Source organism: Triticum urartu, chromosome 1 (assembly GCF_003073215.2).
Source record: "Triticum urartu cultivar G1812 chromosome 1, Tu2.1, whole genome shotgun sequence".
NCBI classification, from domain to species: domain Eukaryota; kingdom Viridiplantae; phylum Streptophyta; class Magnoliopsida; order Poales; family Poaceae; genus Triticum; species Triticum urartu.
Window position 1 is genome coordinate 260,939,750 of NC_053022.1, and position 71,802 is coordinate 261,011,551.

Sequence of the window (71,802 nt, forward strand, 5' to 3'; positions counted from 1 at the left end):
GCTAGTCAAGTAGAGGCATACTAGTGACACTCTGTTTGTCTATGTATTCACACATGTATTATGTTTCCGGTTAATACAATTCTAGCATGAATAATAAATATTTATCATGATATAAGTAAATAAATAATAACTTTATTTTTGCCTATAGGGCATATTTCCTTCAGTGTCATCACCTTCTAAAAAAACAAGCGCCAAAAACTGAGTAGAGCACAACTGTCATGATTTATGCATTGTGTGTAGCTAATGTTGGGTGCATCATGACTGGCTCTTCTCTACCATAAATTGCAATGTTTAGTCGCTGCTTGAACTTTGAAGGTGCTCTGCATTTAAGTTTTGCGGTCTCAGAAAGGGCTAGCGAGATACCATTATTGTCATATTATATCATGGTTGTTTTGACAACGTGTTCCCGTTCGAGATATCTTATTATTGCTCGCTACATGATTATGTCATTGATATGAGTCATTATAATCTTTAAGAGTTATTGTAGACATGGTTAGTTATAATGTTGGCTAAAAACCTGGGTGTTGTTTAAGCTTATTTATGCAAACAAGAGCAAAAAAGTTCGTAAAAGTTTTTCTTTCTCACTTTCAGTTTATCAACTGAATTGCTTGAGGACAAACAAAGGTTTAAGCTTGGGGGAGTTGATACATCTCCAACATATCTAATTTTTCTCATGCTTTCCCTCTTGTTTTGGACTCCAATTTGCATGATTTGAATGAAACTAACCCTGGACTAACACTGTTTTCAGCAGAACTACCATGGTGTTGTTTTTGTGCAGAAATAAAAGTTCTCAGAATGGAACGAAACTTTGTGAGGATTTTTTAAATCAATAATAAGAATTTCTGGAGCCAAGACCCACCAGAGAGGGGCCCCTGGTTGGGCACAACCCACCAGGGTGTGCCCCCCTCTCCTGGCGCGCCCAAGTGGGTTGTACCCACCTGGTGGCCCCGCTGATGACCCCCCTGATACTATAAATTCACGTATTTCCAGAAAAAATAAGGGAGAAAGAATTTTCGCGATCCACGAGACGGAGCCGCCGCCAAGCCCTATTCTTCCTCAGGAGGGCAGATCTAGAGTCCGTTTGGGGCTCCGGAGAGGGAAATCTTCATTCTTCGTCATCACCAACCCTTCTCCATCGCCAATTCCATGATGCTGCTCACTGGGAGTGAGTAATTCCTTTGTAGGCTTGCTGGTCGGTGAGGAGTTGGATGAGATTCATCATGTAATCGAGTTAGTTTTGTTAGGGCTTGATCCCTAGTATCCAATATGTACTTAGATTGATGTTGCTATGACTTTGCTATGCTTAATGCTTGTCACTTTGGGCCTGAGTGCCATGATTTCAAATCTGAACCATTTATGAATTCATCATTATATCCATGTTTTAGATCCGATCTTGCAAGTTATAGTCACCTACTACGGTTATGATCCGACAACCCCGGAGTGACAACAACCGGGCCCACTCTCGGTGATGACCGTAGTTTGAGGAGTTCATGTATTCACTATGTGTTAATACTTTGTTCCGGTTCTCTATTAAAAGGAGGCCTTAATATCCCTTAGTTTCCAATATGGACCCCGCTGCCACGGGAGGGTAGGACAAAAGATGACATGCAAGTTCTTTTAATAAAGCACGTATGACTATTTACGGCATACATGCCTACATTATATCGATGAACTGGAGCTAGTGTCGTATCGCCCTAGGTTATAACTGTCTCATGATGAATATCATCCAACAAGTCACCGATCCAATGCCAATGAATTTATCCTTACTGATCTTGTTGCGTTACTATTGCTATCATCACTGCTACACTTGCTACAAACTACTGCTATCACTGTTATTGTTACCGTTGCTACTGTCACTATTATCAAAACTATCAAACTACTTTGCTACTGATCACTTTGCTACAGATAATTAATCTCCAGGTGTGGTTGAATTGACAACTCGGCTGCTAATACCTTCAAATATTCTTTGGCTCCCCTTGTGTCGAATCTATAAATTTGGGTTGAATACTCTACCCTCGAAAACCGTTGTGATCCCCTATACTTGTGGGTTATCAGAACTCATTTACGGGTCGCCTCGAGTGCTTGCCTACGATGAAGTAGCGCAAGATCAGCACCGGCATGACGATGATGTGCTACTCGAGGAGAACTGTCTTCGGGCTGCTACACATGCTGCATGCTACCAGCAAGCCCTGCGTCGCTATCATAGCCGCGAGGTTCATGCCCGGTGTTTTGAGGAAAGTGACCTTGTCCTTAGGCGCGTTCAATCCGCCAAGGGTACAAACAAGTTGTCACTGAAGTGGGAAGGCCCTTACCAGGTAGTACGAGTCACCAGACCTGACACAGTCTGTCTGGAGACCGAAGATGGCATTCAGTTGCAAAACTCATGGAATATTAAGCATCTTCGCAAGTTCTACCCGTAAGGCGTGGCTGGAGGGCCCTACCCGGCAGCCACCCTTTTGTACAGGCCTTGCCTCAGCTGCATGTAACCCCTTGTACAAAGCCAGGATGATGACCCTGTGCAAGAGAAAATGAAGAAGTGTTGTGGGGGGCGACCAAGATTGCATGCATGCATGAGCACTCCAAGATCACTACATAAGCATTTCATGAGCATCTGCATATGCATATAGATAAGATCACATCTTGCATTCATTCTCATCTGCATGAAGCTGCAGGTTCCTGCCGTGAACTTGGCTTTAACAAGGAGTTGAGAAGATCGCCCAGCACTGTGATCCTCGGCAAGCCAAACAGATAAGTCCTACCTCCTGTTCGTTAGTGTTCTGTAAGCTATAACTTGTGCATAAGAAAACCTCACCACTCTTTGAGGCTTAGGTGCTCCCATCCCTGACTCAAACGTTGCTTCGGTCAGGATGGTCGCAGTAACCTTTGGTAAAAAGAAGTTGGCGGGGGGCTGGTCCCTTTGTCTGTAACCCAGTGGATGTAACTCTCCGGCAGACAAAAAGGGTACCGGCAGGATAGCCTGCCAGGGTAAACTCGTTTATTTACATTAAAGAGGCATCTCACCTCTGCATGGACATACACATGCACGGGTTCCCGGCAAGGTTCATCTTTTTCATTAATATGCTAATACAAGTACAAGCATTACAGAACACAAACACGGACTCGAGAGATTACATTATTTGAATTAAAATTTGGCTAATGCCTACAGATTTAAGATTGAAAAAAGATAAGTGCTCAGTAAACTCCTCTCCCTGTCCCTCTTATCCCAAGTAGTGCGGTGGGAAGAGAAGAAGATGGGCGGCGCGCCGGCACAACGCCACCCCGATCCCCGTCAGGAGCTGACGAGCGCAGCCTGACAAGATCGGGAGTGGCAAGGCTGCGAAGGAGGAAGATGTGCGGAGCACCTCGGCAACCCCCTGGTCACCGCTTCCAGGACTAAACGGGAAACTCCAGCACAGGCACCGATAGAGGAGGATGCCGGGGCCCAGCCAGAAGACCCCTGGGGCAAGCAGAGGCGCCAGGGGGGCAAGCATTTTCCCGACAGCCGGAAGAAACGATGATGACAGCACCGGGAAAAGGGGGAAGAGCCAAACAGACGGGCAGCAGGTCACCAGTACGAGACGAACACGTCGATGCAATCATGCTCCTACTAGACGGTCTGCCTTCCGCCTTGTCCTTCTCCCTGGCTTCGTCTTCATCAACACCGTTCTAGGGGAAGGCCAGAACTCCAGCACAACGCCTTACCCAGGGAGACGGCGAGCGGCAAAGACGGCCCGGGGGCTTGAGGCACACCGCTCCCCACCTTAGCGGGCAGGAAGGCGCGCCTCTCATCGACATCAGTCCCAAGACTTCCGGAAGGGGCAGTGCTGGTATTACCAACGGTCTCCAGCCCTGCCTCCCAGCCGAGCCTCGAAGGAACCAAGAGATTTGCCACAATAAGGAGCAGGCTCACTCCCTTAGCACCAGCACCAGCGTTTGGCAACACTAGCCCAACCAAGAGCCCGGAGCTAGCCCTGGCTCTCCTCTTCAGCATATCCAATGAGAAGCAGACGACAGAAGAGGAGGAATGCGAGGATAAGTGGATCCACCCTCCTTCACCCCTCCCTTTTATAGGCAATCCGGGGAGGGGAGCCGCTCCCTCAAACGGACGACCACCGTCCTCCTCCTCCAATTCAAGATGATCGGGCCCTCGCCTTGATACTCTCCGTTACCTACCCCGCGCAATGCATGCAACATACATGGCTAAGGATAAGGGCATGGTGGGAAGAGTGAATTGGCAGTTTCTACCCCGTGCGTTGAAGTCATTCACGGGCCATTACTAGAGCGGCCCCACCACTATTGGCTTTGCACGACGCGCGAAGAAACCGAAAACTGGCCCAGAATCAAGGCTAATGAAGAAGCAAAGAAGACCTCAAGAGACCAACCTCTTTAGCAACCCTGCATGTGCACTTATTAGGCCCTACCCTGACGACGCTCGGCAACACGTTCGGGGCAGGCCTGGAGGCTTCTGTCGGTGCAACAAATCCTGGGTCTGTGGCCCAGACTGTGCATAGGCATGGGAACAAGATTGAAGCACCAGCCCAAGCCAGAGTTGAAGGAGCTAAGATATTCGAAGGACCAACATACAGATCAGAGGGACCAGGACTGAGCCAGAGAAGCAAGATACCACCAAGAGAAAGGCCTCCTTTGCCGGGCAGGCGAGCCCGGCAAAGGGCAAGGCCATGCCCAGAAGACGACAACCAAGGCGTCCCGGTAGGGCCTGCCGGGACTCGTGGAGACGAGACCACCTCACCAACCACTCCACCACGACCCACGTCATCGATCAGTGTGGTGTCAAGCCGTAGAATGACTAAGTGGCAGCCATTCGCCACATGGCAGCCTCTCTCTACAGGAAAAACCCACAGATGACACCCATCTTGCGACGTGTCAAGCAAGCAGGCATGGAGCTGGCAAGATGGCCCGGCAAGCCTTGCCGGGCAACCAACAATGTGACGTTGAGTAGTGCATTTAATGCGCCCTGTCAGCCCGCGGAGTTAGGTATGATAGCACTGTTTGCTATCTTATCCGTGCATAATGACTACTTTGCCACTGTGGTAACCCCTTGATCTATAAAAGGAGGCCCATGGCAATCGTAGACGATGTTAGAAGGTTGGATAACTCTCACCCTCATACGCGTGTAGCCACTATCGCCCTGAGGCAACCCCTGCCGGGCAAGTGTACTACGCTCCACCACCACCTTTCCACCATCAATCCACCAAAGCAGGGGTAGGGTTTTACGCCTCACGGCGGCCCAAACCTGGGTAAAATTGCCTGTGTGATCTCTATCGTGCTGCCCCACGCTCGTCTGCTCTTTGTGCAATGCGACGTCCCCCTGCCGAACTAGCAAGGGGCCTTCTGGTCCCATAGGTGGTCGTGGTTTCCCGGGAGACATGCGAGGGAAAGTTCCTTATTGCTATTCTAAATGAAATTAATGATTAGTTTTGAAAAGTAGACTATTGTGTGCTACCGTCTTTATTTTTGTCTTTAAGGGCTTGTTGAGTTGTGCCATCAGTAGAACTTTTTCATACTTTGTCTGCTAGCTTGGCGTGTGTATGTGCAGTGTGAACATTTGTTGGACCTTGTGGCTCTGGTGTTAAGCCGAGCGAAAACCTTTTTCAATAAAAGTAGACAACTATCACAAGTTCAACTATGTTACATTGATTGAGATGAAAATGGTTAGAGTACTACCAAATGTTGATATGAAAGTTGATCATCATATCAAGTCAAAAGTGAGATTTTTTTAAGAAGCAACTTTCACATGTTCTTGAAATTATGCAAAATGGCACTAGACTTGGTTGCGACGACTGGATGAAGATAATAACCGGAGATACATAGAAATGTTTCTTGAAATTATGCAAAATGGCACTAGATTTGGTTGTGACGACGGGATGAAGATAATAACCGGAAATACATAGGAATGTGTTGGTTGTGCAAATGTACTTTGTGTTATGTTAATTATGCAAAGAAGCTGCTCTATTTCATTGTTCATGCATTACAAGGTAGTTTCTAATTGATATTCATGCTCCTTTTCTAGTCCCGTGAGGGAGCAGGTCCGGTACACATGAATTATATGGTTAACTAATTATGTGAGGTTTATGCTAGTTATTTAGCTAAAAGAGGTAGTACATAAGGTCCTAAAGAAAAACAAATGACAAAAGGTGAATCAACTATGGATGCAAAACCTACTAGCCAACCAGTCAAGAGGAATCCCCCTAAAGCATACACTCATATGGTAATTAGAAGAGAGCTACGCCCCAAAAGCCCCCCCCATGCCCCCAAAAAACTACTAGCCCTAGCCTCCCATGTCACATCAGGCGACTAAGGAGGCCTCCTCGCCACACAGGAAAGACCTTGCTCTCGACGCCCCACCCACCTGCCGCCGTCAGAGGAGGCCACCGGGCCCGCATCCTCACGTCCCACTATCCTTCATCCCTATCTTGCCAATCCACAAAAGGCGTCCGAACTCAGGTCTTAGCTACAACTGTCCCAGCTGGCATCTCCGTGTTGAGTTGCGACAATGAATATGCTGGACGACCCCTCCACCTCAAGCCTAGGTTGCGGCTGCTCGGCTGCTCCATACCAGGTCATGCGATGGCTTTGGTATCCCTGCTAACATGTAATCGGTTGGATGTGGGAATGGCTGTGTTCGCTCGTTGGCCCATGGAGTGGCTGCAGCGTGGTGCGCAGGTGTGGGGAATGATCGGATCTGGCCTCCTCATGTACAACAGCTACGGTGGCCGGGCGTGCGTCATGGTTGTGGTCGATGGTCTTCAAAGGGTGGTGGTTGGCTGAACGCAGCTCTGATCCGCTCGGGGCCTTCAGCAGCATCGATGAGATTGTGCAGTGACGGCGGTTGTCTAGCCCGACGCATGTAGTTGCTGGGATCATGGAAAGTGGTGGCAACAACACATAACGGACTTCAATGGTGGTGCTTCTCAAGTTCCCAATCTCGAGATCCAAGGTGAAAACCTTAGACTGGCCCAAGATGGTTATACCTAGCAATGGCGATGTTCTTGCATCATAACCTTGTTGAAGGCATTGCTCAGATATGCTCGGACTGGTTCTTCAGGGTGAAAACTTAGAATTTGGCCTTTGGCGGTCGGATCCGGCAATGGCAACGTTTGAGCATTGTTTCCTTCCTAAAGGCATAGTTGTTGAAGAACATCCTTGTGCTTGTGCTATCATGAAATGGTTGGTGCGGATATGGTCATTGTTTTAGTTTGTTAGGTTTTTTTCTTGCTTAGGCATAGCATTGATCTTATATGAGTCTGCTATTTGCCAACGGGTTTTGTGTGTGTTGGTGTTGATTTTGTACATCCTAGTTATGCAAAGGTCGGGTGTGTACTCATTGTGTTTGCATCCATTTGATGCTCATCTCGAGTCCATAAAATCCATCTTTTATCGAAATAGCACACCATCATGATGATGCAATTGAGTCGTATCTTTAAATGTGCCTAACAAAATTGCAAAGTTCTGGGAAACAAAGCACGAGAATGCAAAAATCATGAATAGTTTACAAAAGGTGTTCATGAATGAACCTAACATTTCACGATCAAACATTGACCAACATAATCATGTTACTTGATGCATTGTAGAATCTGAAAGGACTCGTTGTTGAAAAATTAGTCATAATTACTCGATGCTTCCTAATTTTTAAGACCTCACAATCAATCAAGGTCTCCAGTTTAAAATTGGCTCGTCTGATTTTGACCCAATCAACAATTTTACAATGAGCACTCTCACTCATCCTTTTAATTCACTATGCTTCCTAACTTTCAAGATCTCCCATTTGATTGAGGAATAAATTTTGGATTAGGTTCACATTTTGACCGGGTTAACGACTTTCCAAACCAATTGGCGACAATTGGTATATAAAACATATCAATCTCATGCATTGTAACGCCCTCGATGCGGCTATATCTCCCACGTGTTGAAGCACGACTTAGAGGCATAACCGCATTGAAAGCAATGTCGCAAGTGAGGTAATCTTCACACAACCCATGTAATACATAAGGGAAAAAGTTACATAATTGGCTTACAATCGCCACTTCACACAATACATGAATAAAGCATTACATCATCCAAATACAATCAAGGTCCGACTACGGAACCAAAATAAAAGAAGAACCCCAAATGCGACAAGGTCCCCGATCGACCCCAACTGGGCTCCACTACTGATCAACTATAACGAAACAACATAAAGGACAAGATCTTCATCGAGCTCCTCCTTGAGCTTGGTTGCGTCATCTGCACGGTTCAATGGCACCTGCAAGCTGGTTTTGGAAGTATCTGTGAGTCACGGGGACTCAGCAATCTCGCACCCTCGCGATCAAGACTATTTAAGCTTATAGGAAAGACAAGGTAATATGTGGAGCTGCAGCAAGCGACTAGCATATATGGTGGCTAAACATACGCAAATGAGAGTGAGAAGAGAAGGCAAAACACGATCGTGAAACTATGATCAAGAAGTGATCCTAGAACAACCTACGTCAAACATTACTCCAACACCGTGTTCACTTCCCGGACTCCGCCGAGAAGAGACCATCACGGTAACACACGCGGTTGATGCATTTTAATTAAGGTCAACTTCAGGTTTTCTACAACCGGACATTAACAAATTCCCATCTACCCATAACCGCGGGCACGGCTTTCGAAAGTTCAAATCCCTGCAGGGGTGTCCCAACTTAGCCCATCACAAGCTCTCACGGTCAACGAAGGATATTCCTTCTAGCGGGAAGACCCGATCAGACTCGGAATCCCGGTTACAAGACTTTTCGACAAGGTAAAACTAAACCAGCAACACCGCCCGAATGTGCCGACAAATCCCGATAGGAGCTGCATATATCTCTTTCTCAGGGCACACTCAGATTGTCTTAGGTACGGGTAGGCCAGCCCAGAGTTTCCCCTGGTGGCCACCGGCAGCTGACAGGTTGGACCAACACTCAGAGGAGCACTGGCCCAGGGGGGGTTAAAATAATGATGACCCTTGAGTCTGCAGAACCCAAGGGAAAGAAAAGGCTAGGTGGCGAATGGTAAAACCAATGTTGGGCATTGCTGGAGGAGTTTTATTCAAGGCGAACTGTCAAGGGGTTCCCATTATTACCCAACCGTGTAAGGAACGCAAAATCCGGGAACATAACACCGATATGACGGAAACTAGGGCGACAAGAGTGGAACAAAACACCAGGCATAAGGCCGAGCCTTCCACCCTTTACCAAGTATATAGATGCATTAATTAAATAAGAGATATTGTGATATCCCAACAAGTAAACATGTTCCAACAAGGAACAACATCTCCATGTTCCAACAAGGAACAAACTTCAATCTTCACCTGCAACTAACAACGCTATAAGAGAGGCTGAGCAAAGCGGTAACATAGCCAAACAACGGTTTGCTAGGACAAGGTGGGTTAGAGGCTTGGTTCAATAATATGGGAGGCATGATAAGCAAGTGGTAGGTATCGCAACATAGGCATAGCAAAAGAGTGAGCAACTAAGCAAGCAAAGATAGAAGTGATTTCGAGGGTATGATCATCTTGCCTGAAATCCCACAAGGAAGAAGAACGAGTCCATGAAGAAGACAAACTGATGTAGTCGAACGGTTCCTCACAAACGCGACGTTATCGGAACCAACCCGAAGAAGCCACACCGGAAAGAAGCAAACAATCATGGTAAACAACCACCACATAAGCATGGCATGATGCACAAACAATTATGATGCATGTCCGATTTAATGAAGCATGGCATGGCAAAGTGCACAAACAACACTACAAGTTAAGTGGAGGTCAATATGCAACGGGTTGCATATTGACGGAGCACCACATGACTTATTTAGTTCTCTCTCAGTTATGTACCCAACAATATTAAATGTTGTTAAGCATGTCAAGAGGTGAAACATAAAGGAATTATCTATCTAAACAATTTTAAATGGGGCCGAATATAACAAACAACAAATCTGGTAAATCCCCATATGCCTTAGTAATTTATTGCAACAACAATTTAAACATTTTAATTGTTGTTATCATGATGCGGATGACATGAACAAGTTTATGCAATTTTATGAAAAAGTTGGCATGAGCATTATGAAGCATTTGTCACTGTGGTGGAAAGGAAAAGGGGTGCCACGGCAACGGTAACGAAAACGGTGCCACGGCAACGTTCCGGTTCCGGTAACTCGATTGAGATACCGATGCAAAGGAGAAGTGTGCGGATGCGTGCAGAAGATGGTGGGGCGCTCCCGGATTCCAGGTGTCCCACGAGTTGGCGACAAGGAAACGAGTGACAATGGACACGGTGCAGACACGAGCATCTCAAACATCGCAAGCATTCGTTCACGGACGTCGTCTCGAGGTTATACCTTCGAAGCGTGCAAGCGGGACAGATTCAAGTTCGTAGAGGAAGTAGGCGTTCTCGCGACGGTAGAGGTTCTCACAAACTTGGCGACGGTAGTGGTACATGTTTATTGTTGCACGAGTTTCCATAGACGTTCATGTCATCGGTGTCATGATAGTCGTACTCGAGGTGGTCTTGGTGAAACCAAGGCCGACGGTGTACTTGGCGTAATCCGAGTCGACGGTAGTTGTATACGGCAATCTTGGTCGAACTTGGAGAGACCTCGGTAGTCGTTCCCGTTTGTCTTGGTACTTTTGGCGCCATCTTGGTCTTGGCGACGGTAGTGGTACTACCATGTAGACAGCCCCGGAACTTGATGCATCACCCTATGTAGTTGTACTCGGTGTCCTCGGGGTATTGGCGATAGTCATACTCGAACCGGTTCTTGACGAATCCTGGACGGTCTTGGTGGTTCTGGAGCAGGGCTAGCGCAAAGGCGAACGAGGCCGCTGGGACTTGAGGTATGTGTGACGTGCGGCTGCTGGCGAAAGGGACCCACACCGACGTGGTCAACGCGGGCTCGCGTGGCCTCCTGCGGGACTTGGCGAACAAAACAGAAACAGGGCAGCGACGACGCGGCTCCTGCGGTGGAGGTCAGCACCGATGGTGACGGGGCACCGGAGTTGGGTCCGGCCGTGACCTCGCCGGATCTTGGGACAAACAACGGAGGCGGAGGACTTGGAGCTTCGGACGTCTGCGCAACTGGAGCACGGGGAGGTGAAGCAGGCGGGAGCAGAGGAGAGGTAGAGGCGCCGGGCTCCGGCGACAGGATGGACGATGGCGATGGGGTCAGCGCGGGACGCCGGACCGAAGAGCGGGCGTCGCTCGGCGGCAGGGCCGGCGCTGGACGTGGCTGCCGGAGGGAGATCGGGCGCGGGCGTTGGAGACGGGTGCTCGCGGCAGGAGGGGATCGGATCGAGGCGCGATGGAAGGAGGGGCCGGCGCGGGATCCGGGCAGCAGAGGGAGGAGGCCACGGATCGAGAGAAAGGGTTCGAGGGGAGATCGAGGACATGGGAGTCGGACGGCGCGACCATGCGGTGCTCTCCTGGCGGCGCTGGGAGGAACGAAAAAGGAGGAGGGGTTCGAGGGGAGATGTGGGTCGAGGCTAGGTTAACAGGGCGGGATGGGCCTGGGGCGACTGGGCCTTAGAGGCCAGCCCAATTGCTGCTGGTGCTGGGCTGCATTGCTGCCGCTAGAGCTGGGCTCTCCCTTCCCCCCTTATTCCTTCTATTCACAATTTCCTCAAACAGAGAATAAGTGGGAAAAGCTCAAAGATAAAGCGAAGGCGTGAGAGAGATATGAGAATGTATCTGGAGTCCTTGCATTATGCACAATTTGAAAAAAAAGGACTCGGCAAATATTATAGATAGAAAAATAATTCAAGTTTGAATTAAATTCAAACTTGAGCCATTTTTAAACCCTACAAAAACAAGTCCAAAGGATCTGAAAATTGGAGGAAGTGGTCCTGGCACGGTCTAGAATTTATAAGAAAAGAATGGACACTAAAAGAGAAGGGGAAAATGGGACTAGCAAAAGACAGAAAATATAAGGAAAAGAGAAGGAGATGATGCATGGGACGAAGGCATGGGGAAAATATTTTGCAAGTGTGTCAAGGTAATTCCACACGAATGGAATATTTTATATAGCTCCCTACTATCGGGAGGGTATGTTATAAAGAGAAGTCACTCTTCCCTCGATTTAAATGGATCGAAGATTCACACAAATTATTTAGTTGAGATGCAAAAGATTATGACATGATGATATGATAACAAGATGCAATGCAAAAAAAAAATTAAAAGAGCAGGCACAAATGAAAACACACGGAGAAACCCGGAACATAAGAAAGTCTTCTCGAGCATCGGTCTCGGGGCGTCACATGCATTCTCTCACCACCAAGAAAGAAAAGCAACACCATGTGATACTGTAGCACCAATATAGTACATGCAATCACCGACGTAGAAAATTTCACCACATAAATGTGGATTGGTTAGCACTTAACATAGAATACACTGCGAAAGGCTCATCAAACACCACATTATAAATAGAGAGAAAACACACTCCACCATCTCCCTCACTAATCAAACCAAATATTCCCTCAATTTCAAAATATAAGGTGTTTGAAAAGTCAAATTCCTTTTACTTTGATCAAATTTAGAGCCAAAAATATCAACATCCATAATACTAAATATATATAATATGAAATTATTTCATGATGAATCTAATGACGCCGATTTGATAGTATGAATATTGATATATTTCTGTACATATTTGATTAAACTTAAAGAGGTTTGATTTTTCAAAAAAAATACACATGATATGTTGGAATAGAGGGAGCAATTTTTTTATGAAAATCCAACAACACCAACGACACAACAAAGCGCATCCACCCCTTCTTGTTGGTGTTGACGCTTGAAAAGACAGTGTTTTCTCTCAAGATGTGTGATGATTACGAAGTGTTATTTGTTCGAGACGTGTGATGATTACAGGGTGTTATTTGTTTGTTGAGATCAAGTCAGCAAATAAACAAACGAATGTCCAAATTTAAAATTCTAGCTACATTGGTAGCGTGCATTTTTAATTCAAGAATGGTAGTAGTTCAGTAATTGTATTGATTTTGAACACATCGCTTCACACATTTGCATTACATCGAATTATTTTTCTACCAAGTTATGCATTAGATTACGAGATGTAGTTGAAACAAAGCTTTGAACTCGATTTGCACTTCATCCTTTATCGAGAAAAAAAGGCCAAGGATTCAATCCAGCCACATGTTCCCGTACGAATTATTTTTCTACTGTGGCCAATTGTGCTTCCCTAAGATTGCCCAACACACTGCAGGCTTGCTTCTTTGCAATACCACCCACCGTATAGCTTCAAATCATGTCTGACTTTTTTTTTGAGAATGTTATTTCAATTTGCAAAGAGAGCCTTGGCTCAATGGTTGGGCATGCGGTTGTGCAGCCTAACGATCCGAGTTCAATTTCTAAAATTGACAGGTGATGCACAGGGGTTTTCCCCATTATTGAGGATCAGGTTTGATGTGTGGTGGAACCACTCATAAAAAAATATCTTGATATTCATTTAAAAAAAATCTGAGGACCATGTTTATCTTGGTACTCATACTAAAAATGATCGTATGCATCCTTAGTTGGTGCAGAGGCTGGGGAAGTGAAATTCTCCCCTATTTTTAAGAGATCCCATCCCGTCCCGTACGTTTCCCTCCCGAGCCGCCACCCGCGTGGGCGACCGGGAGGCCCCAGATCCCATCGTCGCCGAACCTCCCCCACTCCTCCTCTTCCTCCCTCGCCGCCGTCCAAGGGCGCGGCCAGGTGAAGCCTAGCCGTCGCCGGCGGCGGCGGGGACTCGGGCCCTCTCGCTCGGGTGGGGCTGGCGTGGGCCGGTCGCCACGGCGGGTGGTGGCGGCGCCGGTGACGTCAATTCCCTGTGGCAGGAGGCCTTGCGATCTGGTGCCTCGCGGCCGCCAGGGACGGCGGCGGCGTGACCGGATCGGTTCACGGCGGCGTGGCCGGATTGATCGCTGGTCAACCGTCGGCACGGTGGTGGGTGCGACTCGTCGGCAGCTGGGCAGATCCGCAGGATTCTACCCTTGTCTGGCCCTTGACAGCGCGGACAACTACGGGGGAAACCCTATATCTCCTTGGGATCGAGCGATGGCGGCGCTTTTGCGGCGTGGTCCCTCTTTAGGGCATTGTTTTGGAGTTTGCTACGGTTGAAGGGACCAGCGACGTCGGCGCACGTCTGGTGGAGCAACTGCCGATGAAAATCGCACCGACTACGGTCATGGCGGACGATGGCGGCGTCTTAAATGTCGTGCCCTTGTCAAGGCATCGTCGTTGCAGTCTGCGTCATCAGGCTCGGGATGCTCTGGGGGAAACCCTAGATCTGGGTCTTCCGGATCGGACGATGATGGCGTTTTATTGCTTTCCCTCCTGAGGGCATCGTTTTGGAGTAAGTGCTGGCTGGGGGGTGGTGCAACAGTGCTTCATCTCACACATCGATGGCGGCGGATATCGGCGGCATGGCATTGTGGAGGCTCGGCGTCCGATCCACGGAGATGGACTCGCGCAGGAGGAGGTTGCTGTCTGGCGTCATGGTGACGTCGATGGCAAAGTGGCCAGACAAGGTACAAGCCTCAATATGATCTGAAGACGTACCTATGGAAGATGGCGGCGGCGACACACGAATGCGTCTGACCGGATTGTGCCCCAGACCCGGTATGTGGCTCGGCTGGGGCTTCCAAATATGTTTCGGCTTCCGGCTTTTGATGTTAGGCTTAGGTGAGTGGTTTGGGTAGTGGCGCAGCTAGCACCCATTCATCATTTTGGATAGGAGTAGTGGCATGTGTTGACAAGATGGTGAATTCACGCACATTGTTGTAATACTTTGTAAGGTCCTCGAGAATAATCAATAAAATGGCCGTATGCATCTCCCAGATGTAGAGGCTGGGGGTCATCCTTCTTTTTAAGAAAAAATAAAGTTATTTCAATTTGCCATTAGTGGTGCTATAAACGCGTACACACAGAGTGCAAAAAGAAATGATACTGAAAGGCCATGTCCCAGTTTGAAGTTACTGCTCAACAAATACGGGTAAGGAAATTAACAAGTGAACAATACATGAAGGAGTACATTACTAGACTTGGTCGATAATGATCATCCGAGCTCTGAGCTAGTTCGTACTACTTAGAAGAAGCATGTAGAGACGCTTTTCTCTCATTCGACACCACGGCCTGACCACGGTTTAGCAGCCAGAAGCAGAGGCGTCTTCAGGCGCACGGAGAGCCCGTGCAGCTCGGTCATGTCCACGGGCGGCTTCCTCCCGCCGGCTAGCTCCCAGTCGAAATGGTACACCAGGCTCGCGAGGGCCAGCTCGTTGGACGGCATGGCGAACTTGACCCCGGGGCAACCTCTCCTCCCGGCGCCGAAGGGCAAGAACGCGAAGTCTTGCCCCATCTCGTGGGTGTACTCCAAGAACCTCTCCGGCACGAACTCCTCGGCGCGGTCGCCCCACGTCGCCGGGTCACGGCCGATGGCCCAGGCGTGGATCAGCACCCGCGTGCCTGCCGGGACGTGGTAGCCGAGCAGCTGGGTGTCCTCGACCGTCTCCCGGGGCAGGAGGAGCGGCGTGGGAGGGTGGAGCCGGAGGGTCTCCTTGACGACGGCCTTCAGGTAGCGTAGATCCGGCAGATGATCCTCGGTGACGTGGCCGGCGTCGCCGACGGCCGTGCGGACCTCGTCCTGGAGCTTGCGCATTTCTTGCGGGTGGTTGATGAGCTCCGCCATGGCCCATTCCAGCAACGTGAACGTTGAATCCGTGGCGGCGGCAAGCATGTCCAGGATGATGGCCTTGATGCCGTTCGTGTCGAGCTCGTTGGCCCCTAACAGCACGTCCACGAAGTCACGCTGGTCGTTGTCCCCGGCGCCGCTCTTTTGGCGATGGTCCGTGATGACCCGCTCGAGCAGTCCATCCATCTCCTCGAACGCGCGCCTCGTCTTCCGCTCCAGTCCCGTCAGGACGTCGACCCACCGCAGCCATGGCACCTTCTCCCCCATGGGGGCCGTGCCGAGAAGCTCCTCGATCTCGGCGAACACCTTCCTCAGCCTCGCTCCCCCCTCCTCGCCGTCGATCCCGTAGTCCGTGTCGCCAAAGGTGGCGCGAGAGATGGCGGTGAAAGAGTAGACGATGAGGTTGTCGCTCAGGTTCACGACGGTACCGGCGCGGCGCACCCGGTCGACGAGGGCGGCGACCTCCTGCCCCCGGACGCGCCTGAAGGACAGGAGGCGGTGCGGGTTAAGCATGTGGGTGACGCAGACGCGGCGGGCCTGGCGCCAGTGCTCGCCGTACGGCGCGAAGCCGATGCCGCCGGTGCCGTAGTAGAACCGGTCGACCATGAACAGCTTGGGGCGGCTGGCGAAGGCCAGGTCGCGGGTCTTCATGGCCTCCTCCGCGGCGGCCGCGGAGCACGCCACGACGGTGGGCACACGCCCGAGGCGTAGGTACATGACCGGGCCGTAGGACGCGGCCAGTGACCGGAGGCTCCTGTGCGGCAGGCTCCCGAGTAGACGAAGGTGGCCGAAGACTGGCAGGCTGGGCGGCGACGGAGGCAACGTTCCCCGGGCAGCAACATTGCTGCGCGTCTTGGAGACGAGGAGGGTGAAGAGGAGGAAGGCGAGGGTGGTGAGGACGAAGGGCGAGTTGAACAGCGCGACAACAAGCGGGACGGTCATCATGTCTGCTGCCTAGCCTAGCGCCCTAGCCTAGCTGCACTGGACGGAGTGTAATCGAAACGTACGAACTCCCGAACGAGAACCTTTTTGTAGCGATCGATTTTACTCCTTGCTAGTACGGTACAAGTTGTAGGCGCCACACCTGCAGTACACGGAGGAAGAGAGCCCGACTTAATTAACCCCTGCGTTTCGAGCATTACGGCATGGCTAAAGATCACCCGTCAACCACATCGCATGGTATCGGTGAACTTCCAACGGTACCAAACGCAGTTAAAGCATGTGAGCTGGTTCATCGCGCACGTTTCGTTTTTGAATACTGTGTGCACTGTAACGACCAGCACAACTGGGCTGTTTCCATAATTTAATTCCTACAATTGGAAATTCTTCAGAATTTGTATTCGAAAATAGGCAATCGCATGTTTCATATTCAGCGTGCATATTCAATCTACACAGGTTCAACCACCATTGCATAATTCAAATCACAATAGCATACATTCAAACATTACAGGAGCACCAAATTAAAACAAGGACCATAGCAGCATTAAAGAGACGAAAAACGTTGTGTTTTTTTAAGAAAGGCCATCATGGCTAGCTTTATTGATTAATCACTAGAGATACATCATCTACGAGCTTGCTCACCAGACAATATGAAGACTCGTCGGTCCAACTAGAAGAAACTTTATTACAATAACTAAACCTAGCTAGAACATGTGGCGCTTGATTTGATGATCGAAAACAATGCTTAAACTTGACCTTCTCAATCAAGGTAGGTCCATACATTCTGCAAATATCGCTGCCGCCGCGTCCTACCAAGTACTCTGACCGAAACAGCAGTTGATCACCGTTAGCGAGTCGGATTCCGCTTCAACTCGCTGGAACCCTAGGCTATTTGTCAAGTTTAGTCTGTCTCTCATCGCCATTGTCTCTGATGACATTGCGTCCGCTGCATAGGGGATAAAGTTACATTGAGCTGTGAGAAAAATACCTCGTTTATCTCTAATAATTGCTGCCGTAGCTCCAACTCCTTCGTCCGTAAAAAAGCCTGCGTCCACATTAAGTTTGACAAACTTTGGGTCCGGCTTCAGCCATCTTGCCTCCTCTGTCACAACTATCTTCGCCATGGCTTGCTGATAGTTGCTTGTGATCGCTAAGACCGAGAAAGACCATCTTACCAGTGTGGGTAACTCTCATTATGTGTTGTAAGGCGGCGTGTATACCAGAAAAACGTTGTGTTGTTGGTCTAGACGAAGAAGTTGAATGACCATATTGTGTGCTCCTTCATACCAAAGGCGCACATAACTTTAATGCAACCCCTTGTGATGATCGTCCGCTCATCCTTCACCATCTTGAGGAATACTTCTAATTCATTATAGTCATCAAGTGAAATATTTTAGTTTTGTTTGCGTCAGCACCAATCATGTTGTTCAAGGTAACCTTCAGTAAACTGGTTTGAGAATCAATATAATGAAAATATTCAGATATTGTTGCCTAAATACTCATTGTGGGCAGGAAAAAGAAAGTTCATAGTTTTTATCATCCTAAAGTTCACATGGTCTTGGATAAAACGTAAACAAAGAGTTTAATTGTCATCATCAGTGTCTCATACTTACCATCTTTCTTAGTTTCCTTAACTGATTTATGTTCATTAATATCTCATTGCCTTATGCATAAAAAAGGTCGAGGGGTGGATCTCGAGTGTGGATCTATACCTCTGACATATGTACACACATGCAAACAGTATGTATTACAAAGTAGATTGTAATTGCACAATGATTTAGTATAAGCCATTTGATGAAGCTAATCTCGATGGTACACTACATCTCCCATTATCGCCCCACATAAGTACAAACTGAAAGAAAATAAAACTGCCACACTATCATTAATAGATCGATTGTGAATATTTAACATCCCAGTAAGCCAACAAAGTTATTAAATATTAAAAGGCATGTTAACTACAACAGGTTTAACAGCAACCACATAGCCATTGAGTCTGATTTGGATAACTAAAGTGGATAGTGCATGTTTAAACATCACATTATGCATAACTGAAATAAACATAACATAGTTAAACATCGCATGGTATCAACTACTAGAGAAAGTAGGGTAATTAGCAAAAACGAACTACTACTCATCGCCGGAGATGATCACGGGCTCCTTGCCCTTGGAAGACCCCTAGGACAACACATGGATGATGTCCTCCCCGTTGCCGCACATTGGTTTCTTCCCCTTGGACGACCACCCTCCTCATAATCATCATCGTCATCGAAGCAAATGAGCTCTTCCTCGGCGAATGAAGAGCCTGGACCGCTGGTAGTTACTATGGTGTGTATAAGACATTCACCTTCCTCTACAGTCAAAGACATGAATAGTCCTATTGCTACAATCAAGAGCATATTTTTTTAAACACCCCATATATTAATTAATTAATAAAAAGGTTATTACAATCATGCGTTATAGCATACGCCATGCAGGGTGGGACAGAGTTAACACATCGGACCTACTACTAAAACTATATTTTGAAAAACTCAAACTTTGGAACAACTTGGCGATACTCAAAGACTTTCTTCAGATCAACGAGAGGGGATCTGTCAAGCTTTTCATTTGCAAGAAAAGAAGGTACAAAAGCATAGTCATTCTCCAAAATAATAGACTGGTTGAGGGCAATACCGATATAAAGTCCTGCTAGGCAGGCGTGGAGCTCTGCTTCATTGACACTGGTACACTGGCCAATAAAGTCCCATGAAGAAATGATAATTTCGCCAATCGAATTTCTAGCAATAACCCCCACACTAGTGGCATTAATACTAGCCACAAAACTAGCGTCAGCATTGATCTTGATATAGTCAGCAGGAAGCGATTTCCACACCACATGCTCTTTCACTAGAGCAAAATCCACAATAACACCTCTCACCTTATTCTTACCTTTGTTGCAAGAATCCAATGGAATAGAGTCATGATTGGCTGTGTAAGAGGACCAATAATTTTCCAAGAAGTTTGCCAAGTTAGTAATGGACTCCTTACCCGTTCTGAAAATTAAGTCATTTCTTAGATGCCAAAGCTCGCCAAAAAAGGAATAAGATTTGCTCCCGCTGCTGCAAGTTCAACTGATCCAACAAACTCGAAAGCCAATTCGGTTCCAATCAAGAGCATATTTTGATTCACCATTTAGGGTCAGTTCTTTTGGGCGGCTTAAAAAATAAACTGCCTCTCCCTAGCTAAAAATTTAGTTGCCCCCTAAATATGTCGAGACTTCTAAATTAGTTATCTCATTACGATTTTAGAAGCCCGAATGAATAAGATAGGCGGTTTATGAAAAAACCTATGGAAGAGACGGCTTATTTTGTAAGCCGTCAAAAGAATTGGCCCTTAATCCATTATAAATATATGAAGTATACCATGATCAACAAAACCATGAGTCGGGCCATGATTAACAAGTTTAGAAAGCTTTAGATAAGCATTCTCCTAGCCTCTGGGTGAAGTTCGCCATCTCCTGCCGGAGTTGAGCCATCTTGAAGACTTATCAAGTTTTTCTACAGGTTTCATGAGTCTTCCTTCGGTAATCTCTTGAGGTAGTCTCACAAATACGGCCTTTCAGAGTGTGTAGTTAATCTGTGTGAAATAATGAGCATCTACAATAATAATGCATAAAAATTAGTCAAGATATGCCGGATTTAGAACCGACATTGATGCTTTCATTGAAAGCATATTAGGTGTTGCCACGGAACGATGAGATCTTCAACCCATGCCAAATAAGGTGTTCTTTTTTCAGTTAAATTTGTTCCTCGTCAATTATTTTTTGTGAGAATTATTCCTGTTGGTTTGCATGGAGTTTTTGTTTACAGTTCGTGTTGATCTTCCCTACTCTGCCGTTCCAATCTATTAGGTGGCGTCTGATGTCCGGTGTCTTCATGTTAGGTGTTCTTTTTTCAGTTAAATTTGTTCCTCGTCAATTATTTTTTGTGAGAATTATTCCTGTTGGTTTGCATGGAGTTTTTGTTTACAGTTCGTGTTGATCTTCCCTACTCTGCCGTTCCAATCTATTAGGTGGCGTCTGATGTCCGGTGTCTTCATGTTAGGTGTTCTTTTTTCAGTTAAATTTGTTCCTCGTCAATTATTTTTTGTGAGAATTATTCCTGTTGGTTTGCATGGAGTTTTTGTTTACAGTTCGTGTTGATCTTCCCTACTCTGCCGTTCCAATCTATTAGGTGGCGTCTGATGTCCGGTGTCTTCATGTTAGGTGTTCTTTTTTCAGTTAAATTTGTTCCTCGTCAATTATTTTTTGTGAGAATTATTCCTGTTGGTTTGCATGGAGTTTTTGTTTACAGTTCGTGTTGATCTTCCCTACTCTGCCGTTCCAATCTATTAGGCGGCGTCTGATGTCCGGTGTCTTCATGTTTCATGGGTGGTGGTCAAAGAGACGCACACACACGCGGATCTAATCACTCCTCAATGTGCATCAACTGGTGGTAGTACCTGTTGATTCCTTGGAGTCGAGTACTACTAGTAATAATCCATCTTGATCTAATTAGTCAAGAGTCCATCTCGATCCTGTTTATTTATTGATTCCTCCTTACGTGGGAGTCTAGTACTACTAGTCGAATGCCCGTGCGTTGACACGGGCTCTTGAAATATTTTGTAAGAGTTATATAAAGATAATGCATGTTAAATTTTACACATACAAACAATATAACACGGACACAATTAATTAATAATTGAAGTCCACTTCACTTGCAATGTCCACGAACTTGGTTTTCTTGGAGGCAGACATGATTATTTTGATGAGCGTAATATCTCTAGGGATACAAACATAGTCTGTCGACATGATACAAAAATGAGCCAAATTAGTAAACAAAATGAGCCAAATTAGTTGAATACAAAAGGAAATATGACAAAGAAAAGATCAATAATAATATTGAAAAATACCTTGTACGATAACATTGAAATTGGCATCCTTTTTTTTGGTTTGTTATGTGATATCACCGCTTTCACATCATTATGTTGTAAAAACTCGTGAATTTTTGGCCCTTTTCAACGGTGTCTCTTTGGAACCTTTATCGATGGATTCTTTTTGTGCATCTCCAAAATACATATCTATCTCTCCTATATTCTGAAAAAAATATAAAAAATACACCTTTTTGTATTATCATGTATCACTTTCTATCTCCGATGAAATATAAATGAAATTTTCTACTGCATCATATAAATAAAAATATATAATGTATAATAAAAATAAAAGTGAAACTAACACAACTGTTTTATGTTGTAAAAAAGAAAACCTTTTTCATATTATTAAAAAAAGATGTTGCATTTCTCTTGGGGAAAACAACCAACAATGATGTTCATATATAAATAAGTAGTCATCTAAACTTTCTTAAATCATTTTAAATTATTTATATACGCTATGGAAAATTGTCCAACAAAAGATAAAAACATGCAAGCAAACCAACATAAACCAAGTATATTCGGTTTCTTCTCTCAATATTTTTGTGATACTCTCAATATATCTAGTAAGTATAAAAATATTTATTTGTATGAACCATGTTTAATGTATAATTATATATATACTTTAAATTTTTTGTGAGGTATATATATACTTTAATTATCTATATTTTGTCGTAGAGCAAACGTTGCTGATCCAAGGCCCAAATTAGCTATCCAGCACGGCCCTACCAGCCCCCAATCTATAACACCTAAAAAAAGGAATTCTCAGAAAACAAAAGTTTGTTTCATTCGGCACCAAACGGAACGCTACCTTATCCCCCAGTACTCTCTCGGTCTCTCCTCTCCTCTCCACTCACTCAACCTCTCTCGCTCCCGGTCTCCCCTCCCTCCCCCCGGCGCATCCGCCGCGCGCGTCGATGAGCTCCTGCCGCAACCGTGCGACTCCGACCATCGACCACCGCATTTGTTGCATGCATCGGCAGTTGCCGCGCGACGAAGATCGCCGCTGGTCCCGCAACAGCCTCGGCTGGAGGAGGACGATAGGTCCATGGCGAAGGACGCTCAAGTAAGAGGAGCGGCCCCAATGGTGGCGGCCTCGAGCACCGGGATAAGTGTAGGCTGGGGATGCAGGAGAGGTGCAGCGCGGGGCTCGGGGCTCCGCCGAGCTGGGTGCGGCGCGCCGCGACGACGGACGCAGGGACTCATTGATCCGGGCGCTGGTGCTCAATCCGGTCCCGTTCCGGCCGGATCCGCGGCGGTGCTCATCTCCGGCGAGGTGGCCGGTGACTCGCGGGCCGACGGCGGCGCAAGACCACGGGAGGAGCTCATCTCACGCGAGGTCCTGTTGGCTTCGGTTGCCGGTGGCTTACGCAGGGGTGGCGGGGGTCCAGCATCATGGAGGCTCTTCGAGGGTGAGGAAGCAGACGGCGACGATAACTTTGAGGCCGGCGGGGGCACCGTCTCCGCGTTCAATGGTCGTGGTGAACGTCGTGGGCTCCAACGCGGCCGCCGTTGGCTCTATCCCCTACCGGTAATTCTCCCTTAATTTTACCCCTTGAAATTGCCATGATTATCCCAGGGAGAGGCACAACCTTTTTCTTTTTGAGATTCAGAGTAGTAAAGCTACTCTGCTGAAACCACAAATTCAGAGATCATAAGCGGGCGGAGGCAGTCCGGTACGTCCGCAATCCTCTCCTGGTGTTCTGAATTCTTGGCCAACGCTGCAAGCTCATCAGCAAGGGCATTGCACAATCTCCCCACGCTACTGATACTATGATCCGAGAAGTTTGTTAGTGCTAGCTTGCTTGATGTCTCTTAGCAGTCCATAGCAGGGGGAGAGGGACTGCTTCCCTGTCATCAGTTCCTTAATCCGAATTTGGCAGTCAAGTTCCAAAATCACAGGGCCCTATAGATCCTTGAGAGCATGCAACCCAATGAGGGCTGCTTTTGCTTCGGCCTCCTCAACACCCGCGACAGCACCTGCAGAATATTCAGAATACCTCGCAAGAACTACACAACATTTAGATAGAAATAACAACATGCCCTCTGCCGTCCCTTGCGACGGCACCTGCAGAATATTTACCCTTTTGCTCCAAGTACGAGGCTACAGAATTTAGTTTGATTGATCCCAAGGCCGGCTCTGTCCAATGCAAGTGCTGCGTGGTGGGGCAGCGGGGCTGCTGTACCACAATTGCACCCACACCTTTTCCTGCTTCATGATCGCCACTCATTGCCGCTGATTTAAATTCTTCAGAATACCTCGCAAGAACTGCACAGATTCTATAATCGATTCTTTGCCCACACTGCGAATGCAGTCCTCACGCAGGCACAACCTTTTTTGTGGTATTCATACAGATCAGTTTGTATATACTTTGCAGATTGCTTGGCAATTTTTGTATCTATTCATGTGACTGTCATAGTGGGTTAGTTTCCGATGCTTGACAGATGAATTATCTATATATTTTTCGGTCCAACAATTCAGTGCGCTCTTAGCGCTTTGATGTCTTTGGTTTAATCGCAAAGTGTGTACACTTGGTATCGGTTCTGTCAAAATGAATACAACAATAACTTGGTTGGAAAAGGAACTACAACATAGCAGTGGGCACTCAGGGAATATCAATGCACAAAAGGACACCATTGTTAACACAAAACAAAGTTCTTCTAGTACCTCAACAAAAATGCAACCGATCCTCTAGATTTCAATAGAAGGACTCTGAATTTATGTCACTCTGAAAGTCACATCTCTCCATCTCCATAAACAAATCATATCACAGGAACATACATCTAGTATGGAACTTCAGACAGGGAAATAGATTGAATTAAATTCCAATCCGGGTGGCAGCCACCTCTGAGATATCCACCCTTACAAACGACCAATCCTCTGATTATTGTTGTTGCAAACTGCACTAAAGAGCTTTTTGAATGGCATGGTCGATCAAAAGGCCCTGGAAAAATATCCCAAACAATATCGATAGATTGATGTGCAGACGTGAACATATTTAAAGGGCGGGGAAGACGAACCAGCAGTAGTCTTCTCTGTGATCATTTGCGTAGCCACCTTCTTGACCTCATCTTCTGTGAGCATCCCATCAATGTTCATGTTCCACCTGTTAATGTGAGACACCCAAAGGATTTTTTTTATCAGTATGTTAGATTGACTTAAACTGAACATAGCTTAGTCCAAGATGTGGTCAGTAATCTCCGTCTAGACCTCTCTGAGCCGATCCTTGTTAATGCCTTCATCCGGCTCAATGTTCCTCTGCCTCGACATATCCCGAACAGCTTGTCAGCAAACTCCTTGGAGTTCTCCATGCCTTGGATCTGAGAAGCATGCCCAATAGAAAATTTAACAATTAAATGGCACTGCAAAAGTAATTAGAAAGTATAACACATTGGCACAATTACTCTATCATGAAACCTGTAAAAACTTAGTTACTGGACGGGCATACAAACTGAAAATCCTACTGTTTTATATAATCTTCACATTCCATTCATCAAGCAGATAGTAGCAATCATTCTAATAAATTGAATCAAAACTTGGAGACTCCCAATTACGAAAAGCACAAGCGTTGAACAAATTGAAAGTTAAGTTGGCTGAGATGGTTGTGCCCTCCAATTGCAGTCTGATGGATCGTGGGTACTATTACCCTTGTTCGCAACATATTTTTCTCAATCCCCACCTTTGTTTTCCGCCATCAATCATTAAAAAATCAGGAGTGCGGGCAATCAAGGGATTTGGCGGGAGTGTGGGCGATCACTGGATTAGTGGGGACATAAGCAAACAAGGAATAAAAAGGCAGTTCGAGCGGACGTACAACCAACATAGGATTCAGATCCAATGGCAAAGGATCCGTTCGGATCTATTGCAAAATTCCTGTGTTTAGATTTTTTGTGTTTTTGTATAAAAATATTTTATATATTAATATTAAACATATATAAACAAGAGTGGAACAACGAACTATTTTTTCCACCCACACAGCCTTGCCCCCTCCTAAAAAAAGTCTTATCCCCTAAAAAAGCATGCTTATCCTCGATGCACAGGACATCGGCTAGTTCCTCTCACTCTCTCCCCCTCATAGCCACTCCAGTCGATGGCGCCCCTCCCATCGACGGCGTCGCCCGACCCTTCCTCTCCCCGCCAGGGCGTTGCCCCGCCATCTCTCCTCCACGCCACAGCTCCGCCCGCACAATCCTCTCCCTGCGACGGCGTCGCCGGCCTCCTTCTCTCCCCGTCAACATCTCACGCCGCCGTGTCGACGCCAATCCCGCGCGCCCGCCGGTCTGGCATCCTGGGCAGCCAGAACCAGATGGTAGTTGCAGAAGGGCTCACGGCTCTCCGTACATGCCGGCCACGTAGCTGTACCGTCCGGATGTGGGTGGGAAGACCACGGCGCCCTTGTCGTCGAGCCCTGTCTTCTACCCCACTCAAACTGCGCTGAGCACAGTCGCGCTGCTGCCTCGTCGATCTCCATGATAGGCCACCCCAGGCCGATAGGTATTGCACCAATGTAGCCAATTAACCTCTGAATTTCCAAAGTGTAGAATACTTCTTTTCATGCCTTCATATTTTTGGAGAATACAATGTTGTTCTGAAGTACCACCAGGCTAGTTCAGAAAACTGGTGTCAGTTATTTGCGCAATGTATTCACATATGCCTCTTCTACTGTACAATGTTCTTTTTCCTTGTGAGCTATTGATCGCAATGTTTGACTAAAATGGATTCAAGGATATACATAAGCATATGAATGCAGACATACAGATGCATTATCCGGAAAAAGAAAGATTCAGAAGTATTAGAGATGCCATCTGTTGAAGCTAGACATAAGTACCTGAAATACATTGGAGCCATGCTCTTCATGATATAATAGACAGCTATGTATCATCTTCCAGACACAACTAAAATTTATTTGCTAAACAAGCAGGGCATTACTCAAGTGAGCTGATGAAGTAAGAGGAATCCAGAGGCGTGGGATTTGCACTGTGTATCATTTTAAGCATGGTTGGCCGCATCGTTGGCTCCTCTTGAAAGCACATGTACTACTTGCACCAAGAGGTAATTTCCAGTTAAATTCTCTCCCTTACCTTAGTTAATAGCCTGGGTTAAAACCGTAGTTCCTGTTGTTAGCTAGATTTTTTTGTGCTAACACCATTGTGTTTAAGAACATGTTGTGATGTTCATTCTGATTTGTATATAATTTTTGTATTTCTGCAGCAAGAATTTAACAGTAGAAAAGCCGTATCAACTATATGTATGCCCCAATGAGATCAACAACAAAAAATTATGCTCGCAATTACCTGGCACGGGCACTGGAGTCATTTGGGAAGGATGCTCAAGATTAGGAATGTCACCAAGAGGGGCTCGGCTAGAGTTATCACCAAGAGGGGATCGGCACAGATTTGTCGCCTCCATATCTTCAAGCGTCATGGTCTGTCGGCGCTTGTAACGAAATAAAATAAACCATTATTATTTCTGTGAACTGTACACATTAAATATATACTGGGCCAAAATCTAACTTTGAAGCATGCGATCAGGTTAGGCGAGATAATCTACATCTGCACTATTAGATTAGTACATTGTCATACTTTGCTTCAATGAAAAACACAGCATCAGTGATACAACTTTGTTTCACTAATTGATCAGTACATATGTTTTTCAACCATTAGGTTTTTGACCAGGTATATTTGTCTTGAATGGAAGGACAAACACAAAGAACCATTACATCAAGAAGCTATCAAGCTTGAGGGTCTCACATATTTTCACGACGCTTTCTGAAGTGTAAGTTACTAAGTTGAAATCTGTTCTCTCAGCACTATTTTATCATGTATGATATTTTTATTCTTTCTTTCCCAGAACTTATCTCTTTCCTTGTGTTGGAAATGATATTTTATATGGTTACTTGACGGTATGAGCCAGAGCTATTTCCTAGTCTGATTTCTCCTGGGTGTACTCTGCTTTCTGATGTCTGATTTGATGACAAGAATATTGTGTCGACGGTCAGCGCCTGGATTGTAAATTGGACTTGAAAGCAAATAGCTCTCTAGGCACGTAATGCAGATTATAACCCCAAGGTAAAATCATTAACCTAATGCATTCTTCATGATGTTGGCTTTTTCCCCTTACTGGGCCTGTGATGCTATATTTCCAAAAACATCCAAATTTTATCACTTTGGTAGCATCCACATGGCTTTGTGAATCCTGCTGTGTAGATGGTGGATAGCCTGGTAAAAGAGTAGAGACTTTGTACATGGGCTCTTTTGTGTACGTACCCTTCTGAATTTGTGCTCATTCGCTGAGAAATTAGAGAACAACAACTTACTAAATAGTTTTTGATCGAATGGTGACTTGAGACTCTCTACCTGACTACCTTTTAGGCTTTAGCATGACGGTAAAGGTAATTCAAACATGTAAACGGTCAACTAATAATATGAAGGTTTTTTTTTGCGGGTAATAATATGAAGGGTTATACCACAGAAAAGTCATTATACCTGGAAGCTGACAATCAAGCAATAACCTTAGGGATTATACAACTAAAGCATGCGTGACATCCACCTAAACAAAATTTAGACATGTACATTGCACACACAACCAATTGCTGCAGGTCAAATGTGATGTGAAGACGTGACTGCAAAGTTAATGTGTATGACCGCAAGAAACAAGACCATAATGTATATAACAATAATAATAAAACAAAATGTGAAATACAAACCATCAATGCATCCACAGACGAAAAGAAATATGAATAGCTTACTCACCCCCATCGCTATTGGCGTCGATTTGTTTTAATTTAATTTTTGGGCTCCTTGTTTCCTGCATCCCACCGTAATTCTGTTTAGATGTATATATGCATGCACGCAGCACCAAGCATTTGCATCAATATGTTTCAGATGATGATTGTGCACATGCATACCTCGTTGGGATAAATCTACCCGTGGTACGCCACAGCAGCTGGAGGTTGGTCTGGCTCGCAGGGCCATCCGCTTGTGCAGGTAGCAGTCATACGTCCGCCGCTGCACAACCTCATTAGCGTTTTTTTACTATCTATCATTTTTCAAAGTCAGCAAACATCTTATACTGCTAGTAGGAGTATTTGACTGACTCACTCCGGCAGGAAAGGAGTGACATCAAACTAAAGAGAACCAAGTTGTGTCCAGAACAATAAATACGTCCAGAGAAATCTAGATTTGATGAGATTAGATGAGATGTGCACAGGGGTAGGAAGCTCACCACACCCACGTGAGGGGGGCAGGGTAGGAGGAAGCAGAGCCATGAGGGAGGGGGGCGGCGGCGGGGTTGGGTTGGGGTGCGGCGGCGGCTGCGACTGGAGACGGGAGATGAGGTAGGGCTAGCGAGGGATTGGTTCTGTCGCGACGGAAAACCCAGCGGAGGGGAGGTGGTGGACGGAACCAAAATAACCTACGAAGGTTAACCTATGGAAAAAAACCGGACGAAAATGATGGGATAAAAATTGATCAGCGGAGACTACCAACTGCTTTATTAGGAGTAGAGACTGGAAAAATAATACTCATGACTAGGAGATCGGGGTGACCCAGGCATGCATGACGACATCCGTTGTCGATTTCTCTTCAAATTGTTACGTCTGCCATCGAATAATTTAGATGTTATTTTTTCTCTTAGATCTCATAGGCTCGTCCAAGATTGATTTCGACCTTAGATTGGATCAAAGAATTTATACGTCGGACGCTGCTAAGCATCATGTTTTGCCGAACAGGTCGGCTCAGCGTTGGCCTTGTGCCCCACGCGATCCCGGGTCCTGAGCGACCCGAGCAGCCTGAAGCAGCCCAGGTCAGACAACGCGTGGGCAGGGATGATCATCTGCTCTTCTCTTTATTATTATTATTATTATTATTATTATTATCATCATCATCATCATCATCATCATCATCATCATCATCATCATCATCATTATTATTCAAGTAGTGTCTAATGATCCATTGTGCTGGTTTTCCTCACAATTATAGAGTATAACTACAAGTCCCAAGGTTGTTGCCGCTCCTGTTCTACCAAGCGTCGGGTGTTGTTGGAGCATCGTAATGATAGAGCTAGTTTGGTTTTACTTTCTTGTGAAACAAAGTACAATAGTACAATTCACAGGAGAAGATCAATCACACCCGCCCATGAGATGTAGTTTTCCAAAACTAGTATTAGTACTCTACGTACATATTATTACTGCTTCACGCGAACATTCAAGTGATATTTGTCCTTGATAAGATTGCTTAGTTAAAGTGCTCTTGAGTACTTTTGGGACTTTCATTGTACCGTTGTTCGTAAAAAAATCAATTGGTGACACAATTGTGCGGCGTTTGTGGTGTACCTAACCGTGTCCATACTACAACCGTCAATTCAAGCCGGACCCTTTATCTGTCGTCCGGCAAGCACTACTCCACAATATGCTCTGCTCTATAAATAAGGACCACGCGGTGCTAACATTATCGAGCGGAGCTTGTCGCCCAGGCTATATCCCTTTAACCCTTTTTTTACTCTGCTTAAATTAATTAAGTAGAGATTATATATATATATATTACTATTTTTTTATTACTTTCAACTGGCACTATTTTATGCTGCAGGTAATTGGCTTTGGCTCCGTCAAGCGTTCACCTCAGCGCGCCGACGTCGCCGTCCCGCCTCTGTCGACCAAGTTGTATTGTCACCTTGGCGCATCGCCTCGGCTAGACCGAAGGCTTCGACATCACTTTAGCGACCTACTCCGAGGGCTTCGGCGTCACTCTGCTGACCTGCTACGTCACCTCGGCTAGACTAGTGGCTTCGCTTTGACACATAGGTAGTGTTGTGATGTCGCTTCATCAAGCCGAGCTCTTCGCTCGGGCATATCAGGACCGACTTGGGGGCTGGGACCTCGACCCGCTACAAGCTCGGACCATGTCATCAACATCGAGCACATTAAGCAGCTAAGTCGCTTTTGTGCTCAAATTTTTAAAATTTATTTATTTTGGTTCAACCAAGCATTACATTTGTGTTAAACAAAAGGTTGCTTGTTAAAAAGTTAGTTGTTAAAAATGATGTTTGTTAAAACACTTTGTTTCCCATGTTAACTGGGGCTCTTAAATTTATATGAGTCGTTTTATAATAAATGTGTTTTCTTCTTGATCGTTGCAAACTCTTTTTCCACTACTCTTTTTTCCGACGCGAGTGTGTAGTCAATAGCCGGATAGTCTGATTTGTCTCTAAAGCCGCTCGAGTTCAGTTCACTGAACTAGCGTGAAGAGCACTACACGTTCAAGATAGGAGGTTGAAGCCGAAGGCTGACCCGCTTGAAGTCTGGAGATCGGATGTATCATGCTAAAGCACGACGAAAGCACAAACTAATTTTAAGACCAATTTTCAGATTGGCACCAAAAAACTTGATTTAGTTCGGGCGTAAAGTTTTTGCTAATTTTTTTGGGTTTTCCAAGCTTATGACACTTTTAACCTATTTGTGTGTCTCCGGCATAACACTAACAGTGCAACGCCAGACGCCTTTAAAGCATCGGCAATATCAATAGGGGGCTGCAGCTAAACCGAACCCACCAAAAGCCCATGTGCTCCATGGAGTCATCGGCAAAACGCTCTCGGATATTGCTTCATATGCATCGGTTTTGAATTGTGCCTTCGGCCAATAGTTGGGTTGCCCGGCTCCTGTGCTTACCCCTTACGCTCCCGATTGTTCGGCTAAGGGTAAAGCGAGAACCTCTGCGATTGTACTTCAGGTTTAACTCGTCAAGTAGCTCAGTGGAGAAAGCTGAAAACTGACTGTCACAATGAGCGCAAACTGGTCAGCGATCTGATGACCGTGTCAAAGTATACATCGATAGAGGTTACCCCATGTTAACGATGGCCTTTCATAAAATTGGCCGGAGTGTTAATGGTTTGACCTCAGCTGACGCCGAACACTAACGGGGGGCTAGTAACTAGCCTCCCAACTTTAAGCTCCTATGACTAAGTGAAAATTATAACTCCCATATTTGGTTGCCTCGTTTCCGCTAACTCAACCGCCTTCGGGCACCGAGACATCGGCTAAGGGTTGTCTTGTTAGTACGGAAACACCCTACAAAAGGGTGGAAGCCGACGATGGGCCACTTTCCGATTATAAACAGTCGCAATGGAGTCAAAATAATATACAACATAAAGCACTATCCTAACATGTGTTGAGGGCCCCTTGAGGCACCTCAGCACGATTACATCAGGACTCCTAGAGAGCCCAACATATCATTAGCATTTGTATTCAATATACGAGCGCTGCCTTTCGTAATCATCTTTATAAAGCCATAAATATATGCATCAATTTGACTTAAGATTTTGGCCAAGCTAAGCCTAGCTCCTGTGCTTTTCCCCTACGTTCCCGATAGTTTGACTAGGGGGTAAAGGGAGCACCTCTATGATTGTTACTTTCGGATCATCCAGGTTAGTACCTCGGACTGGGTGAAGCCGAAAGCTAGCCATCTTAAGAATATAATTGGTCGGCAATGACGGAAGTGAAAATTTCGGTTCATTAAAGACCACAGAGTTCAGGAACTTCCCCCAAACTAAATCCTCAATATTTTCCTCCCATATTGATCGGAGGTGAGGTTTCATGATCATGGTCAACATGATAGCCTGGGAAAAGGAACTTATAAAGGAACTATTTTTCCCAGCAGGTGTTTCTTACGTTAAATAATAATATAACCTATCTCTCTACGTACCTTTATTTATAAAACCGTATGGCCGGATTGCCTCATTTGCCGTAAATATTTGCCCTCATAAAGGCTTTATAAAGTAGGACAAACACTCCTTGGCTACTGGCCGAGGAGGTTGAAGCTGATGGTCGGTCAACAAAGTTTTGTACAATGCGGATCTGAACATTAATGATGTAAAGTACTTGGATACATAGAATCATTACACCTAAATTGTGATTAAAGTCAATTTACTCCTGATATCGATCCTTAATTCAACCACCCTTGTCAAAAATAAGGCTCGGGGGCTACTGGGCATCGCGCTTCTCACTTAAAAGCCATCAAGGGGTTACATCCATCCCCTAATCTAGTGTTGCCGCCCGACCAGTAGCTTGGGGGCTACTGGGATCACTGGTTTTGTTTTATCCTTCAGATGCATCCCGGATTTTAGGCCGGCACGCACCTTGAGGGCTACTATTATACATCTCGGCAGAGAATAAAATTGCACCAAGTAGAAATAAAATCCACAAAAAATCAACCCACGACAAAGGTGGTGCACCACCTCAGAAGCAGTCCAGGGTAAAGCTCGGATGCAAGTGGTTGGAGCCATAGAGGGCATTTCCGGCATTAAGCTCGGCTGAAATCCTTCAACCTTTTCAAACCAATGTGGTCTATGACACCTCGGATGCCGACTGGTGTTGGATCTCGGCTGTAAGAAGAAACCTTGAATGTCGCCGGTGTTGGAGCTTGGCTGCAAAAAAGACACCTCGGATGTACTCCGGCGTTGGAGCTCGGATGCAAGAGGACACCGCCGCATGGGGAAAACTTCAAACCCAAGGTGTGGTGTAAAAATAACAAGGCATTGATAAAGGCCGAGAACTTAAAGGGGCTCCTCGGATACCCGATGTGTAAACTCTTTGGATTCACTTCGGCGATCCTCGAGATCGAAGATGAGAAGATTGTTGAACCAGCTTTTCAAGACTGACGACCGAAGATGAAGAACAGTTCGAAAGAACCGAGGAGCGTCCCCAACTTGAAGACCGGTTCAGGAGGTTACTAACAGTGTCCTAGGCTAGGGGGTACTCATCACGTCGTCTCCCGACCAGGTGGATCAGGCCGAGGACCCCCATGGTGGTTCACTCATGGGCCATTTCGGGCCGCCCATGACACATACAAGGAAGACTCCACAAGACTTGTCCCACAATACGAGGAATCTTCTAAATTCTAGGCCTCCGGTGCATTATATAAACCGTGGCCAGGATAGTCAATAGATATCTTGGAATCATACACAACAATCTCGTGGTAGATACAAGTACTATGTACTATACCCATATGTATACAATCAAAAGATGGACGTAGGGTATTATCTCTTCAAGAGAGCCTAAACCTGGGTAAAATCTCGTGTCCATGTTACCATCGGTCCAAGACACCTAGTTTAGGACCCCTACAACGAGATATGCCGGATTTACAACCGACACTTGTGCTGACAACTATCACCTAAGAGGTCACAGATTCATAAGACAATAGGTGTTTACACATGTAGGTTTGTGGATTATGTTGTCTCGGCCCTTAAATTGGACAACAAGCATTATACATGCCATAAATAATCAACCTAGTAACCGGTCATTGCTACTTCTTGAGTTTGCATTGGTTTTTCCCTTGAAGAGGAAAGGGTGATGCAACAAAGTAGAGATAAGTGTCTCCCTCGGTTGAGAACCAAGGTATCAATCCAGTAGGAGGAACACACAAGTCTCCAATAGTTGTACCTGCACAAGCAAACAAATACTTGCACCCAATGTGGTAAAGGGGTTGTCAATCCCTTCACAGTTACTTGCAAGGATGAGATCTGATAGTGGTAGATATAAAAGATAAGTAAAGGGTGAAATAAAAGTAAAATAAATAAATTGCAGCAAGGTATTTTTGTGTTTTTGATTTTGTAGATCTGAAAATAATATGATACAAGATGGACCTAGGGGCCATAGTTTTCACTAGAGGTTTCTCTCTTGAAAGAAAGCATACGGTGGGTAAACAAATTACTGTTGAGCAATTGATAGAAAAGCACATGGTTATGACGATATCCAAGGCAATGATCATGTATATAGGCATCACATCCGAGACAAGTAGACCGACTCCTATCTGCATCTACTACTATTAGTCCACACATCGACCAGTATTCAGCATGCATCTAGTGTATTAACTTAACAAGAAAGGGGTAATGCCTTAAGCAAGATGGCATGATGTAGAGGGATAGATCCAATCAATATGAACAAACCCCATCTTTTTATCCTTAATGGCAACAATACAAATACGTGTCATGTCCTCCCTTTGTGTCATTAGGATTGAGCACCGCGGGATTGAACCCATTACAAAGCACCTCTCCCATTGCAAGAAAAATCAATCTAGTTAGCCAAACCAAATCATTAGATCGGATAGAAATACAAAGCTATATAAATCATGCATATAAAAGTTTAGGGAAGACTCAAATAATATTCATAGATAATCTGATCGTAAACCCACAATTCATAGGATCTCAACAAACACACCACAAAATAAGATTATATCAAATAGATCTCCAAGAACATCGAGGGGGACATTGTATTGAAGATCAAAGAGAGAGAAGAAGCCGTCTAGCTACTAGCTATGGACTCGTAGGTCTGTGGTAAACTACTCACACATCATCGGAAGGGTAGCAAGGTTGGTGTAGAAGCTCTCCATGATCGAATCCCCCTCCGGCAGAGTGCCGAAAAAGGTCCTGTGACGCCCCCGATTCAATCGTACACTAATCATACACACAAATGTGTACGATCAAGATCGGGGACTCACGAGAAGATATCACAACACAACTCTAAACACAAATTGAGTCATACAAGCTTTATATTACAAGTCAGGGGCCTCGAGGGCTCGAATACAAAGGGTCAGCGGAAGCAACAATATCTGAGTACATACATAAGTTAAACAAGTTTGTCTTAAGAAGGCTAGGACAAAAGCAACATCGATGATCGAAAAGGCAAGGCCTCCTGCCTGGGAGCCTCCTATCTACTCCTGGTCATCAGCGGCCTCCACGTAGTAGTAGGCACCCTCAGGGTAGTAGTAGTAGTAGTCGATGATAGTGGCGTCTAGTTCCTGAGATCCGTCATCTGATCGCAGCAATCGGGTATAGGGGGAAAAGAGGTAGCAAAGCAACTATGAGTACTCAGCCAAAGTACTCGCAAGACTTACATCAGATCTAAACTAAGTATGCATCTGTATCCAAGGGATGGGATGTGTATCTGTGGACTAAACTGCAGAATGCCAGAAGAGAAGAGGAAAAGCCTAGCCTATCGAAGACTAGCATCTTGCAACATCAGAAGAGATAAGAGTAAAATATTATAATAGTAGTATGTTGTAACATCACCCAGAGATTACTTCCTCGACTCCCTGCGAGAAAGCAATCCTGGAGCCATCATATCCATTTCATGCCTCAGCATCCAGTTCTAGCTGTATCGATAGGGATACAACTCTGAGCGTCTGTTACCATGGACACAACTATTTGAATAGATATACTTCCCTGCAGGGGTGTGTCGGTGTCAAAACCGGCCGATCTCGGGTAGAGGGTCCTAAACTGTGCGTCTGAGGATCGAAGGTAATAGGAGACAAGGGGGAGACGACGTTTACCCAGTTTCGGGCCCTCTTAATAGAGGTAAAACCCTACGTCCTACTTGATTATATTTGATGAGTATATGGGTTACAAGAGTTGATCTACCTCGAGATCGTAATGGCTAAACCCTAGATGTCTAGCCTGTATGAATTCTGATAACCTCTACAAAGTAAACCCTCCGGTTTATATAAACATCGGAGGGGCCTAGGGTTGTATAGAGTCGGTTTACAGAGAAAGGAAATTATACATCCGGACGCTAGGCTTGCCATCCACGCAAAGGAGAGTCCCATCCGAACACGGGGGAAGGTCTTCTGCCTTGTATCTTCATGGCCCATCAGTCTAGCCCATATCAAATAGCCCGGGCACCCGAGGACCCCTTAGTCTAGGACTCCCTCAGTAGCCCCTGAACCAGTCTTCAATGACGATGTGTTCGCCACGCAGATTGTCTTCGGTATTGCAAGGCGGGTTCCTTCTCCGCATACAAAGCAGTCTTCTGAACAAGAGAACTATATCCGGCTCTGTATAATAGTCACAACCCTCAACCACAAGGGTATAATACTTAATAATGCATATCTACTGACAGCTTTTTCGGCGAAACGTCATATCTGGCCTTTTATTAATTCGAACTGTTTTTTGGCCTCCCACTTTGTGCTTCGAGGCGCAGCCTCTATTGACACGTCTTGTCAAAACAGAGATCGTACCCCCTTATTGCGGGATTTCCATCAATACGGGTTTGGGTAATCTAACCGTGCCATACGCATGACCCCTTGGGAATAGGCGAGTTTTAAGGCTAGCGGGGGGCGTTTGATCTTCACTACCTATATAAGCGGATAAAGATCCATCTTTTTACCCCCACTCCTTCCTTCCTATGCCTTCCCATCCTCAAGCTCCAGCGCCCAAGTTTCCACCTTTCCCACCGCCCAATCCTTGCAACCATGTCCGGATCCGGCTCTCAGGGCAAGTGGGTGGCCTCCTCCGTCACGGAGAAGGACATTAAGGAACTCCGGGAGGCGAAGTATTTGACCGCGGAAATCGCACACAGGCCCCCGATGAAAGAGCAAATCATCCCTACTCCAGAGCCCGGCGAGAGGGTTGTGTTCATCCCTCATTTTCTCCGCGGCCTAGGGTTTCCACTTCACCCTTTTTTCTGCGGCCTCATGTTCTATTACGGGCTAGATTTCCACGATCTAGCCCCAAACTCCTTCCTTCACATCTCGGCGTTCATCGTCGTGTGTGAGGCGCTCCTCCGTATTCCACCGCATTTCGGCCTGTGGCTCAAAGTCTTCAATGTGAAGCCAAAGGTGGTTGACGGGCAGCACGCCGACTGCGGCGGCACCATGGTGAGCAAACTCCCCAACACCACTTGGCCCAAAGGAGCCTTCGTGGAGACCGTGAAGGTGTGGCAGCAGGAGTGGTTCTACATCACTGAGCCCCGCAGTACCAAATGGGCAGTTGTTCCTGAATTTAGATATGGGCCCCCTATGCGGCTCACGTCTTGGACCAATAAGGGTCTAGACTGGGGGTCGACTGACGAAGTGATGACGCTGCAAAAGCGCATCAAGAGTATGATAAAGAAGCACACCCGTCTCACCGACGTGATTCAGGTGATGCTCTTCCGCCGGATCCTCCCATGCCAACGCCGACCTCTCCGCATGTGGGAGTTTAATCCAGACAGCCCCCGGACCCTGCATCGCTTCTTCAGTACAACGCACAAAGAGATCTGGAAATCGCTTTTTAAGGCCCAGAAGTCGTGGTCGGAGAAGAGCGAAGACATTGGTCTCGACAGCGCACATCCGGCTACTGAGGTAAGCTTCTTACCTTCGAACATAGTTCGGTCCATAAGTCGAAGGATATACTGAGATGCCCATTCCTTATTCAGGGCTGGATAGAGAAGGCGGAGTGGATCAAGTGTCCAGCGCCGCTACCTGAAAACCCAGCCACTCCTCTATTAACGAGGATGTTGGTCCCGGCGCCTTATAAGGCGTCAGAGAAGAAGGCCAAGAAGAAGAGCAAGGAGGCCAAAGGTGGCCTCCGTAGTAAAGGTACTTCGGATGTCGTGTCTGGAGATACCAAAGCTCTCTCCTCGCACGAGGGAGATGAAGACGAAGAGGAGGAGGAAGAAGAGAGCAATTCTCCCCCTAAGGGGAGGAAGAAGAAGAGGGCAGCCTCTACAGACCCAGGAGCGGAGGCATCCAAGAGGGAGAAAATAACCCTCTCGTGGTTTGGATTCAGATGCCGAACCCCTCCCCGAATGGCGCCCCGGGTCGAAGCCCCTGGCCGCATCGTAAGTACCCAAGGACACTATATGTATGTCCAGTTTTTATGATTGTAGTTATAACATATTTGTGTTGTGTGGCTCAGTCCGGCCCGCGATCTTCCCCAATCATCGTCTTCGGGGAATTAGCTGGAGCCAGGGATGGTGGAGAGCGAGACGCCTCCACGAGCCTCCCCGCCAACCGCTATGGACAACACCGAAGTGTTGTCCCGAGAAGCCTCTCCAGGCCATGGAGAGGTTCGGGAGGCCATCAAGATGGCGCCAGAGAGTAACACCTCGGCCGTCGGGAACATGGGGAAACTAACCCCTATGGAGACTGATGACTGGGGCCATGAGCAATCCGGCCCCCAGTCGAACACCATTCCGGAGACCAATACGGCTCTGAAATCGAGCGGGTAACCCCCTTTGCAGGAGGAGGGAGTGCCGACTCCACCGGCAACCTCCATCAATCCGGAGGCGTCGGACACCCTGACGGAAGCACTTCGACGCGCTTCCATCATGGAGGAGCACCGTACCCTGATGGGTGCGGTGGTTAAGAAGATTCAGTCCGCCAAGAGTGGGCTGAATGGAGCCTTTACCAGCCTACTGACAGGCTTTGAGGTATGCGACATAAGACGCCTTTTATATGAAGAAACTATGCCTGTATATAGATAGTAGCCCCTGAGACTATGTTCGTTTTTGGAAAAAACCGAACAAAGGATCAAATTAATATCGCAGAGGTGACGTACATATCTATTAAATGTACACGCTTCACTGTTGGCGGTGACCGTCCAGGCCGCTGAAGTTTCCGAGCTCAAACGCAAGATGTTGGCCAATAATGACCTCGACCGCATTAACAAGCGGTTCGATGAGGCATAACGTACGTATTTGTAGGACTGAAATTATAGTGCGGAGTTTAAGCTAACACACTTTCTTGTGTAAATGATTTGTAGGTAGTGCGGCCGAGGTTGAGACCCTTAAGGGTGCCCTGTCGCAAGTCCAAGAGCAGGAGAGGGTGAGTAGAGCGGCTGCTGATAAAGCGGCTGCTGATTTAATGGCCGAGCAGGCCACCCGCCGCCAGTATGAGGAAAGGGTGACCGAAGTTGAGTAAGAGCTCAAGGACGCTGCTCTTAAGTGTGAGGCCTTGGAGGAGAATAATAAGGCTCAAGCAGTCGAACTCTCCAAGGCTCTCCAAGAGGCCAGGGAGGCGCAGACTGAGTCCCGGGAGGCTCGGGAGGAGATTAAGCAGGATGAACTGATAGCGGCTGGTAAGCCCTTTCTTTTGCAGAGTAAATTCGGCAGTCAAGAATATGCCCCACTTACTCGATTATGGAGTTCTCCAGATGCATTTGCGGATCTTCCCAAGAGCGCCGCCGACACTACGAACACGATGGAGAAACTCTTCTGGTCGCAGTACCTGACGCCGGAGCGTCCAACGCTATTGAATGACCGGATGATGCAGGTGGCGGAGCTGCATAGGATGTCTGGACTGGCCATGAAGGACATCATAATCCGGTTATGGCCGGCCAATCCTATTCTCGACAGCTACTTCAGCTCAGTCAAGCGGCTCGTCGATGCCCTACCACGATTTGAAGCTGTTAAGCGCTCCTCATGTATTGACGGTGCCCGGATGGCCTTTGCACATGTCAAGATGCACTGGGTAAAGATGAAGGCTGTCGTCGTAGCGGTTGAGGGCCCACCCAAAGGCAAAGACTATCGCAAGCCGTAGCGCTATTTTGAGGACGTCCTAGATGGTGCCCGTTTAATAGAGGGTCAATGCTGGAAGGATCTTATGTTTGAATGAATGTATCCGGGCTGCTGTGACGCCCGGATAATTAAGCTACAGTAATACCCTCCTAATGATGCCACATCATCATGATTACTGTTGTTAAACTCACGTTGGTTCAAAACTGGTTCAAATTTCAAATTCAAATCGAAGTCCAAAATTCAAATTGCCAAACATGAAGAACAAAATGTTCAAAGTGTTGTAAATAATCCCTGGGTATTTGTCATGTTGAAACCCATATTTTTTATAAATTGTTTAAATGCCCTTAAATTAATAAAACAAGGGGTCAAAACAATATTTTAAATCACTTTTAAAGTTATAAAGATTCTAAGGCTTTTCAACTGCTTCTCAAACTTCTTGAGGCAGTGCTAAATATTACATAATAATTATTGAGAGAAGCTACACTTTTTACAAAAGTCTTTTGGAGCAAAAGGAAAATGCAAAGTAGAGAAGACAAAAGAAAAGGAGAGGGGAGAGAGAAGCCCCTTCCCCCACTGGGTCATGGCCCAGCTGGACCACCAGACCATCTGGCCGGCCCACCTCTCCCTCTCCCTTATCTCCCCATGCACCCAAAATATCTGGACAGATCGCCCCACTCCCTCCCCACGTCTCCCTCTCGTTCCCCTCCTCTCGATTGGATCGGGCCCGATCCCGTCTTCGGCGCCATCGCTCCGCGCTCCCGACACCGCCGACCGGCGCATTCCCCCGCCACCTCGTCGAGCGCCGCCCCATCCCCGTCGCCACGCCGGACGCCCCGACCTCGCCGATGGACGCTGCTCGTCGGAGCCGCTCCACGTCGCCTTGCCTCCTCATCGGCTCCGTCGAGCCTCGCCGGACCTCCTCATCCTCTCCATCGTCGGACCACCCCAACCTTCCCCGAGCCCGCTACCTTGTGCCCTACGTTCCCCTCGTGAGCGCCTTCCCTCCTCTCTGCTCTGTTCCGTCGTAGGGCCCCGTCCCCGCCTCGCGCCTCGCCCGCCGTCCCCTGCTACTGCTCGGGACCGCGTCGCTGCCAACCGCCGCCCTCGCGCGCTCGGCACCGCCCGCGCCTCTGTCCGCTCCCGCCCAAGCCCAACCGAGGCCACGGCCTCACCCTCGATGGGCGCTCGCGCCCGATGCCCGCCTCGTCCGCCATTGTCCCGCCTGCCGCGCGCGCCTTTGCTCGTCGCCGTCCTGCACTGCCGTCCCTCGCCGCTGCTGGCAGCTGCCGGTGCCCCGCCGGCCTCGCCCCGCCCCAGGTAGGCTGCGGCCTCCACGGCCGCCCTCCCCGCTTCTCCGCCCGGAGGCCTGCGCCCGACCCCGGGGTTCCGCCCGTTAACCCGCCCCACTGAGTTGGCCTAGTGCCACTGACGAACGGGCCCCACAACCCTTGTCCTTTAAAAAAATAGGTGTTTAAAAAAAGATTTAAAAAAATAAATAATTAATCAATATAATTAATTAATTAACTTAATTAATTTGGTTAGTTAAACTATTAAAGTTAATTAGCTTAATAGCCTAATTAGACCGAATTAACTAGTTAGTTAACGAAATAGTCAATGACAGGAGGACCCCACCCCGTGTTGACCAGTCAAACATTGACTGGTCAACTGGGACCCCCTGGCCCACCTGTCAGCCACTGGGTACAGTTCTGTGTACCCTGTGTTGGATGCGCTTAGCATTTTAGCTATTATTTTCGAATTAATATTAATTTCAGAAAATGTTTAAAACTTTGAAAAGTCATAATAAATAATCTGTAACTCGGATGAAAAAGTTTTCTACATGAAGGTTGCTTAGAACGACGAGACGAATCCGGATACGCGGTCCGTTTGTCCGCCACACATCCCTAGCATAGAGAACCTGCAGCTTTCCCCCTCCGTTTTATCTGTCCGAGAAATGCAAACTTCGGGAAAACTTTCCCGGATGTTATCCTCCTTCGCCAGTATCGCCTAGCGCTGCGTTAGAACACCTCCAGCACCGCTTATTGTCTTGTTATGCTTATGCTTTCGTGTATTTATTGTTTCTCCCCCCTCTTCTTCTCCGGTAGACCTCGAGACCGCTGCTGATGCCCCCTGTGATCGACTACGTCGACGACGACCCCTCCTTGCTAGAGCTTCCAGGCAAGCAAACCCCCCTTGAGCATTCCGATATCGCCCATTTCTTCCCTCTCATGCTTGCATTAGAACTGCTACTGCTTTCTGTATGATCCTACTCTGATGCATAGCCTGTTGTTGTTACCTGCTTTCATACCTTACCTACTTATCCTAAACTGCTTAGTATAGGTTGGTTAGAGATCCATCAGTGACCCCACCTTGTCCTAGTTGCCTCACTTTATGTTCGATGACTCGATCACATGATCGACGTCCAGGCCCCGACACCGCACATCACCCCCTAGTTGTACGACTCTACAGAGTTACCATCGAGTGTCGAGGGTGGAACCTCTTACATCACTCCTGATAAGATCTCTGTAGTGTGGCTATACGGTCGAGGTCATCGAGGGTGATTTCCACCTTAACCACTTCTGTTACGGCTCTGTCGTGCAACCCATCAAACGTGAACCTCGAGGGTGGATCCTCTTACGTTCACCTTGATGACAACATCGAGTGGAAATTCACCGGGGGTGATTCCTCGGATTTTTCCCTTTGGTGTTAGACACACAGTTACTATGGTTACTATGACTTTACACTAAACCATGCTACTAAAGATGGGTAGACCCTGAGGGGTACCCACGCGAGCTTAATAGCGAGTGATGTGGAGTCGGTTTGACCTGGAAGGTGCCTGCGAGATAATTACGAGGCATGGCCGGGCATTCCTAGCCCTTGCCGCAAGTCCTCGAGATGGGGCAACGGGGTCACATCTTTCGCGAGTCTCTGCTTGTTACCGCGTGCTCCTAATCCACTACGATTTGGATATTTGATCCGAGGGGCCTCTGGCCTGATAGCACTAACCATCACGTGGGCATAGTATGGGCGTTCTGCGTCGTATGCATTAGCTGAAGCTTAATAGACGTCAGCGACTGAGCGGCGCGCGCCGGGTTGGACTGGTAAGCACCTTCCTTTTTTGAAGGAGGTAGCTAGGTCTGCACACCGACCGCCCTCGCAACGTGCAGGAGTTCCTGGGGAGATGGCCCATGACCCCTGGGGGCATAGGTTTAGTCTGGCGTGCTTGACCTCTCTATTAAGCCTAGGTCGGGTTGCGGCGTATTGTTTGGCCGAGGCCGGGCATGACCCAGGAAAGTGTGTCTGTCCGGAGTTAATCGAGCGTGGTGGGTAAGTTGGTGCACCCCTGCAGGGAAGAAAACATCTATCGATTGCCTGTCCTACGGTAACGAACACTTGGAGTTGTATCCCGATCGATACAACTAGAACTGGATTGTGATGAGAAATGGATTGTGATGAGAAATGAATGGTGATGAGAAATGGATAGTATGGCTCTGGGATTGCTTTCTCGCAGGGAGTCGAGAAAGGATCTCTGGCCGAGGTTGATAACACTACTGCTACTTTACTTTATGCTACTCTACTCCCTCATGTTGCTGCAAGATGGTGGTTTCCAGAAGATGCTAGTCTTCGATAAGCTAGGCTTTCCCCTTCCCTTCTGGCATTCTGCAGTTTAGTCCACAAATACAACCCTTTTCCTTTGATACAGATGCATACTTAGTTTAGATCTGATGTAAGTCTTGCGAGTACTTTGGATGAGTACTCACGGTTGCTTTGCTACTTCTTTTCCCCCATACCCGATTGTTGCGACCAGATGACGGACCCTAGGAGCCAGGCGACGCCACTGATGACTACTACTACTCGGAGGATGCCTACTACTACGTGAAGACCGCAGACGACTAGGAGTAGTTAGGAGGCTCCCAGGCAGGAGGCGTTGCCTTTTTGATTGTTGTTGCTTTTGTGCTAGCCTTCTTAAGGCAAACTTGTCTAACTTATGTCTGTACTCAGATATTTTTTGCTTCCGCTGACGCTTGTGCATTCGAGCTTATGTATTCGAGCCCTCGAGGCCCCTGGCTTGTAATATAAAGCTTGTATTATTTTAATTTGTGTCTAGAGTTGTGTTGTGATATCTTCTTGTGAGTCCTTGATCTTGATCGTACAAATTTGCGTGTATGATTAGTGTACGGTTGAATCGAGGGCGTCACAAGTTGGTATCAGAGCCGACTGCCTGTAAGAATCCCCCCTTCCAAACTCCTTGGCCGAAGTTGAGTCTAGTCACTGAAAAACTTTTACTAACATGGTTGTGTGCCTTATGGGCCCACGTTGCCATTTGGGTGGTATTAGGATCTTTTACTCCTTGTCTATACTCTGGGACTCTGATCTCTCTTCTATTCGGTTTAAATGGTTTTACTAACTCGAACAATAGGATCTCGTGATCACATCCGCCCGGAGAGCCCCTTATTTTAGATGATCGCCTGCTGCATCAGAAGATTCCGAAGATACTCGACGATTTTCTCTCGAGACTTTGTGCCTGTTGCCTTTGCAATTCCCTACCACCGAAATATCCTTATGGCTAACTACACACACTTACCAATCTTACATTCTATCCGATTGATCTTGTTATTACAAGATGCCCTAAACTGCTCTCCTTTTTCTGAGAATCCTTTGAGCTTACTGCCTTGCAGTTCCTTGCCATCTGAATACCCCTATGGATAACTTTGTGCACCTTTCGGGTATCAGCTCATCCTCAGTTGATTCTTGTACTTCACAAAGTCTTCGTAATACCATTCATTCTTGTGAAAATCCTCAACAGCCTATTGTTCTTGAATTTCTTGCTTGCTTGCATTATGGTTAATACCATAAGTCTAGTAATCTTATTGTCAGCCTTTGTCATTATCATTTTGAGTCCGTTGATACAATATGTTGCGAATGCTCGCAATCCTCAATCAGATCCTAGAATTCATCCTTCCGGCTCAGACGTCATTCTAACATGTGCTGAATCTCGATCAATCAAATCGCCATCGATTGTACCCCTAAGGCTATTCTACCTATCCATCCCTTATCAGAGCATTGCTTCTGATCCCTTGTCTTGGAATTCATAATTCCTTTGCAATTGAGCTTTGAGTTAGTCAGTTGTTTCTATAATCTGATCTCCTTGCATTCTTTCTTCCTCTGGTTGAATATTGATGCTCACATCAGATCCATTGTGGACCACCAGACCCCTTTTTCGGATTTTATCCGACAACGTCCTTCATATTCAATAAGCTTGTGAGCCTTTCCTCGGATACATAATGCCTTTGGTAAATTGTATCCTCTGCCTTCTCAAGCATGCTCTGCCTTCGAGCTTGTGTTATATTACTCATGAGGTTTGTGGTATATGTTCCTAAGATGCCCCTATGGGTTGAACCTATGCCTTCCCTAATCCGTGTGAACCCGAGAGTTTTCACGAGTCATACTCTTCTGGTGTTTTGCCAGATATAATTTCAACACTAGAACTTCATCGAAAGAGAGAAGTAAATGAAATGATATGCATTGAAGAAGTGGGAGTCGACCTTGAACTTTGTGTTCATGCCCGTGGGCACGATGTAGATCTTATCATGGAAGCTTCTTGTGATAATAATAATCCCCTTGTTATAAGTTCATCTGGTAACTATGTTTGTTCCTTTGCAACCGTGGTTCTGACCATGATTGTTCCCCTTTGTTTCCATTTCTCGGACAAGTTAAAGCACTTGTCTTCTACAGATCAATGCATCTTTGCAACCTCTATCTTGACCTTCCTTCGAGTATTACCCTCCGTATCTCGAGAATAACAAAGAACTGTGTTGCTTCCTATGAGTCTTCATCTGGTATTGCTCCTCAGCGATTTCAGATTGCCCTGGGTTCCGAGTTATTAGTCACTTGAGAACACCGATAAGTGAATCGATTCCGCACTCCGACTCAATAACTCTAAGCTATTTCCGTTGCTTACGAGTTTAATAATCCTTCAAGTCATTCATAGCCTGATCGGCTATATCATTATCGAGCTAATTTTAAGTGTGCTATACGGTCCTTCTTTTCGGAGCACAACTTTCGATGATGAGCTCAACTTACGTCGATCTTCCTCGTCATATCATTTCACCTTAAACAACAAGTTTGAATTCGAGTTTGTGTCATATTCGTGGTTCCGATAACCTTTTTGCTTGAAAATTCCTTTGACTTGATGTCATCGCCAATCGATTACATCTTCATGAAACCTCTCGACAAAATTATCAACATTCTGAGCTCTTCCAGGATATCAATCAAAATCATGATGAGAAATACCATCATTGCCCCTCGATGATTTGTGTTATCATCGAAGACATTCTTGCCCCCCCAAACACGAACTTGTTCATACAATTTTGGAATACATCCTTTTCTTTTTGACATGTCGATGGATTGCCGCTGAACCCATCGGCCACATCCTCATCTTTTTCCTGATAAAATTGCATGAGATGTCCTATAAATTCTTGATTGATCCTTTGTGTTCCCAAGGTCCGACCTTTACCTGATGACCATGTCAATGCTGCCCTGAAGCATGATTGTGGTACTCTAAACATCATTAAGAACATTGAGGAGCAATGCTAATTGTTTCTTGATCACTTATCCAAACACTGTGGTATGGGTAATGTCATGAACATTCCTCTCCCCTTTACCCAAATGGTAATCTACTTACTATCCTGTTGTGGATATCATCATCTGCTTGTCCTTTGAAAGGATATACTCCTGATATTTGTGTTTAAACACATTTTTCCTTTCCATTGTTCTGATTAAATTAATAGTCACATTTTTCCTTTCCATTGGTTTCTTTAAACCTTTCTCGTAATCTAACTTATCCGAGCAGAGTTAATTCTCTGCTTAGGTAAACACCTCGGTGTACAACTCTGTCAGTAAGACCTTGTTACTATTGTTGATGACATTCTAGTAGCCACCGATGGATGAGAACTTTGCCTATTGGTCCGCCTTGTCTTAACGAGCAGGAAAATGGTTCTCTACGTCCCTCGCCCTTGGTACCAATGTCGTTGCCAACATAACTGACAGGTTGTCCTCTGACATGCCTTGCTACCTTAGCCGTACAAAATGTTAGCACCCTTCCTGCTTTTAACCCACATGGTGGGCCCATAACCCATAGTTCCACAGGATCGAAACCTAATTCTCCTATGCATCCTTGTTTTCCAAGTTATCCCTCGGGCTTGGCTTCGTATGTAATTCGCGAGCCATCTTCCTTGTGATCTGTTCTAGTATCAAATGCAATACTTATTCTCGATGCTCTGAGCCTCTTTCGCACTCTGTTGCAGACATCAAGCAATTTCCTACCCGGTTGAAACTTCTTATTGCACCTTCTTACCTTGCTCTCGATGACTTTCTTATATTTCAAACTCGAGAGATGCCTCTATGCCACGTTCACTAAGATAGCCCCCTGGTACCTACCTTGTGTTGAGCTTCGTCCTTCCCGAGTCTTTCCCTCCTTACTCCCCCTTAAATCTCGGGACGAGATTTCTTGTAGTGGAGGAGAATTGTGACGCCCGGATAATTAAGCTACAGTAATACCCTCCTAATGATGCCACATCATCATGATTACTCTTGTTAAACTCACGTTGGTTCAAAACTGGTTCAAATTTCAAATTCAAATCAAAGTCCAAAATTCAAATTGCCAAACATGAAGAACAAAATGTTCAAAGTGTTGTAAATAATCCCTGGGTATTTGTCATGTCGAAACCCATATTTTTTTATAAATTGTTTAAATGCCCTTAAATGAATAAAACAAGGGGTCAAAACAATATTTTAAATCACTTTTAAAGTTATAAAGATTCTAAGGCTTTTCAACTGCTTCTCAAACTTCTTGAGGCAGTGCTAAATATTACATAATAATTATTGAGAGAAGCTACACTTTTTACAAAAGTCTTTTGGAGCAAAAGGAAAATGCAAAGCAGAGAAGACAAAAGAAAAGGAGAAGAGGGGAGAGAGAAGCCCCATCCCCCACTAGGTCGTGGCCCAGCCGGACCACCAGACCATCTGGCCGGCCCACCTCTCCCTCTCCCTTATCCCCCCACGCACACAAAATATCTAGACAGATCGCCCCACTCCCTCCCCACGTCTCCCTCTCGTTCCCCTCCTCTCGATTGGATCGGGATCGGGCCCGATCCCGTCTTCGGCGCCATCGCTCCGCGCTCCCGACGCCGCTGCCCGACGCGTTCCCCTGCCACCTCGCCGAGCGCCGCCCCATCCCCGTTGCCACGCCGGACGCCCCAACCTCGCCGACGGACGCCGCTCGTCGGAGCCGCTCCACGTCGCCTCGCCTCCTCATCGGCTCCGTCGAGCCTCGCCGGACCTCCTCATCCTCTCCGTCGTCGGACCACCCCAACCTTCCCCGACCCCGCTGCCCTGTGCCCTACGTTCCCCTCATGAGCGCCTTCCCTCCTCTCCGCTCTGTTCCGTCATAGGGCCCCGTCCCCGCCTCGCGCCTCGCCCGCCGTCCCCTGCTACTGCTCGGGACCGTGTCGCTGCCGACCGCCGCCCTCGCGCGCCCGGCGCCGCCCGCACCTCTGTCCGCTCCCGCCCAAGCCCAGCCGAGGCCACGACCTCACCCTCGATGGGCGCTCGCGCCCGATGCCCGCGTCGTCCGCCATTGCCCCGCCTGCCGCGCGCGCGTTTGCTCGTCGCCGTCCTGCACTGTCGTCCCTCGTCGCTGCTGGCAGCTGCCGGCGCCCCGCCGGCCTCGCCCCGTCCCAAGCAGGCTGCGGCCTCCACGGGCGCCTGCCCCGCTTCTCCGCCTGGAGGCCTGCGCCCGACCCCAGGGTTCCGCCCGTTAACCCGCCCCGCTGAGTTGGCCTAGTGCATCTGGCGAACGGGCCCCACAGCCCCTGTCCTTTAAAAAAGTAGGTGTTTAAAAAAGATTTAAAAAATAAATAATTAATCAATATAATTAATTAATTAACTTAATTAATTTGGTTAGTTAAACTATTAAAGTTAATTAGCTTAATAGCCTAATTAGACCGAATTAACTAGTTAGTTAACGAAACAGTCAATGACAGGAGGACCCCACCCCGTGTTGACCAGTCAAACGTTGACTGGTCAACTGGGACCCCCTGGCCCACCTGTCAGCCACTAAGTACAGTTCTGTGTACCCTGTGCTGGGTGCGCTTAGCATTTTAGCAATTATTTTCGAATTAATATTAATTTCAGAAAATGTTTAAAACTTTGAAAAATCATAATAAATAATCTGTAACTCGGATGAAAAGTTTTCTACCTGAAGGTTGCTCAAAACGACGAGATGAATACAGATACGCGGTCCGTTTGTCCGCCACACATCCCTAGCATAGAGAACCTGCAGCTTTCCACTCCGTTTCATCTGTCCGACAAATGCAAACTTCGGTAAAAATTTCCCGGATGTTATCCTCATTCGCCAGTATCGCCTAGCGCTACGTTAGAACACCTCCAGCACCGCTTATTGTCTTGTTATGCTTATGCTTGCGTGTATTTATTGTTTCTTCCCCCTCTTCTTCTTCGGTAGACCTTGAGACCGCTGCTGATGCCCCCTGTGATCGACTACGTCGACGACGACCCCTCCATGTCAGAGCTTCCAGGCAAGCAAACCCCCCTTGAGCATTTAGATATCGCCCATTTCTTCCCTCTCATGCTTGCATTAGAACTGCTACTGCTTTCTGTATGATCCTACTCTGATGCATAGCCTGTTGTTGTTACCTGATTTCATACCTTACCTGCTTATCCTAAACTGCTTAGTATAGGTTGGTTAGAGATCCATCAATGACCCCACCTTGTCCCAGTTGCCTCGCTTTATGTTCGATGACTCGATCACATAGTCGACGTCCAGGCCCCGACACCGCACATCACCCCCCTAGTTGTACGACTCTATAGAGTTACCATCGAGTGCCAAGGGTGGAACCTCTTACATCACTCCTGATAAGATCTCTGTAGTGTAGCTATATGGTCGAGGTCATCGAGGGTGATTTCCTCCTTAACCACTTCCGTTACAGCTCTGTCGTGCAACCCGTCAAACATGAACCTCAAGGGTGGATCCTCTTACGTTCACGTTGATGACAACATCGAGTGGAATTCATCGGGGGTGATTCCTCGGGTTTTCCCTTTGGTGTTAGACACACAGTTACTATGGTTACTATGACTTTACACTGAACCATGCTACTAAAGACGGGTCGACCCTGAGGGGTACCCGCGCGAGCTTAATAGCGAGTGATGTGGAGTCGGGTTGACCTGGAAGGTGCCCGCAAGATAATTACGAGGCGTGGCCGGGCATTCCTAGCCCTTGCCGCAAGTCCTCGAGACGGGACAACGGGGTCACATCTTTCATGAGTCTTTGCTTGTTACCGCGTGCTCCTAATCCACTACAATTTAGATATTTGATCCGAGGGGCCTCTGGCCTGATAGCACTAACCATCACGTGGGCATAGTATGGGCGTTCTGCGTCGTATGCATCATCCGAAGCTTAATAGACGTTAGCGACTGAGCGGCATGTGCCGGGTTGGACTGGTAAGCACCTTCCTTTTTAAAGGAGGTAGCTAGGTCTGCTCACCGGCCGCCCTCGCAACATGCAGAAGTTCCTGGGGAGATGGCCCATGACCCCTGGGGGCATAGGTTTAGTCCGGCGTGCTTGACCTCTCTATTAAGCCTAGGTCGGGTTGCGGCATATTGTTTGGCCGAGGCCGGGCATGACCCAGGAAAGTGTGTCCGGCCAGAGTTAATCGAGCGTGGTGGGTAAGTTGGTGCACCCCTGCAGGGAAGAAAACATCTATCGATAGCCTGTCCTACGGTAACGGACACTTGGAGGTGTATCCCGATCGATACAACTAGAACTGGATTGTGATGAGAAATGGATTGTGATGAGAAATGGATGGTGATGAGAAATGGATAGTATGGCTCTGGGATTGCTTTCTCGCAGGGAGTCAAGAAAGGATCTCTGGCCGAGGTTGATAACACTACTGCTACTTTACTTTATGCTACTCTACTCCCTCCTGTTGCTGCAAGATGGTGGTTTCCAGAAGATGCTAGTCTTCGATAGGCTAGGCTTTCCCCTTCCCTTCTGGCATTCTGCAGTTTAGTCCACAGATACAGCCCTTTTCCTTTGATACAGATGCATACTTAGTTTAGATCTGATGTAAGTCTTGCGAGTACTTTGGATGAGTACTCACGGTTGCTTTGCTACTTCTTTTCCCCCATACCCGATTATTGCGACCAGATGACGGATCCTAGGAGCCAGGCGACACCACTGATGACTACTACTACCCGGAGGATGCCTACTACTACGTGAAGACCGTAGACAACTAGGAGTAGTTAGGAGGCTCCCAGGCAGGAGGCCTTGCCTTTTCGATCGTTGTTGCTTTTGTGCTAGCCTTCTTAAGGCAAACTTGTCTAACTTATGTCTGTACTTAGATACTTTTTGCTTTCGCTGACTTTTGTGTATTCGAGCTTATGTATTCGAGCCCTCGAGGCCCCTGGCTTGTAATATAAAGCTTGTATTATTTTAATTTGTGTCTAGAGTTGTGTTGTGATATCTTCCCATGAGTCCTTGATCTTGATCGTACACATTTGCGTGTATGATTAGTGTACGGTTGCATCGAGGGCGTCATAGCTGCCCAGACTTTTGTGTTATGAAACAAGGCTTGTGTAATATACTTGTGCTTTTATCTAAAAATATTTTCCTCCTACGCAGCCATTCTTATATCTGAAAGTTTGCCAGTCGTCGGCTTCAACCCCCATGTAGATACTATGGGGGTCTTCGTAATAGCACTTGACCACTCTTGACCCAACGTCTTGGTCCATAAAGGAGGTGATCGTGCGGCGAACTAGGCAATCAAACTATGTAGCTTTATCACTCTCACTTAGCCATAGGAGTTTGACAAAGGGACTATGAGCTAGCCCCTCGTGCGCGTGTGGCTTTCTGAACTTGGATGCTTTAGGCGCGTGACCGGGTGATGCCAGTCCTTCGTGCAATACGGAAAAAATCGCAAAAGATTTAGTAAGTTACCGAACCGCTGACTAGTTCTTGTTATATCATGACAGTCAGTTTTCGGCTTTCTCTTCTGAGGTGTTTGACCGGACGAACCAGAAACACAATCACAGTAGTTGTCCCTTTACTACCTTAGCTGAACAAGCGGAATGTAAGGTGGTAACCACAGGAGCCGAGCAACCCAACTATTGACCAAAGACATGATTCAGAGCCGATGCATATAACGCGGTATTCGGGACACCGAAGTGTACTATAAAAATGTTTAGACTTTTTATTTTTGAAAAATATATGTGGCCGAATAGAGCACCTGGCAATTTATGTTGAGGTGTGTTTGTCAATCTATCGTGAAGACGGAATACAGATTATGAAATAAGCCAATACCGAATAAGGTTGGTCAAAACTGTTTCTGCTATAGTGTGATTGATACGTCAAACGTGCTCTTACAGAGAATGACATAATCATCAAGGCTATTTTACGTGCCAAGAATTTGAGAACAAGGGAAAGTTGTATGCAGGTCCTGAAAAAGAAAGGGTGGTCTTGAAGATCCTTTGGACACCCTGCCGCACGTCTGCGCCGCTTTTCACCTTGGTGTAGGATCCTTTGAGAGGATCAACGATCGCGTATACATAAGGGGCCTGGAAAAGGGCCCTTGGTACCATCGAAAAGTTATTTGGGTTGTAAAGAACCTGAAAAAAAATAAATATAAAAAGGGAAAAAAAGGAAGAATATGAAGGTCCAAATAGGGTCGAGCCGTATTGTGGACTTTGCCTTTAGTGTGCCTCTATCCTTGTCCATGATATTTGTAGTGCGTAGTTATGTACGTGTAGTACGTATGCCGCGATTAAGTGGGGGTATTGACGGCGGCTGAATTGCTAATCTAGTTCTGGATGAACCGGACTGTCGTTCTGCAGGGTAGACCAGACTCTTTTGACAGTGTTTGGGGGCTTGATGGTCGATGAAGTATTCGCCTTGATAAGGCCACCCTGTACCTCAGCTGCGAGGGCCGCGGTATGCTCCTCAGTACGGAGGGAGCGCTCCATGTTTCCATTGACTGTTATAACACCGCGTGGTCCGGGCATCTTGAGCTTTAGATATGCATAGTGTGGGACTACATTGAAACGGGCGAAAGCGGTTCGTCCAAGCAGTGCATGATAACCACTGCGAAAGGGGACGATGTCGAAGATTGAATCTTTGTTTCGGAAGTTATCCGGTGAGCTGAAGACTACCTCCAGCGTTATTGACCCTGTGCAGCAGGCCTCTACGCCTGGTATTACTCAGTGGGCTTGATGCTTGAGGGATCAATACCCATTTTACGGACAGTGTCCTAATAAAGCAGGTTAAGACTGTTGCCTCCGTCTATGAGGACTCACGTGAGGTGGAATCCGTCGATGATTGGATCGAGGACCAATGTTGCCGAACCTGCATGACGGATACTGGTCAGATGGTCTCTGCGGTCCAAAGTGATCGGACAAGCTGACCATGGGTTGAATTTTGGGGCGACTGGCTCTATGGCGTAAACGTCCCTTAGTGCGCGCTCGCGCTACCGCTTAGGGATATTAGTGACGTAGATCATATTCACTATTTTTTACCTCGGGGGGGGGGGATTTCTTTTGCCCCCCTATGTTTGTTGGGCGAGGCTCATCGTCATCCTCACTGGGCGGCCCTTTCCCCTTATGTTTGGTGTTTATCTTACCAGCCTGTTTGAAGACCCAATAGTTTGTGTTGGTATGATTGGCAGGCTTGCCCGGGGTGCCATGGATCTGGCAAGGCCGATCCAGTATTCTGTCCAAGCTGGATGGACCATCTTTGTTTCCTTTGAATGGCTAGTTTCGCTGACCGGGTTTAGAGCCACTGAATCCGGCGTTGACCTTTCGTGTCTTCGGCATCTTCATTGTTGCTTCGACGCTTGTGTTTGTTGCGTCGTGGCCTGCCGTTGCCATCTCTGGCTTCGGAGGTGCCAGGGTCGCTGGTGCTGTTTCTTCTACGAGCTAGCCAGCTATCTTCTCCCGCGCAAAAGCGGGTCATGAGTGCGGTGAGAGCTGCCATGCACTTCGGTTTTTCTTGGCCGAGGTGTCAGGCGAGCCACTCGTCACGGACGCTGTGTTTAAAGGCCGTGAGGGCTTCGGTGTCCGGACAATCGACAATTTGGTTCTTTTTAATTAAAAACCTAGTCCAGAGTTTTCGGGCTGACTCTCCGGCTTGCTGAACTATGTGACTGAGGTCATCGGCGTCCGGAGGCCGGACATAGGTACCTTGGAAGTTGTCTCTAAAGGCATCATCCAAATCTTCCCGGCTACCAATAGAGTTCTCTGGGAGGCTATTTAGCCAGTGCCGTGTTGGTCCTTTCAGTTTTAAGGGAAGGTATTTGATGGCGTGGAGATCAACGCCGCGGGCAATGTGGATATGGGGAAGGAAATCTTCAATCCAGACCACGGGATCTGTCATGCCGTCGTATGATTCGATGTTTACGGGTTTAAACCCTTTTGGGAACTGGTGCTGCATTACCTCGTCGGTAAAGCATAAGGGTGTGTGGCGCCTCTATATCGGGCAACGTCACAACAGAGTTCGGATGACATCCATATGCGGTTTTCGGCCCTGGTGAGGTTATGCCTGTCGCGCCAAGCTTGACGGTCGTCTTCTCGCGTTAGGGCGCGTCCCCTTGATCCATAGATTGATCTTGTTTGGCCTGCTCTATTGTTCAGGTCTTGTCATAAGTCATAGGTGTATCCTGGAGTCGCTGTCTCTCTGCCCTTACGTCGAGGTGTTGCAGGTTGATGTTCGACGTAGGTGGCCGCTTTATCTCGCCCACATGGTGGTCGGTCTGGTTCATCAGCACGGTCATGTTTCAATGGGATTGTCTCGAAGGCCTCGTCGTCGAATTGTGGCAGTAGCCGACGCTTTGGATAACTCTTTGTTGGGCGTTGTAGGCCATATTCTTCGACAGCTAGGACCTGGGTCCATCTGCCGTTGAGTGTATCATGTTCGGCTTGGAGCCGTTGCTGCTGCTTTTTAAGGCTTCTTGCAGTGGCGATTAGTTGGTGCTCCTACTCGAGGGGTTCCTCTAGCACGATGAAATCTTCATTACCGAGGCTGACATCATCCTCGGAGAGCGGTAGATAGTTACTATCTTCCGAATCCTCATTCCCGACCGAATCGTCGGGGTTAACTCACCCCTCCTCCACATCATCCTATTCAGATGTGGGCTCGACGGGGGCTTTGGGGTCTTCGGCGTCCTCTGGAGTGTTATTGTCTCCGATGCCGGTATTACTGTATTTTCCACGACGTGATTTTGAGCGGCGTCGTTGGCGTCGATGCTTCGGCGGTGCCTCATCAGGTTTATCCTGCGTCGGATCCATCCTTTCTGCACCGTCATCCTCTTTGGGTGTGTCCACCATATACACGTCGTATGTGGAGGTGGCCGTCCAACGTCCGGTAAACGGCGGGTCTTGGCCTTGTGCATCTCCGGCATCATCGTCCATGCCGTAGATATCTTCGTAGGTGTAATCCAGCATGTCGGTTAAGTCCTCGACGGTGGCTATGAAGTTAGTGGTGGGTGGGACGTAAAATTCCATGTTATCAGCCCCTAGTCCAGGCTGGGCATAGTTCGGAGGCGATTCCTCTGTAATGGCGAGGGACTACATCAAGTCTAGAGCCTCGTTTAAGAGCGAGGGTTGGACGGGGAAACGAGAGTCCGCGGGGCTGGCCAGGGCAAAGGCATCCTGGCCACGCTTGCTGGGCGCGGGCTTCGAGAGTTCGGAGCTAGAGTCCGGAGCGAGTGTGGTCTTTCCATGATAGGGGGAACCCAGCCTGACTCCTGGCTGGCTGAAGACAAAATTGCCTCCGGATCCCCGATTGTGAGTTTCGTAGTTGAGAGTCCGGCGGGCTTCAAACTCACATCTTCAGACCCGGCAGTTTGCTCCGGATCTAAGGCTAGGGCGGTGGTTGGGGCCGAGAACCCTTCGAATATCAAGTCTCCTCGGATATCAGCGACATAATTTAGGTTCCCGAAACTGATCTAATGACCAGAGGCGTAGCTGTCAGCCTGTTTGAGGTGGCCAATCGAGTTGGCGCACAGAACGAAGCCACCGAACACAAAAATATGGTCGGGGAGGAAAGTTTCCCCGGAAACGGCATCATCATTGATGATTGAACGAGCCATCGAACCTTCTATCGACGACACAGTGGAACTCTCAATAAAAGCACCAATGTCAGTGTCAAAACCGGCCGATCTCGGGTAGGGGGTCCCGAACTGTGCATCTGAGGATCAAAGGTAACAGGAGACAAGGGGGACACGACGTTTAGGACCCTCTTAATGGAGGTAAAATCCTACGTCCTGCTTGATTATATTTTATGATTATAGGGGTTACAAGAGTTGATCTACCTCGAGATCGTAATGGCTAAACCCTAGATGTCTAGCCTGTATGAATTCTGATAGCCTATATGGACTAAACCCTCCGGTTTATATAAACACCGGAGGGGCCTAGGGTTGTACATAGTCGGTTTACACAGAAAGGAAATTATACATCTGGATGCTAGGCTTGCCATCCACGCAAAGGAGAGTCCCATTCGGACACGGGGGAAGGTCTTCTGCCTTGTATCTTCATGGCCCATCAGTCTGGCCCATATCAAATAGCCTGGACACCTGAGGACCCTTAGTCCAGGACTCCCTTAGGGTGCACCAACTTACCCAACACGCTCGATCAACTCCAGCCGGACACACCATCAAGTCATGACCAGCCTCGGTCGATCAACACGTCATAGTCCTACCTAGGCTCAACAAAGAGGTCACATGCCAGTATACATCCTAAATGTGAAGGGGTCATGGGCCAACCGTCCTTTGCAATCATGTGTGTTGCGAGGATGGCTGGGATCAGTCCTGGCTACCTCCTTATACAAGGCAAGTGCTTATGCAGACCACCCGGGTGCGTGCCGCTCAACTGTGGCGTCTGAAGAGCTTTCAGGAGAAACGTACGACGCAGAGTGCCCATACTTATTCCCGCGTGGTGGTCAGTGTGAAAAAGGCCAGAGGCCTACTCGGATCACATATCCAAACCGTTAGTGTCTTGGTAGCACGCGGTAATGAGCAGAGACCCGCAATCATGTGACCCCATCTCCCCGTCTCGTGGAATTATGACAAGGGCTAAGAATGCCCAGTCGTGCCACGTAGTTATCTCGCGGGTACTGAAGGAGTCCGGGATTAGGGATCTCCGGACAGCCGGACTATATCCTTTGGCCGGACTGTTGGACTATGAAGATACAAGATTGAAGATTTCGTCTCGTGTCCGGATGGGACTCTACTTGGCGTGGAAGGCAAGCTAGGCAGTACGGATATGGATATCTCCTCCTTTGTAACCGACCTTGTGTAACCCTAACCCTCTCCGGTGTTTATATAAATCGGAGGGTTTTAGTCCGTAGGACAACATACAATCATACCATAGGCTAGCTTCTAGGGTTTAGCCTCTCCGATCTCGTGGTAGATCAACTCTTGTAATACTCATATCATCAAGAATAAATCAAGCAGGACGTAGGGTTTTACCTCCATCAAGAGGGCCTGAACCTGGGTAAAACATCGTGTTCCCTGCCTCCTGTTACCATCCGCCTTAGACGCACAGTTCGGGACCCCCTACCCGAGATCCACCGGTTTTGACACCGACATTGGTGCTTTCATTGAGAGTTCCTCTATGACGTCGCCAGAAGGAAGGATGTCTCATCTCGTCTTTAAAGACGGTACTACTGTTGGGGGAGCTTTGGCTGTCGGCCAAACTCTCCGGCTAGGCGGTTTCATCATGACCGCCTGTTCGGCCGCCGCGCCGACGATGACTTCTCGGGTCATCGAAAACACCCTCCACGTTAAATCGGCACTCGTCGAACAGATGGATCCGGTGGAGCTCGCCTCCCTAAACGAGCTCTTGGGTCGCATCGCCGCCCTGGGAGTCGCTACGGACTATGATCGGATTAGGCTTAAACCTGATCAAAGGGAGATTAACTCTCCGCCGGTCACCCATCATATTGCAGTGGTGGAGGAACAATGCGGCGACCTCTCCTCCATATTGAGGACCAACTATGTCCGGATTCCTGAGCTCTCCGAGCTGGATACCCGTTCACGGGAGGACATCATCCAATCCCTGAACTTAGAGTCAGGCAGCGGGCTAGGATTATCGGGCAACACCCCGGAACCGGAATTTCCAAAATTGGAAATTCCTCGGGCCCTGGATCCCAGATCGGGTAAGGGTTCGGATTCAATTCCACCCACCCACCCAAACATAAGCGATCTTTCCCACATCAGGCAAGAGCCCCCGGAAACAGTACATCACTATTGGGCCAGATTCCTCCTTGCGATGAACAAGGTTAAGGACTGTCACGAGGAAGTTTACGCAATCTTATTTTTCTGCAATAATTGCACGGACAAGGGAATCCTTAACTCCATCAATCGCCGTGAGATATCATGCTTCGCTGACTTGGCGTCCATAGTACGAAAGTACTGTGCGATGGAAAGTGCCTGGAAAACTGAAACAAACTTTTGGGATAATCCAGCCCTAAATACGAACCCAGTCCAAAATAAAGGGTGCACTATCAAAATACACCCAGGTCAACTATCAAAAAGCAAAAACCCTCTATAGGGCATGGAACCGTACTGAAGGGATGGCTCAATGGACCCTGCAAAATTCATAGTACAGCGGATACAATACCAACGCACAACCTTAGAGCATGTTGGATACTCCGGCAGGTGGCCAAAAGTGGTGAGGATCTTCTTATCCCAAATGTGGCCCAGAGCACCATCCCGTGAATAACAATACAGTGTTAACAGTCTTTGAGACATTTGCATCAAATAATAGGCGCAAGCGAACACTACGCAGCATGGCCGAAATCTGCCATGTAGCAGCAATAAATCCATGGAGTGACACGGCTATTACCTTCAATGCCAGTGATGAACCTAAATTCCGAACAGCCCAAGCACCAGCCGCACTGGTCCTCAGTCCAATTGTGGACGGCTTTCGACTCACCAAGGTACTCATGGACGGCGGTAGCGGATTAAACCTCATCTATGAGGAAACCCTTCAAAAATGGAAATAGACTGGAACCGCATTGAGCGAAGCAGCACAACCTTTAGAGGAATAATCCCCAGTCGGGAAGTGCACTGTACAGACAAAATCACACTAGATGTGGTGTTCGGCACGCTGGAGAATTATAGGTCCGAAGAGACTACGTTCCAAGTGGCCCCGTTCAGTAGCGGTTACCATGCCCTGTTAGGGCGGGAGGCGTTCACAATCTTCCAAGCCATACCCCATTACGGGTACATGAAGCTCAAAATGCCCGGGCCCAACGGAATTATCACTCTTGCTAGTGATCCGGACACAGCACTCCGCGCCGAAAACAAGACAGCCACACTAGCCCTCTGTAACACCCTCGATGCGGCTATATCTCCCACGTGTCGAAGCACGACTTAGAGGCATAACCACATTGAAAGCAATGTCGCAAGTGAGGTAATCTTCACACAACCCATGTAATACATAAGGGAAAGAGATACATAGTTGGCTTAAAATCGCCACTTCACACAATACATGAATAAAGCATTACATCATCCAGATACACTCAAGGTCCGACTATGGAACCAAAATAAAAGAAGACTACCCCAAATGCTACACAGATCCCCGATCGACCCCAACTAGGCTCCACTACTGATCAACTAGAACGAAACAACACAAAGGACAAGATCTTCATCGAGCTCCTCCTGAGCTTGGTTGCGTCATCTGCACGGACTCATCGGCACCTGCAAGCTGGTTTTGGAAGTATTTGTGAGTCACGGGGACTCAGCAATCTCACACCCTTGCGATCAAGACTATTTAAGCTTATAGGAAGGGTAAAAGGTATGAGGTGGAGCTGCAGCAAGCGACTAGCATATATGGTGGCTAACCTATTCGCAAAATAGAGCGAGAAGAGAAGGCAAAGCACGATCGAGAAACTATGATCAAGAAGTGATCCTAGAACAACCTATGTCAAGCATTACTCCAACACCGTGTTCACTTCCCGGACTCCGCCTGAAAGAGACTATCACGGTTACACACGCGGTTGATGTATTTTAATTAAGATCAACTTCAGGTTTTCTACAACCGGACATTAACAAATTCCCATCTGCCCATAACCGCGGGCACGACTTTCAAAAGTTCAAAGCCCTGCTGGGGTGTCCCAACTTAGCCCATCACAAGCTCTCGCGGTCAACGAAGGATATTCCTTCTAGCGGGAAGACCCGATCAGGCTCGGAATCCCGGTTACAAGACATCCTCGACAATGGTAAAACAAGTCCAGCAAGACCGCCCGATGTGCCGACATCCTGATGGGAGCTGCACATATCTCGTTTTCAGGGCAACACCAGATAAACACTACGTACAGCTAAAACCAGCCTTCAAGTTTCCTTGAGGTGGCGCCGCAAGTGGCTCTGTTTCGGACCAACACCTAGACAAGCACTGGCCCGGGGGGGTTAAAATAAAGATGACCCTTGGGCTGGCCTAACCCAAGGGAAAAAAAGGCTAGGTGGCGAATGGTAAAACCAAGGTTGGGCCTTGCTGGAGGAGTTTTATTCAAGACGAACTGTCAAGGGGTTCCCATTATAACCCAACCGCGTAAGGAACGCAAAATTCGGGAACATAACAACGATATGACGGAAACTAGGGCGGCAAGAGTGGAACAAAACACCAGGCATAAGGCCGAGCCTTCCACCCTTTACCAAGTGTATAGATGCATTAATTAGATAAGAGATATTGTGATATCCCAACAAAATAACCATGTTCCAACAAGGAACAAGCTCCAATCTTCACCTGCAACTAACAACGCTATAAGAGGGTCTGAGCAAAGCGGTAACATAGCCAAACAACGGTTTGCTAGGACAAGGTGGTTAGAGGCTTGGCTTAACAATATGGGAGGCATGATAAGCAAGTGGTAGGTATCGCAGCATAGGCATAGCAAAAGAGCGAGCAACTAGCAAGCAAAGATAGAAGTGATTTCGAAGGTATGGTCATCTTGCCTGAAATCCCGCAAGGAAGAAGAGCGAGTCCATGAAGAAGACAAATGGACGTAGACGAATGGGTCCTCACAAACGCAACATTATCGGAACCAACCCGAAGAAGCAAACACCGGAAAGAAGCACACAACATAGTAAACACCCAACACATGAACATGGTATGATATGCGGGATGCGGTATGCGATGCATATGCATGATTTGGAAAGGAATGATTGAACCTGGCCTCAACTTGGAAATCCAAGAGTGCCACTGGAAAGGTGAGGTGATTTCGGTTGAAATCGATATAAAGATCGCCGGAATCGGATGCGCGGTTTGGAAATGGCAAGCAAAACAAATATGGCACCGGTCTGCGATAATTAGCAAGTAGCCATCTAAATGCAACAAGATAAATATGCTACAGCACTCAAACATGGCAACAAAATACATGGCAGGGATCCACTCAAGAAGCTTAACAAAAGATGAACACTGAGCTACGGATAAATCACTCATTAACAGGTTCAAACAAGCATGGCAAAAGTGCAAATGATAACAGGTTTCAGACTTGGTGAAATTAACACAAGTCTGGAATTTATCATGAGGAAGCACACTTTAGAGCATGAAAACTACATGCTACAAGAACTTAACATGTCAAAGCAAGGCATGGCATGAAGATACTCAAAGCACTTAACAAAAGTCCCTTAGTGACCTTGAGCCAAAAGGGATCAGAAATACAATTGCAAGCATGTGAACATAGAAAAAACATAAACAGATCTCAGACTTGGTGAAAAACTGGAGCATGCAAAACAGTTAACGAGTAGGCATGTTTACGAGCTCGATGCACTCACTAAAGAGCATGGCATGACCAACTAAGCATACACCCATCAAGAAGACATGGCATAGAAGCTAGACATGGCAAGAACAACATCATAGCATGCACGTATCAATAGCAACATCCTCGACAAAATCGCTAACAAGTCAACAATCTGCCAGGATTCACGAAATAGCAAAAGTAGAGCTCGATTGACTCAATCTAGGGTGCTCCATAAATGCAAACAAAGACATGGATGGATAGAGCACCACAATATTAACAAAACATCATTACTGATCATCCTCAAAAGAGGCACGGATCACTAGGAAACAACATGAACATATGGCATAACGACAAAATCAGGACAAGGACTTAGTGAAATTCTAAGTCTCTGAAATCAGCATTACCGATTACGCTACTTTGCAAGCTTGTGCTACTCACCACAAATATCACAAAAATACATGGTAAGCACCACTATAAAGATGGGATTACATATAACAAAACACATGTAGAGCTCAGGATCATAGCATGCACACATTAATCATGGCAAAAATGACAAAATACCATTTGCTGAAACAGATCTGCCAAATTCCTCACATAGCCCTCTTCCAACAGCATTTCGGGCATCAAGATGAGCTCAAATGAAAATGATGCAATGAGATGAAATGATGTACTCGTCGAGACGAACATTTCGATATGCTACACGCTCAAAACAGAGCTACGATGAGAGATTTACGATGCGATGAAAATGTCCAAAAAATAGGGGACTTAGAGAAATATACCCTCTCGAGAAAAAAAACATCAGGCCGGAGGAAGTGGAGCTGGGCCTGGAGAAGATGGGCCGGTGCTGGGCTGCGGTGGCCCATGCGGGAGTCAACGAGGCTCCTCCTCCAGATCGGGCTCCTCCCGATCCGGCGCAGGGAGCGGCGACTCCGGCGAAGCCGTGGACGGCGGCACGGGTCCGGCGAGGATGTGCTCCGACGAGGGGAGGGCCGGCCGCGAGCAGGAAAGTGCGGATCCCGGCGCGGGATGTCCGGATCTGGCGACAACTGGGCCGGATAGGGACGCCAAGTCGCGGGGCGGCGCGCTTCGGTGATCCCCGGAGAAGAGGACGGCGTCGCAGGCGAAGGGTGGTCCGGCGATGTGCGCGGCCTCCGGCGAGGTCCGGCACGGTGGTGGACGAGGGAGCTCGAGGCGCGGGCGCGTCCGGGCGATGGCGCTGGCGACCCGGGCTGCTCCGGCGCGGGGCCGGCCGGCGGAGCTGACTGGCGGCGAGGTTCCGGCGAAGGGCGGCGGGTGCCAGCGCGGCGAAGGAGAGGAAGGGCGCGGGCGGCGCAGATCTGGGCCCGGGAGGGCCTCCCGCGGGCCGGGCGGGCCGCGGTGGAGGGAGGAGAGAGAGAAGACCCGACGAGGTGACGTGGCGCGTGCGGGTTGGCTGGAGGCGACGCGGCGGACGTGTCCGACGGCGCGGGACGAAATGTCCGGCGGCGGCGGGGAAGGTTAGGGTAGGGTTTCGTCCGCGAATTTCGAAGGGGAGGTGTTTAAATAGGTAGAGGGAGTTAGGAGAGTCCAAATGAGGTGCAGTTTTCGGCCACGCGATCGTGATCGAACGGTCGAGATGATGAAGGAGGCTTAGGTGGGTTTTGGGCCACTTTGAAGGGGTGTTGGGCTGCAACACTCATGAGGCCTTTTCGGTCCCTCGGTTAAACCGTTGGAGTATCAAACGAAGTCCAAATGGCACGAAACTTGATAGGCGGTCTACCGATAGTGAACCAAGGCCGCATGACAAGTCTCGGTCCAATCCGAAAATGTTTAACGCCCGCACACGAAAAGAGGTAGAAAGGGACACCGGGTGGCATAGGAGCGCCGGATTGCAAAACGGACAACGGGGAAAATGCTCGGATGCATGAGACAAACATGTATGCAAATGAAATGCACATGATGACATGATGTGCAATGCATGACACGCAAGCAAAGACAAAGCAAACAACAACGAATAACTGGAGGACACCTGGCACATTGGTCTCGGGGCGTTACACCCTCAAGGCATTATCCGAAGCCCTAACAGCTGAGGAACTGACTGCGCTGCGCTCCACGGTGAACAGGGATGATGTGATGCTCGATAAGAGATCCAAGTCCACCTCCTTTAAACCGGCGAATGAAATAGTCAAATTCCAAGTCCATCCAACGGACCCTACAAAAACAGCTTTCATCGGGGCACAATTAAACCCTGACGTAGATGCCGCACTACAAGAGTTCCTACGTGAGAACTGGGACATTTTTGCCTGGCACCCTTCAGACATGCCAGGAATCCCACGCAGGCTGGCCGAGCACAACCTCAATATTCTAAAGGGATTCAAGCCGGTCAAGCAGGCTCTTCGGCGTTTCTCTGAACTTAAGAGACAAGCCATAGGAGAGGAACTAGCCAAGTTATTGGAGGCCGGATTCATTAGAAAAATAAAACACCTGGACTGGCTAGCAAACCTGGTGATGGTACCAAAGAAGGATAAATCCTGGCACCTTTGTGTCGATTTCAAGGACCTCAATAAAGCTTGCCCAAAGGATCCCTTCCCCCTCCCCCGCATCGATCAAATTATTGATGCCACCGCAGGACACGAGTCATTGTGTTTCCTCGACGCATACTCCGGTTACCACCAAATCAAGATGGCGGAGTCCGACCAAGCCGCAACGGCATTCATCACACCATACGGTCCCTTCTGTTTCAACACAATACCTTTTGGGTTAAAAACGCCGGCGCAACATATCAGCGCATGATTCAGACATGTCTGGAGAAACAAATCGGCAAAACAGTAGAGGCATATGTAGACGATGTGGTCGTCAAAACCAAGCACGTCGACTCTTTGATAGACGACTTGAGACTCACATTCGACAACCTCCGAACACACGACATCAAGCTCAATCCGGAAAAATGCGTTTTCGGCGTACCAGCCGGAAAGCTCCTGGGTTTCATTGTCTCCAATAGAGGTATTGAAACTAATCCGGCCAAAATCCAAGCTTTGTCATAGTTGGCTACCCCAACAGACCTCAAACAAATCCAGAAGTTAACTGGATGCGTAGCGGCTCTAAGCCGCTTTATCTCCCGCTTAGGAGAAAAGGCTTTATCCCTTTATCGCCTCCTTCGGCGCACCGAACACTTTGAGTGGACGGACGCTGCCACAGCCAGATTGGAACAAATAAAGGCCATTTTGGCAACCAACCCAATCCTGGCCGCGCCAAACATCGGTGAACCAATGCTGTTGTACATTGCGGCAACTCATCAAGTTGTAAGCGCAGTGCTCGTCGTCGAACGAGAAGCTGCCGGACATAAATTCCCTCTTCGAAAGCCGGTATACTATGTATCCACTGTCCTCACTCCATGCAAATCACGATACCCACATTATCAAAAGATAGCCTATGCGGTATTCATGGCATCCCGGAAGCTGCGAGACACTACTTTCAAGAGTGTTTGATTACAGTAGCCTCGGAAGTGCCACTTAATAATATTATAAACAACCGCGACGCTACGGGTCGGATTGCTAAATGGGCCATTGAGCTCCTTCTGTTCGACATAACATACAAACCTCGACGGGCCATTAAGTCGCAAGTATTGGCCGACTTTGTCGCCGAATGGACGGAGGCCGAACTCCCTAAAGAGTACGGCGCATACTCCAACTGGATCATGCACTTCGACGGTTCTAAAATGCTGGCTGGTCTAGGGGCTGGCGTCGTCCTGACGTCCCCAACCGGAGATACCGTTCAGTACGTACTGCAAATATTGTATACAGACTCCAACAACGCAGCCAAATACGAAGCTCTGTTGCATGGTCTTCGGATGGCAGTCTCCATGGGCATTCAACGCCTGGAGGTGCGTGGGGGTTCAAACCTTGCAATATCCCAAATAAATGGAGACTTTGACGCCAAGGATCCGAAAATGGCGGCCTACCAAAACGCCGTCCTAAAAAAGTCAGCTCGGTTCGATGGACTCAAATTTCACCATGTGGCTCGGGAAAACAATCAAGCAGCGGATATCCTCGCCCGCATCCGCGCAAAACGCGACGCGGTCCCCCCAACATATTTCTGAAAAGGTTGTTCAAGCCATCCGTAGTATGGGAAGGGGACACCGGTAACAATAGTCCGGACCCGGCCAAAATGCCCGATATCGAATACTCGACACAATTGGAGGCTCCGCCACCGAAATAACACCATCAGCCCACGTAATAATGACCATTATCGCCCTGTGGACAGAACCATTCATGGCCTACCTAACTAGGCAGGAACTTCCGGAGGACCAAAATGAGGCAGGCTGCATAGTGCAGCGATCTAAGGCCTACAGGGTCCATGAGGGAGAATTTTATAAAAAAGCACTACCGGAGTCCTTCAAAGGTGCATCTCCGAAGAGGAAGGGCGGAACCTTTTGGCAGAAATCCACACCGGACTCGGCGATCACCATGCCACAGCTCGGGCTCTTGTAAGCAAGGCTTTCCGTACATGATTCTATTGGACAACGGCCCAGGCAGATGCACAGGTCCAACGTTGCGCCGGTTGCCAGCTCTTTGCAAATCAAAGTCACATGCCACCCACCGCCCTCCAAACAATCCCCATTACGTGGCCCTTCGCGGTCTGGGGGCTTGACATGGTTGGAACCCTTAGAGGGGGAACCCACAAGAAAAAATACTTACTGGTCATGGTGGATAAATTCACCAAATGGATAGAGGCCAAACCTGTTAAAACAACCGAATCCGGACCAGTGATAGACTTCATATCTGGGGTCGTACACCGTTATGGCGTCCCCCACAGCATCATCACTGACAATGGCACAAACTTCACAGCCGATGAGGTAAAACTCTGGTGCAGCAAAATGGGCATTAAGCTCGATTATGCTTCAATCTATCACCCACAAACCAACGGTCAAGTCGAGCGAGCAAACGGTCTTATAATGAGCGGCATTAAACCCAGATTAGTGCGTTCTTTAACGGATTCTAACACGCACTGGGTAGAGGAGCTCAACTCCGTACTCTGGGGGCTGCGGACCACGCCGAATCATAGTACCGGATATACACCCTTCTTTATGGTGTATGGCGCAGAGACAGTCTTGCCTTGTGACATAATTCATGACTCACCTCGAATGCGCATGTACGAAGAAAGAGAAGCCGAGCTCGATCGGCAGGACAGTCTGGGCACCCTGGAGGAGGAGCGCGACGTAGGCAAAGCCCGTTCCGCATTTTATCAGCAACAGGCTCGCAGATACCAAAGCAGAGAAGTACGGGCCAAAACTTATAACGTTGGCGAACTAGTTCTACGCCTGCCGGATAAGAAAAAGAACAAGCTTGAGCCCAAATGGGAAGGTCCCTTCTTTATTGACCAAGTTCTGACCGGTGGAGCGTACCGACTGCGGGATGCATCGACTAGTCGACTCGAGCCGAACCCATGGAACGCGGCCAGACTCCGAAGATTCTACGCCTAGCACCGGACTCTATGTTCGTCCCCTCCCTTTGTCCATTTTTTGCATATACATTATCTGTCTTGTTTTTCTTTCTTCCTTTCTTTTATTCTTTCTCTAGGCCTTCAAGGGCCAACTTGTGCCTCGCTTGCACATTATAGATGCGCCAGCCGCGCTCATCATACCTGGGGGCTTCTTTCACAGAAGCTTAATTATTTATCTGGGCCTCAGGCCCCGCACATGCGTCATGCTTCCGCATGTACCTTTTTCGCCATTATATGCATCGATATGACTTAAGTTTTGGCCAAGCTGGGTTGTCTCGCTCTTGTATTTATGCCCTACGTTCCCGTTAATTTGGCTAGGGCATAAAGGGAGCACCTCTGCGATTGTTACTACCGGGTCAGCCGGATGTGTACCTCAGACTGGGTGAAGCCGAAAGCTAGCGTTCTTAAGGGAATATTCGGTCGGTGAACAAAAGATGATTTTTATTTATTGTCCATATCTGCCCCCAGATGTTTTTCCTGCGTTCCCTATCGCAGTCCGGACATGCACTTTAGGGCATGCTCACCCAGGGAAAGGAACCCTTAACGGAACTATTCTCCCTGAAAGATGTTTCTTACTACCCATGTAATATAACAAAACTAGTTGGGCACTTGTCTGTTCAAGCACTAATGACCCTTATGCCTGGTCTCCACGCATACCCCGGTTCTTATATAACTGCGCGGGTATTCGGATACACTCCGGACTATCAGGTCTCGGGGTTGAAGCGAAAAGGTCCGCCAAGACAAATGATCTACAATCCGGCTAGAAGGCATTATACATGTCACTTTCATTACATAGTAATGCAGACTGACTAAATTCCTCTTATATACCATCCAACAGGCGGTCTAGCTTACAATCCTGTTGGGAATACTTTGCGGCTAATTCTACTTGCCCATAAACTAAGCTAACGGGGATCTCTTTTCCGTCGGGCCCCACAGGTCCGACCTCGGCCATGTGATTTGGGTCTGCCTTGGTATACCGAGTCTTCACCATGGCCCAGGCTTCTCTGGCACCCTGTCGGCAGGCTGATATCTTCCATAATCGGAAGCGCCGCCGTGCTCCCTTGAGCTTCTCCGCAAGCTCTGCAACGCCCTCTGGCAGGGAGACGGACGGCCACAAGGCCTGGGCAACACCCTGCATCACCTGCCGAACTTGTTCGTGCAGATGTGACAGCTCGGATAGAAGATCACCCGCAGACCCGGGCATTTCTTCCGCGGGACAACCCGTCAGCATACCTACAGACATAACGTTGTTAGTTGGCTTCTTCGTCGAACTCCTTTAAAAGGATTCGTTCAAGCACTTACTGAAAATGCCGCGCCGAAGCCGCTTATTCTCCTTCTCGAAGTTTGCAAGCTGGCCCCGAACGTCTTTTAGTTCCACGCTCAGCTTAATATTGGCGTCTTGGAGATTGTTTTTCTCCCGCCTAACCTCAGTCAGTACGCGTTTGCCAGCCTCTAGCTGTCGCATAACATGCTGGTCCTCCGGATTTTCTCCGGATTCATCTGCAACATCTGTTGTTAGATCTGCAGCCATGCCGCACATTATATGGTAACCATCATTCTTTAAAGTAAATGTTACCAGCAGGTGACTTTTTCGGTTCCTGCAATGCGGCCACAGCAGCCCGCAGTTGGGTCTTGCATTCCTCTAGCTCCTGTGACAGCCTAGTATTCTTCTTTGTAAGAACCTGCACAATAAAGATGATCCTTAAATCAGTTCTGCTAACTGTTTCAAGTCTCAGGGGCTACTGATACATATAAATCGTCAGATTTACTTACCCGTATATCCTTTACATACTGATCCGTGGCTCTGGCTAGACCATCTTGAGCAGCTCGGAGGTACGCCTCTCCAGAATTGAAGGCATCAAATGCCTCTGGTGAGAAACAGGCGTCACGGAGTATGGCCCGGCGGCGCCTATGATTCATGGCGCTTTCCACCTCTGAGTTTGTAGCGGATAATCTATCTGCATCCTCTGTAGGGGGATTATCCAATGCCCGCCCCATATCGGCTTCCGCCTCTATGTCCGGTCCTGGCGCCCGGCTGGTGGAAGCGTGATTAGTAACATCGCGGGACATATTCCGGCGAGCGTTTTTTCTGTTAAAGAAACACGGGCGTCATTATATTTCGAGAAAGACGACAACCACGGAGCGGGGTTTGTTATACCTTTGCGCCGACGTCTCCGTCCTGACCGCCTTCCTTTTTGGCCTACCCGGGCTCGGTGCCTCCTGTTGGCGCGTGGCTGCGGGTTCGGCAGGGTGTCCCGAATGCCTTCCCTGTAAAAATGCCATGTGTATATGGTGGGTGAAGTGTCTAAAAGGGATCCTAGTTTTGGAGTTGGGATTTTTGGTTTTTCTTACGTGCGATGCAGGGAGCAGTCCGGGATAGTCGGCCGTAATGGCCACCATGGCATCGTCGCAGCTTAACTGATAGAACTGTCAATCTATCAGCTCCACGAATATAACCATATCTTCTTCAAGTCCGGAGTCGAGGGCCCGGTCAGGGTCCTCTGGTTGTGGAGAAGGGCTGCTGACCTCCTTTATGGCTTTTCGCAGTTCCTGCCGCAAAGTGGCAAGGTGAATACTTACGACAAAGAATGCGGGAAAAATGGGAGCAGGGAGATATAACTTACCTTGGAGGATTGTACATGGAGAATCCATCCCGTGGCTTGATGCGGGTGAACTCCTCTTCCTCACCCTTGAACAATTCAGACAGAATTCTCGCTAAAGCGGCAGCATTGTCCGGACCCTTACGCCCGCAGCGGGTGGCGTCATCCGCCCCGTTATAACACCACAAAGGGTGCCCACGATATTGAAGTGGTTGCACTCCCCGCATTATGCAAATCGACATAACTTCAATTACTGTCAATCCTGATCGAGCCAGTGCTTTAATTCGGCTCATCAGATAGAGGACTTCTCCATTGTCTTCCACCTGGGGGCTTCGTGGGCGCCAACTTCGGCGTTTCTTCAGAGGAGCATTGTTGAACTCAGGAAGACCCCGCTGAACAGGGTCCGGAAGGGGAACGTCCTCCATATAAAACCATTCTGAAGGCCAGTCTTCGGGTGACTTCTTCGGAGTACCAGACAGGTATCCGGTATCGGCAATGCGCCATATTTCGGCTCCGCCCACTTGATAAAGTGACCCCCTCTGTGTGCGAGGGACGAGGCAAAATAGCCTTTTCCACAGCTCGAAGTGAGCCTCGCAGCCCAGGAACAACTCGCAGAGAGCCACATAGCCGGCGATATGTAGGATGGAGGCGGGGGTGAAATTGTGTAATTGAAGGCCGTAGAACTCCAGGAGCCCGCGGAGGAACGGATGAATTGGAAATCCGAGTCCCCTTAATAGATAGGGAACAAGGCGGACCCGTTCCCCCATAGAGGGACAGGGAAAGCTCTCCGCTTGCTCCCCGCCATTATAGGTGGCAAGCCCGGCTCTAATGGGCACCATGTACGCCGGAGGGAGAAATCCCTTAGTCTGCAGTTCGACTAAACGACTGTGTGGAACTGAACACCTCTCCCAATCACCGGGCTTAGGGCTTCAAGGGCGGGAGGAGCTGCGGAGATCGGCCATGCTGGAATGAATCTTTCCGGAACGCGCTCTGATGGACTCTTGCTGGGGGAGGATGGTATGGATCGGATCTAAGGATCCCCAACCCTTTAATAGACAATTTATTTATCTGGCTAGGGGGGCGAATGTAAAAACGCCCTGGCGCCTCGTATTCATTTGACGCGTGGGAGAAAGCCCTTATTGGGCACAGAAGCCAAGAGGTCCAAACATTTATGGGACCGGACACTGCTTTACAAACGTTTGAAAGATGGAGAAGAACCCGCCTTGCAATGCCGAAGACAACACTGCGTGCCGGACTCATCGTCATTGAAGCCTAGTTCAGGGGCTACTGAGGGGGTCCGGGATTAGGGGTCTCCGGACAGCCGGACTATATCCTTTGGCCGGACTGTTGGACTATGAAGATACAAGATTGAAGACTTCGTCCCGTGTCCGGATGGGACTCTACTTGGCATGGAAGGCAAGCTAGGCAGTACGGATATGGATATCTCCTCCTTTGTAACCGACCTTGTGTAACCCTAACCCTCTCCGGTGTTTGTATAATCCGGAGGGTTTTAGTCCGTAGGACAACATACAATCATACCATAGGCTAGCTTCTAGGGTTTAGCCTCTCCGATCTCGTGGTAAATCAACTCTTGTAATACTCATATCATCAAGAATAAATCAAGCAGGACGTAGGGTTTTACCTCCATCAAGAGGGCCCGAACCTGGGTAAAACATCGTGTTCCCTGCCTCCTGTTACCATCCGCCTTAGACGCATAGTTCCGGACCCCCTACCCGAGATCCGCCGGTTTTGACACCGACAGGTACCCTCCAGGTCAACCCGACTACACATCAACTTGTGGGTCACGGTCAACCAGGCTTCACATTTCTTTCACGGGTACCCCTTGGGGCCGACCCGACTTCAGTCATGGTTATAGGGTAAAGTCAAAGTAACCGTGTGTCTAAAACAACAAGGGGGAAACCCGAGGAATCACCCTCGATGGATTCCCACTCGATGTAATCGTCAAAGTGGACTTGGAGGAATCACCCTCAATGGTCCACACTTGAAGGGTTGCACAACAGAGTCGTTATCGGCAGTGGTGAAGGAGGAATCACCTTTGATGACCACGACCGAATAG

At 47.8% G+C, this 71,802-nt stretch overlaps 3 protein-coding genes across 40 annotated transcripts; 1 reads left to right on the forward strand and 2 right to left on the reverse strand.

The window, feature by feature from the left end:
- Window positions 1-15,060: 15,060 nt before the first annotated feature.
- On the reverse strand, window positions 15,061-16,638 carry LOC125529455 (cytochrome P450 71A1-like). Its single transcript, XM_048693900.1, has one exon. It carries the CDS (start codon window positions 16,636-16,638, stop codon window positions 15,121-15,123), a length of 1,518 nt encoding a protein of 505 aa, XP_048549857.1. The 3' UTR covers window positions 15,061-15,120.
- A 5,726-nt stretch (window positions 16,639-22,364) lies between these two features.
- LOC125506576 (translation initiation factor IF-2-like) lies at window positions 22,365-30,701 on the forward strand. 33 transcript variants are annotated; one of them, XR_007282711.1, is made up of 6 exons: window positions 22,365-23,107; window positions 26,499-26,629; window positions 26,789-27,108; window positions 27,241-27,352; window positions 27,428-28,563; window positions 29,307-29,903. XR_007282711.1 is itself a non-coding variant. In XM_048671367.1 (2 exons), the coding sequence occupies exons 1-2, from the start codon at window positions 22,625-22,627 to the stop codon at window positions 26,517-26,519; spliced, it is 504 nt and encodes a 167-aa protein (XP_048527324.1). In that variant the 5' UTR covers window positions 22,365-22,624; the 3' UTR covers window positions 26,520-26,845. The 33 variants fall into 33 exon arrangements, 1 of the variants encoding a protein (XP_048527324.1); XR_007282715.1 differs by having other exon boundaries at window positions 27,253-27,352; XR_007282739.1 differs by having other exon boundaries at window positions 26,789-27,002; window positions 28,462-28,563.
- LOC125506675 lies at window positions 24,193-29,300 on the reverse strand. 6 transcript variants are annotated; one of them, XR_007282749.1, is made up of 6 exons: window positions 28,802-29,300; window positions 28,485-28,584; window positions 28,330-28,384; window positions 26,872-27,013; window positions 24,788-24,897; window positions 24,193-24,683 (listed from the first exon to the last, which is right to left on the reverse strand). XR_007282749.1 is itself a non-coding variant. In XM_048671434.1 (6 exons), exons 3-6 carry the CDS (start codon window positions 28,333-28,335, stop codon window positions 24,361-24,363), a joined length of 363 nt encoding a protein of 120 aa, XP_048527391.1. In that variant the 5' UTR covers window positions 28,336-28,384; window positions 28,485-28,584; window positions 28,802-29,300; the 3' UTR covers window positions 24,193-24,360. The 6 variants fall into 6 exon arrangements, 2 of the variants coding, with proteins under 2 accessions (XP_048527391.1, XP_048527397.1); XM_048671434.1 differs by lacking the exon at window positions 26,872-27,013 and having other exon boundaries at window positions 24,193-24,521; window positions 24,598-24,683; XR_007282746.1 differs by having other exon boundaries at window positions 26,872-27,004; window positions 28,485-29,300.
- Window positions 30,702-71,802: the final 41,101 nt, after the last annotated feature.

What these genes read in the sequence shown, in the direction of transcription:
- LOC125529455 (XM_048693900.1), bottom strand. Translation starts at nt 16,638, where the DNA reads ATGATGACCGTCCCGCTTGTTGTCGCGCTGTTCAACTCGCCCTTCGTC.
- LOC125506576 (XM_048671367.1), top strand. Translation starts at nt 22,625, where the DNA reads ATGGCGAAGGACGCTCAAGTAAGAGGAGCGGCCCCAATGGTGGCGGCC. An exon ending in GTTGGCTCTATCCCCTACCG is followed by an intron (nt 23,108 to 26,498) that starts GTAATTCTCCCT and finishes CTAAACAAGCAG; the next exon opens with GGCATTACTCAAGTGAGCTG.
- LOC125506675 (XM_048671434.1), bottom strand. An exon ending in ACAAGGATCGGCTCAGAGAG is followed by an intron (nt 24,684 to 24,787) that starts GTCTAGACGGAG and finishes TCACATTAACAG; the next exon opens with GTGGAACATGAACATTGATG. An exon ending in CACAGAGAAGACTACTGCTG is followed by an intron (nt 24,522 to 24,597) that starts GTTCGTCTTCCC and finishes ATATTTTTCCAG; the next exon opens with GGCCTTTTGATCGACCATGC.